The sequence below is a fragment of the Zea mays genome, chromosome 5 (assembly GCF_902167145.1).
Source record: "Zea mays cultivar B73 chromosome 5, Zm-B73-REFERENCE-NAM-5.0, whole genome shotgun sequence".
In the NCBI taxonomy this organism is placed as follows: Eukaryota; Viridiplantae; Streptophyta; class Magnoliopsida; order Poales; family Poaceae; genus Zea; species Zea mays.
Window position 1 is genome coordinate 212,086,277 of NC_050100.1, and position 70,819 is coordinate 212,157,095.

A 70,819-nucleotide genomic window follows, 5' to 3' on the forward strand; every position below is an offset into this window, starting at 1 on the left:
CCCTGTTCCTGCAGGGATATTACCTTCCAAGAGACATCAACGAGGCCAAGCGCCTCAAGCACCAAAGTCGGGACTTCGCACTCATTGAGGGCCAGCTTTACAAGAAGGGGGTTAGCCAACCAATGCTTAAATGTGTCACCGAGACCGAAGGCATCCAGATCCTGCGCGAAGTCCACAGCGGAACTTGCGGCTCTCACGCGGGGCCTAGGGCCCTCGCTGCCAAGGTGATCCGTCAAGGCTTCTACTGGCCCGCTATAATCTGCGCCGCGAATCGGGTCACGAGGTCGTGCGAAGCCTGCCAGAAGTTTTCCCCCGTTCGGGCAACCCTTCGCAATTCACAAAACTGATCGCCCACACGTGGCCCCTTCAGCGTTGGGGCCTGGACATTGTCGGGCCACTACCCACGGCCCAAGGGAACCTCAAGTTCACCTTTGTCGCCGTCGAGTATTTTACCAAGTGGATCGAGGCAAGGGCAGTATCCACAATAACATCGAAGACTGCCCAGAAATTCTTCTGACAAAACATTGTTTGCCGATTTGGAGTCCCGTCCGAGCTCACAGTTGACAACGGCAAACAGTTTGACAGCCAGGACTTCAGGGACTTCTGCTTCTCCATTGGCACCAAGCTTGCCTTTGCCTCAGTATATCACCCACAATCTAACGGCATTGTGGAGCGCGCCAACGGCAAAATTTCACGGCCATCAAGAAAATGCTTCTCGACGACAAGAAGGGTAAATGGGCCGACCTGCTACCTGAAGCAGTCTGGGCGCTGAACACGACCGAGTGCCGGGCGACTGGATTCACTCCTTTTCGCCTGCTATATGGATCGGAGGCCATCACCCCGCAGGAAATAAAACATGGGTCACCACGGACAAGCGCTTCAGCCGTCCCCGACGTAGACGAACCAACCTTTAAGGACCTCATCGACGGAGAACGTGTCTTCGCCTTGCGGGCCCTCAACAAATACCAAGCTCAAACAAAGGCATGACGCGACCACACAGTCATCCCAAGAGAATTCAACGAAGGGGACCTCGTACTCGTCCGGACAACTCGGACAGAGTCACTGGGCAAGCTAGAGCCAAAGTGGGAGGGTCCCTTCATCGTCAAGACGAAGGCGTCCCCCAGCGCGTCCAGGCTAACAACGCCATCCGGCGAGGACCTAGAGCATTCCTGGAATATTAATAATCTCCGTAAATTTTTTGTTTGAATCCTCAGGGCTAACACGCCCTTGTAATTCACCAAACAGTATCATTCCGGCCCGCACTCTTTTTCTCCCGGGGGTGAGGTTTTTAATGAGGCGGAGCCATGTAATATACACGCAAAAATCCCCCCGCAAAAACTAAGACAATATGTCGAAAAAGACCGCATCGACGGTCTTCGGCATTCGACCACACCGAAGTCACCATGAGGTGCAGCGCTGACCACCCTCGCGTGCGACACTCCGCGCAAAAGTCGCCTAAAGGGTGCAGCCGGAATGGCACAATAAGTGCGCAAAATCGAAGTCTTTTCCAAAAGACTCTCCGTGCAAAAGTCGCCTAAGGGTGCAGCCGGACTAGCACAATAAATGCGCAAAATCGAAGTCTTTTCCAAAAGACTCTCCGTGCAAAAGTCACCTAAGGGTGCAGCCGGACTCTTCGTGCCAAAGTCGCCTAAGGGTGCAGCCGGAATAATAGGTGTGCACAATCGAAGTCGCTCCCAAAAGACTCTCCGTGCAGAAGTGGCCTATGGGCGCAGCTGTATCAAGCGAAGGCGCGCAGCCTTATCATACAAATTATGGTTACATACACACAGCGAGGGCATCACATATTACATTGGCTCAACCTTCGGGGTGATGCCCATCTCCCTGTAGTTGAACAACATTATCCTTAATTCCTCACCCTCAAAAAGATTTTGCAGCTCCCCTTCACCCACACTAGCCCCAGCCGGCGAGGACAACAATTCCCGCTTACCAGTCCCGTCCACGCGAAGACGGCCACTCTCCATCTCACCACAATGACGCCTGTTACTTCGCGACAATTCACTCACTCTCCGTTTCGCCACCGCCCTTCGCCGCCTACACCCAGTACTCGCACCCGGAAGATCCTCAGCACCCACCACACGCGGCGAAGTCTCCGCCGCAGCCACGTCCAATGCCGCAAAATAATCTAAGTCATCATCTAAAGACTCCTCCGTCCACACAATCGAACTCCCAGAATCATTAGACTCAAAACACTTAGACACAGAGCCAAACGAATCGTCATCAGCAGCCACGGTCGAAGCCGCCACAAAAATAACATTGTCAGTAGAGGTTGCGTGCGCAGGCCCAAACCCAAGAACCTGTGCAGCAACCGAGGTTCAGTATCACACAGACAAAATTTACGAACTCCTCAACACTTATTCAGCCACCTGCGAAGGCCCGGCCGCGGCTGTGGGGTCCTCGGCTGCCAGCTCTGCAGCCGGCTCGGCCACCACCTTCAGGGCGCCTTCGCTCGTCGGCGCAGGAGCCGGTGCGGGGTCTACCGGCCGCAAAGAGCACAGGGGTCGTCGAGGGGCCTTCACCGGCATCCGAGGGCGGCACCGGATCGACCTCCGCGGCCTCAGACAACGCGCCGTCCAGACCAACAAGGTCCTCGACGTCTTCGGCATGCGCCATCTGCATCAACAGCACACTCATTCAGCAAAAACCACACGTACCCACACATATAACCACACAAAAAACAGCCTTTACCTGCTCTATTGCCCGGTCGAACCGCTCCCTGACCGCCTCTCGACCGTGCGGACTCCACATCCTATCAAAGAGTGCCCCCGCCGACTGCTTCACCACAGGGTCTTCGACCTTGAAGATTTCACGTTCAAAATTGTCGTCCGCCTGGTCGAAGACCTCGTAATGCCTGCACCCCTCGCGTGACAAAGCATTCATGGCCCCCTCGCAGGTGACGAGGGAGGCGAAGGACATGAAACCTGTCACAATGGTCGGGAGCACCAGCAGCTCCTCCTGCAACCATTCAAGGAAGCGAAGGCCCGCTTCTTGGACGGGCACTTCGAAGTCAGCAGTCCGCACACCTAGCTCGCGGTACGCGTCCACGAATTGCGCGTGCGTCCACTCAACCTCCGCGCGCGTCGAGGACTCGGCCTTGTCCACGCGGCTGCGTAGGGCGTTGAACCTCGCCTCCAGCTCCTCGGCGCGTTGGCGGGCGAGACTGCGCTCCACCCGCGCCACTTTGGCTTCGGCCTGCGCAGCCTGCACATCAGCGATGGCCTTATTCGCCTCCCTCCTCTCCTCCGCCAGCTGGCGCCAGAGATCCGTCTTCTCGGCCTCCATGGCGGCCACCTTCTCCGACAGCCTGCGGTTTTTGCTTTCCGCAGCCGACTTCTCCCACACAGAATCCGCATGCTGTGCCCGGAGACGCTCGACCTCGGCAGCAACGTCCGCAGTCAAGGCACCCGACGCGACGAGGTCGGCGAAGTCGGCCGCCTGACAAATACACCCATGAAACCCGAATCCTCATAAAAACAACAAACATCAAAGTCCAACACAACTTACTTGCTTCAGCTGATGTGACAGCTGCTACGACGCCTCCCTCAGTCGCTGAGACATGGAGCCCGCCACGTCCTTAGCGGCAGCGGCCGACAGAATCTCGCTGCTCGTGCAGAAAGTGGCCCACGGGTCCCACGAGGCACCCTTCGCCCTCACCATCGCCGTTGGCGAAGTGGTCACCACCAGAGGCGGGACAACAACCAGTTGCCCCTCACCCGAACCTGCAGCATGATACTGGTTAAAGACTTCGTCGAAAAAAATAATAAAAAAAGTTTTAACTTACCGACAAGATAATCCTCGACATTGATGTCTGCGCCGAAGTCGGCAATACGTCGCGCCGATGAAAGCGGCCTTTGTCCTTTCCTGAGCTCGCCCGGGGGTGGCTTGCTCCCGCCAGGGGCGGCAGCCTTCGGACTCGCCGCCGCCTTGCTGTGCCCGGGGGCGGCCGGTTTCGTAGCTAGCACCGGTTTGCTACCGCCAGAGGCAGCAGCCTTCGCGCTCCCCCGCACCTTTTTCACCTCGCGCATAGGATCCACGATCCTGACAACTGCCCGGCGTTTCTGCGCAGCGTCTTGATGGTCCTTCTCCATCACTGTCGACACAACAGCAACAATATTCCGCCCGTAAGGAAAAACCTTCAAGTCACGGGCCATGCGAGACGTAAAGAAGTCTTCGCCAGCCGCGCGGGGGATCAGAACATTCTTGGGCCATCGACCCCCGGTAACCTCCAACATTCGCGTCGAAGACTCCCGGAGCTCGGGCGAAGACATCCTTCCCCCGAGGGCTGCGCACGTCACCATCAAATCCACAGCAAAACTTTCAGAGACCCCCACCCCCACTGCAATACCTAATTTTCTCTTCTTAGTGGCCGGGGCAGCCTCCAGCGAAGGCCCTTCCTCGGTCACGTCCAACGATTTCTTCCCGCGGCGGTCGACAGCGTCATCCCCGGGATAACCACCGTATGGCAAGCAGTTCAATTCGAAGACCCGATTCAATCTAACATTGGACCCACAGATATCCCAGCTCCGCAGACCCTCTGTCCTCGGCACATAGTGCCCCACAATCCTCGCAGCACCGTCTTCTGCTTCACGCACGAATGCGGCAGGATCCCGGCCATGCAGATCCAACGTGAAGGCTGGACTTCGCACCCGCCGCCCGCCCAGGGAGGGCATCTCGCGAGGGCATACTTCGCCCAACGCCCAGCCATGTGCTAAGGGCCATACCCCATACCCGATAAATTCCTCAACCAAATCGCGCCCGCTACTCATACGGGAAACGCACCGAAGGGCTCCTTCATCTTCATCATCCTCTGCCACCTCAAATTGCGGGTACGCCACATAATAATGGGAGCACATCACGGCCACGGGGAGCCCTAGGTGGTCTTCGACTTCACGTTCGGAAACATAAAACCAGAAATCCCACCAGTTGCCCCACTTATTGCGGGCACAGGGAACTAACTCCACGACTTCCATCGAAGTCTTTCCGGTCCTCGGCGTAAACGTGCACGATCCAAACTGTGCAATCGTATGTCCAATTTTCCTTTTCTGCCAATGCAGACAGTAATGTTTGGCAAAGACCTCCACAGAAGGCTGACCACCATACGAGTCCGCCGCCCAGACATACTTCGCCAGGGCCACCACGGCATTCGGCGTCAGCTGGTGGACCTGGACCTCAAATCTCTACAGGACCTCCGCCACAAAGCGATGTGCAAGCATACGAAGGCTAGCAGTGAAAAACGCCTCAAACATGACCAACTCGCCCTCGGGCTCGGGAACCTCCTCCGCGCCTAGGACACGCCCCACTCCGCTGCCAAAATATCCAAGCTGCTTCATGTCCTAAACGTGGACCGAGGAAATCCGTGAAACGCCGAACTCCACCGTATCACCCGGATGTAGCTCCTTCGTCGCCATGTTGCTCAAGGTATCCTTGGACGATGCGTCGGCCGGCGGCGTATTTGCAGTAGACGAGGAAGAAGACGACATGGCTACGTACCGTCGGCAGCGGCGAGCGGTCTGCTTGATGCGGGCCAGATCTCCGACGAGCAGGAGCAAGGAGGGCAGGCGAGCGGGCAAACGGTTTCAAAAGGAGGCTAGGTTTTTGCAGTGCGCAGAAAGAGAACATGACCCGCACCGCCCCACCCCCTTTTTATACACAGGACGCGACCCTTTGGGAAACCCGCAGTCCAACAGTACCACGTCCGTCAACGGTCACATCAAAAAACCCCGTGGAACCACTTCGAGCGAGGGCAACGTCTCCACCATCTAGCGACGTCTTCGACACCAGATGACTTAGTCGAACTGGTCCCTCGGAGGGCAAATGTTGGGGCAAAGGCGAAGACGCTACCCTTCGCTCCAGCCTTCGTCAATCTCGCTGCACCAACGGAGGCAAAACGAACGGCGAGGTCCACCCTTCGTCTTCGACACTACAAGACGAAGGCCTACGACGACGTCGCCCCGTCCCACGTCCTCACCCGACCTGGAGGCCCACGTGGGATTCGGCCCATTGTAACAGGCCCCGCACGGAGAAGTGTGTTACGGGCCCGATTTGTAATGGCTTTTCTGTAATGACAGTTTGTAACCCTCCTTTATGGGAATATTCCGGGGATAGTCCAGGTGCCTGAGGGTACATGCTTCCTTACATCGAGACGTTGGGCACTCAGGCACCTATAAATACCCCTGTACAGTGCCCTTGAGAGGATGGATTAACAGAGCAATCGCCATCCCGAGTTAAAACCTTGTTTGCATTACTTTCACTCCCCCGTTGGATCATCTTGCCCAGGAGAGCAAGTTCCAACAAGTGCCACCAGGAACTAGCTGTTGGGCTACTGTTCCCTGGCACACTGGATAGTCCGGTGTGCCACCGGACAGTCCGATGCTCTCAGCCGGACGGTCTACCTGTGGCAACACTTTCTTCATGTCTTGGACTTTGCTTGATCTTCACTTATGGTCTTCTAAATGTCTTCTTTTGAGGTGTTACTTTCTCAATGCCCGAGTCCAAGTCACTTTAGCATCCTGTGAACTACAAACATTAGCAAATATATTAGTCCACAAGTTATGTTGACCATCAAACACCAAAATTATTTGGACAAATGGACCCTTCAAACCCCCTCTTATTCCTTGCTATTCAAAAGGTGGACAAGATTTGATCATGCTAGTGCTGCTACCCTAGGTTCTCAAGTCATGGCGGAATTTCATGGTATCCCTAAACATGTTCGAAATCTCCACACAATTCATAATATGTTGTGGGGTTACTGTTCAGATATTAAGCTCTTGTCGGAGTCTTTTGCTAGGTTGGTTGCTCATGCAAAGTGCTTACCTAGGGTTGCTTGCCTGAACATATCCTTGAGTTCTTTAAACTTCTAGTGCCTGAACCTAATGTTGGATTTGATCATGTGGATGCTGAGTCCAAGCATCTGTTGTCCTATGTTGTTCGATGCTCCACATCCTTCAGCTCCCAGTCGTTGATGGACAAGGGTTCCCCTTGGCCTCCGATAGGTGATGATCGGGATGATGAGTCGGCAGGGCAAAGTCACGACCCTTTTGCCTCGTGACCAGCTGGCGGGCATGGAGATATGGACTCTAATGAGCCTACCTTGGATGGAGGGGATGGCGCGACCAGTGAGGGTGAGGAGGCCCAATGTCCGGTGCATGAGCGCTTGGGTCGTCGAGCTTCTCCTTCCCATCACATGGAGGCTCTCGACGTATCATGCATGGGTGGCAGCACAGAGGAGGCCTCTGCCCCTATTTTCTCTAGCGAAGACGATCTCCAACTGACTTGTAAGCCGCCTTCTCCAGATAGGGCGGGTCCATGTTTGGGGGTGGCAGTCACGACCCCTATTGTCCTCTCGTATGATGTCCTGAAGTCGCCAGTCAAGATTGTTTACTCTAGAAGACCTGCGACACAGTGCACCTCCGCTGCACTCACCCTTGAGACGCAGGAGGGTGCAATTGATTTTGGGGTTGTTGATGCCCATGTCCTACCAGTAGCTTTGGTGGATGATGCGACGCAGCTGAGAGGTTTGTCCTCCTCCTCCCTAGGACCCACTTCCATGGAGTTGGTCGATCTCCCCGTTGCCATAGGTAAGGATAGGTTCATTCAATCTATTGCTTGCTGGTCCAACAAGTTGTTATCTATGCCGCTCCTATCCAAGCGCAAACAAAACCACAGGAAGTTGATCAAGTATCCTCCATGTCGAAACCGCTGGATTATGGGTGCTGGTGTTGAATTCAGTTCGGATGTGCTCTCTACAAGGTCTAAGAGGAAGGCTCTAAGATCCCTTGAGCTTATTGGGGAGAATGAGGGGTTACATGATCAAGCCCTACAGGAGTATGCAAGGCTTTTCGCTAAACCCCTGTCTGATTCTCATGTGACTGCCCTTGCGACCTTATTTGGTTGGCATCTTCCGACCGATGATTCTTGGATGGCTGAGGATGGAGGAGTGATGGCCCATTAAATCTGGTCATCTACTCTTGCCGTCTAGAGTCATTGTTATTGTTTTACAATGGATCCTATTAAAAATTCTAGTGTGGAATGTCAGATGGCTCAATTCCTCTGCTAGGTAGGATGTTGTTCGTAACTTGGTCGATTCTATACAGGTGGGTGTGGTCTGCCTTCAAGAAACTAAGATGGTGACTATCTCGAGGCGGGTGATCCTTACCATGCCTGGTGCCAATTTTGATGATTTTGTGGAGTTACCGGCTGTTGGTGCCAGTGGCTGTATCTTTGTTGCTTGGAGGAGAAGTGTGGAAGCCACGTGCCAGCTTAGAATTGATGCCAATAGTGTTTCCGTTCAGTTTTCCTCCCATTCGGGTGCATCTTGGTGGCTGACTTGTGTTTATGGGCCACAAAGCAATGAAGATAAAATCCAATTCTTGCAAGAATTAAGGGACATCAGATCTATTTGTCTTGGTCCTTGGATGATAGCCGAGGATTTCAACATCATTTATAAATATGAGGATAAGAATAATGTAAATCTCAATAGGGCTATGATGGGTCGCCTTAGAAGGTAGGTTAATGATCTTGCTCTCAAGGATATCCCCCTTTGTAGTCATAAGTTCACTTGGTCCAATAATCAAGTTTATCCCACTTTGGTGAGATTAGATAGGGTCCTTCGCACTGCCGATTAGGAACAATTTTTCCTCAATGTCTTACTTCAAAGTTTGGCGTCAGATGATTCATACCATCGTCTGTTGATGCTTGGTCTCGATGACTTGAAATCAGGTCGATGTTGATTTGACTTTGAGGCCTTTTGGCCCAAGCTTGATGGCTTCACTGAAACTGTTCAAGAGGTTTGGAACTCGACTCCAACTAAGGTGTGCCCATTCTTGAATCTTAAATTGAAGCTTATCGAAACTGCTAAGCGTCTTCAAGGGTGGAGTATTAAGAAACTGGGCCACATCTCATCTCAGTTGGCCTGGACCAGGGAGATTTTGCATCAGTTTGAAATTGCGCAAGACTCTAGACAATTGTAGCCAACTGAACCATGGCTCAAAAACATGCTTAAGAAACATTCCTTGATCCTTGCATTGCTTAAAAGGACAATTGCTCGCCTTAGATCTAGGATTGGCTAGCTAAAAGAGGGTGATGCTAATGCCAATTTTTTCATTTGCATGCTCGGTATCGGAAGAGAAAGAATTTTGTTGCCCATCTTGTGAATGATGGTCAAGTACTTACTACTCATGACACTAAGGCTGCTCTTGTTGATAATTTCTACAGTAATTTATTGGGGGTCAATCTAGAAAGAGAGCGCTATATTGATCTACAGACTTTAGGGATCCCTTCCTATGAGCTTGATGATCTAGATGCGCCTTTTTCCAAGAATGAAGTTTGGGACACCATCAAACGGCTGCCTGCTGACAAAGCCCCAGGGCTGGATGGCTTCACAGGGCATTTCTACCAGGCTTGTTGGGAAACTATCAAGGTGGATGTTATGCGGGCTATATCAACTATTTGGAATAGAAACTTTCTCAATTTTGGTAGACTCAACATTGCCTTCATTACCTTAATTCCGAAGATGGAAGTGGATGTCCTTGTGAAAGACTTTTGACCTATTAGCTTGGTGCATAGTTTCACTAAACTTGTCACTAAGTTATTGGCCAACAGGCTGGCTACTAAATTAGATAGTATGGTATCTCCATGTTAGAGTGTGTTTATTAAGGAGAGATTTATCCAAGACAATTTCATGCTTGTGCAACAGATGGCTCGTTTCTTCCATCAACAAAAGAAGGCTAGTTTGATGGTTAGATTGGACATTTCCAAAGCCTTTGACTCAGTTTCTTAGCTTTTTTTGCTGGAAGTGTTACAACAGCTAGGCTTTGGGCAAATTTGGAGAGACATCATTAGCGGGTTGCTTTCTACCTCTTCTACTTGTGTGCTGCTTAATGGCTCCCCGGGTGATCTTATTATCAATCAGAGAGGGCCTAGGCAAGGGGACCCACTATCTTCGATGCTCTTTATTTTAGTAATGGATATTCTTGGACATCTGGTTATCAAAGCTAAAGAAGAGGGGCTACTCCTACCTCTTTCTTCTAGACCGTTGAGGCATCGGATTTCCATCTTTGCAGATGATGTGGTCTTATTCATCTGCCCAGAGGCCAGTGACATCGAAGTCACTTTGGACATCCTTCAATTATTTGGAGATGCCTCTGGTCTTAGAAATAATATTCAGAAAAGCAACGTGTTTCCTATTCGGTGTGGAGAGAATGAAATGGCGGCTGTTCATGACCTCTTATTGTGTGGAATTTCATTTTTTTTCTGTGTAAATATTTGGGGATTCCTCTCTCTCTCGAGAAGCTTACAAGGGAACAGATTCAACCCATAATTGATTGGATAGCTGATCAACCACCGGGTTGGAAATCTGATATGATGAATAGGGATTGTCGTAGAATTCAAGTACAATATGTTCTCTCTAGTATGTTGGTCTACCTTGCCATGTCTCTTGATAAACCTATGTGGGCCTTAAAAGCCATCGATAAAATACGAAGGTGTTGAAGGGGTTTCTTGTGGAGAGGACACAAAGATGCCAAGGGAGGCCACTGTCTTATGGCTTGGGGAAAGGTTTGTCGGCCACTTGAGATGGGCGGCCTTAGTATAGCCAGCCTGCAGGAGATGACCTGGGCATTGCAAATGAGATGGTTGTGGCTTCAAAATATGGAACCTCAACGGCTCTGGTCGACATTTTCTATCCAGGTGTCTAACAAGGTTCAGGATTTCTTCTATTTTGGTAGTAGAAATAGTGGTTGGAAATGGGTCTGCAACTTTATTTTGGATAGACCGATGGATCCATGGAAAGAGGATTGTTAATCTTGCTCCGTGGCTTTTCGCTACCATACCATCCCTAAGCAAAGAGCTAATATGAGGACGGTGCAGGATGCCCTTACTAATACTTTTTGGGTGTTGGATATTCAGGGTGCCATCACTGTTTGGGTCCTCATGGTCTCATGGATTTTCATAGCCTATGGGATATTCTCAACTAGGTGGAGCTACAACCAGACAACCAGTAGTGGATGATTCCCATCTTTTTAAATTTGCTTTTAATGGGAAATTCTCAACTAAGACGACCTATGAGGGGTGTTCATCCAATGAGTCCTATTTGAACCCTTCGAGTTAGATAGTTGGTTACTTGGTTATGAGTCTTATGGTTAGGATATTTTTCAATTTTTCTGATGCAAGTGTCACTGATCGCTCTCCCAAAGGGCAAGAAATAACGCACACAAAAAGGTAAAAAAACCATTCCATTGCCGGGATTTGAACCCGGGTCGCCTAGGTGAAAGCCAGGTATCCTAACCGGACTAGACGACAATGGATGCAATTAATATAAAGAGACTAATACTGTTGACACTTGGCCTAAAGCACTCTTGACCTCTTAAGATGGCTTTCGCTCTCGCTGGCGTCACATGGCCAGCCGGTTGCGGGGCGGGCTGTATGCAAACTAAACAGACTATTTTTTACGGGTTTGTGTAAGTTGTAACCTATAAGTATCTCCAATAATATTTTAAACTGGTGCCTCTAATTGAAATATAAGTTCTACACAGGAAAAACTAGTACACCAATATTTTAATTTATAAAATTTGGTTAAAAATTATAGAGCATTATTTCAAATGTCTTAAATATACTATACCGTAGTGGACTACTTTATAATCTAGATTTGGGGCTTTACTGTATTGAATTAATGTGGATCCGGCCCATATTAATATTCAATAATAGTTAATGCTAGAGGCTAACATTAATGCTACGGTGTACTAGTAATTTAGTACCATACCGAAAGTTCAAGTGACAATTCACTCAACTTAAATAGGTGGACTATTGGTGCATCTATTGAGAAGCTAAGAAAAGGATGAAGGACTGTCACACGCGCGCGCGCCACCGGACGTCACTGATGGCAACCGTTACTGTCTGTTGGTCTCCCTCTGCGTGTGTGTATATATACGATGAGGGGAGGCTGCTTCTGGTCACGACAACAGTACGACAGACGTGTTGCGTACAGCCCATCCCCGTCCCACCTTTTGCGAGCACAGACTGGCAACCGTTACTGTCTGTTGGCCTCCCTCTGCGTGTGTGTATATATACGATGAGGGGAGGCTGCTTCTGGTCACGACAACAGTACGACAGACGTGTTGCGTATAGCCCATCCCCGTCCCATCTTTTGCGAGCACAGACAGTGTGGGAGAGCAGGCCTCCGAAATCGTCGTCCGCGGAGAGACACTTGCACGGGTGTGCGGACGATCAGTTTTTAGGGAGCGTACTCGCGACTGCTCGCTTCATCTGCTCGTCCAGCGCTGATCAAGTTCTTCGTCGCCGACGCCATTCGAGGGACTGCACTGCGTACATCTGTCTGCGTCGACTGCGTACGACTACATCGAACATACACACGAGATACCTCGTATGAATGGAGCCACTGATGCCTTGAGCATCGGTCCCTCCGCAGGGTACAATCTGTTCTTTGTATTTGTGCATATTTTATTATTATTTACTGTATGAGTAGTGATACACATATGCACATACATGTCGTCACATATATAACTGTGATTTTCTGTATTAAATTAAAACTAAAAATACCTAATCCTCTAACATACTGTTAGAGTAGAATCTTTTTGTTGATGCCCTAAATCTTATAAAATATATTTATTTTTAAATTATAGGATGTTTTTATAGGTCATACAGTTGAAGATGCTCTAGGTCTGTTCGGAAGTAAAAAATTCGAGGAGATTTTAGCCCCTCCAATTTCCTTCTCTCAAACAAGTCCTAAAGGTTTAATCTATTTATATAGGTCTGCAATTAACCTGCCTTGTATCGATACATCGTTTGAACGACTTTTTTTTAGAGAGAAATAGTGTAAAATGGGAGACCAATATCAATCGTCTTTATTTTGTGTGCCTCGGTAAGGCATCGGTGGAAACTAAAACTTATTTCGTTTTTAGCTAGAAATGTTTCTTTTACATTAATGAATAAGCGCCTGTAGATTGTAGAAACAGAAGGCAAGCCCTGCCATATTAGGCTTCGTTTACGCATCAACACGCATTGGCAGAGGCAGGCCGGGGCCAAGCACACCCCGCTCCGCAAATACGACACCTTTTTTTTTATGAAATGAGCACCATGATTAAGACATGTACTCCGTACATATGTAAAGAAGGTTTAAATTGCTTTTATAGTAGTGGATGGGATGACCTGGCGAAAATGGAGTATCTTTTGTCATGTGCCAACCGGAGGTCACTGACTAGGGTTGTGTGCGGAGAAAGGCCCGACCGCGATCTGCAGGCGTCAGCGTCACCTCTGGACGGGGTGGAGGTGGTGGTGGAAGGAAGGTGGATGATGCTAACGAGCAGGAGTGCAGGACACACTACTGAAGATGAGAATGGACACAAACTGAAGAAGGGAACGCGAGCGGTTTTTTGTGAGCGGACGGCACAAGAGGACTGAAATCCTGCTATCCTTCTCCTAATAATTAAGACATAGAATAATAGAAGGCACTTGGTGCAAAAGACATACTTTGAACATTCTATGTTTTTCTTATCTGCTCTCGCTTTGTTTATAGTACGTACCAGCCTACCAGGTACCATTCAAACATTTTTTTATTTACCATTCGAACATTATTAGCGCGCGCGGCTGACCTGACGTGCGTGGTGGTGACCGCTGGCGACGACGACTCTCAGACAAGGACATTAACCAGCAGCACCCCTGCTAACCTGGATTTAATAGGCAAGGGACAGCGATATATGATTTATTTTACACGTATGTATCTGCCCCCTACTCCAATACCAAACGAGCCACCCATGGTTTCGTATCAGGAAAAGCTTTCTTTATATATATTCGGGCATTGCGTTATCGTGTAGCTTTGCAGAACAGAGAAGGAGAAGGGGGAGCTGTAATCCTACCTAAGAAGCGGCGATGGGGCGGTCAGGAGGCGGCGACGGGGACGGCGACGGCGACCGGCTCCTCCTCGGCAAGCCCTTGGAGTCGTCGTCGTCGTGCAGCTCGTCCGACGAGAGCCTGGTCAAGAGAACCGGTGAGTAGTCGTCGATGGATCCATTCCACGCGCCAAGCAGATCATACATGCATACCATGTCTGTCCGATCCCTGCATGCATGTGATGATGTGGTTTCATAGCTAGCATAGCTTATTGCCGGTCTTTGTTGTGCACGCGTGTGCGCGGGGGCCCGCAGGCACGGTATGGACGGCGATGGCGCACATCATCACGGCGGTGATCGGGTCCGGCGTGCTGTCCCTGGCGTGGAGCGTGGCGCAGCTGGGGTGGGTGGGCGGGCCTGCGGCGATGGTGTTCTTCGCCGGCGTCACCGCGGTGCAGTCCACCCTCATCGCCGACTGCTACATCTGCCACCACCCGGAGCGAGGAGGCGTCGTCAGGAACCGCTCCTACGTCGACGCCGTGCGCATCTACCTGGGTGAGATGCGAATTGAGGAATTTTCTGTTCGTTCGGACGACTGACAGGCAGTCGTCGCTGGTTGCCACGTGTGCCAGGCGACAAGAGCCATTTGTTTTGCGGCTTCTTCCTCAACCTGAGCTTGTTTGGCACCGGTGTGGTGTACACGCTCACTTCCGCCACTAGCATGAGGTACGTACAGTACAATTCGCTATGCACGTCAACTTCAGCTCGCGCTGCTGCTTGCTTGCAACCTGCCTGCAGTGCAGCCAGCCACGAGTACGTCTATCAGTGTGACTAAGCTAATGGCGAAGAATAAGGTTTAATAGCATGGCTTGATTGGGAAAAAAAGAAGAACTAGTAACTAGTGTGGTGTGTGTGGGCACAAACTAAAGCGGTGAAGCTAGCTACTAGTACAAGACTGGGAAGAAAGACCAATAATGCAAAAAGTTCAATGAGGTCACTCTCCAGTCTCCACCCTTGCGTGTGCATATATACAAACAGCTTCGTGAGGAAATATTATTTGTTTTCTTTGCCTTGCTTCTCTTTTACGTTCTCCCTGGTAACGAAAATATATTTCTTTTCTGCTATGTATATCAACTGTGTCTTTTTCGATTCACGTCAGCAAATTTCATGTGGTAGCCGAGCTAGGGAGGAGGAGACGGTCAGATTAGGAGATATACGTAGTACTAGAGTATCTCCAGAGCTTGCTCCCACGCCCATCACCAACCGCTTGTGCTCAAAATTGTTGGCGCCGCCAGCTTTGCATTGGTGAAGGATACCGGTGTTTTCGGCAGATTTCAGACACCGCATTGTGCTGGCCTCGATAAAAGTCTCAGGTGATCATGTCTTGGTCTGTTCCGTTCCGTCCTTCTCTCTGCAGGGCGATCCGGAAGGCCAATTGCTACCACAGGGAAGGCCACGACGCGCCGTGCTCGGTGGGAGGAGACGGCTACTACATGCTGCTCTTCGGCCTCGCGCAGGTGCTGCTGTCGCAGATACCCAACTTCCACGAGATGGCGGGGCTCTCCATCTTCGCCGCCGTCATGTCCTGCTTCTACGCCTTCGTCGGCGTCGGCCTCGGCGTCGCCAAAGTCATCGGTACCACTCCACGGTCACCACTCATATGCATGACAATGCCATGCCTGCCTGCCTGCCAGACATTTCCCTTTTTGAGATTATTGACCGAGCCCTTGCGCGATTGCCTTCAGCAAACGGGGTGATCATGGGCGGCATCGGAGGCATCCCGCTGGTGTCCACGACGCAGAAGGTGTGGCGAGTCTCGCAGGCCCTCGGGGACATCTTGTTCGCCTACCCTTTCTCGTTGGTGCTGCTGGAAATAGAGGTACGTGCGTGCGTCAGATATGTGATCTTGTATACTCCTAATCAACTTATGAGATCAAATTATTTATTGCCTCTTGTGCTGTGCTGTGTTGTGTTTCCAAGGACACGCTGAGGTCGCCGCCGCCGGAGAGCGAGACGATGAAAAAGGCGACGAGAGCGAGCATCGCTATCACCACCCTCTTCTACCTCTGCTGCGGGTGCTTTGGCTACGCGTCGTTCGGCGACGGCACCCCGGGCAACCTCCTCACCGGCTTCGGCTTCTACGAGCCCTACTGGCTCATCGACCTCGCCAACCTCGCCATCGTTCTCCACCTCCTCGGCGGCTACCAGGCAAGAAGCACAGCTAGCAGGCTTCACTGTACCACGGCCGCACGGGCGCGCAACTGTCAGAAAACACCACCTTGCAGCTACTACTAGTTCTGCCTTCGACCGGACGCCGCCACGCCACGCACGCACATCACACCACATCACATCACATGCTGACATGCATGTCACCCTGCCTGCAGGTGTACACGCAGCCGGTGTTCGCGTTCGCGGACCGCAAGTTCGGCGGCGGGGCCACGGTCGTCGAGGCGCCGCTGCTGCCGGTGCCGGGCGCGCGCCGCGTGAACGCGAACGTGTTCAGGCTGTGCTTCCGCACGGCGTACGTGGCGGCGACCACGGCGCTGGCCGTCTGGTTCCCCTACTTCAACCAGATCATCGGGCTGCTCGGCTCCTTCACCTTCTGGCCGCTCGCCGTCTACTTCCCCGTCGAGATGTACCTCACGAGGAACAAGGTGGCGCCGTGGACCAACCAGTGGCTCGCCATCCATGCGTTCAGCCTCGTCTGCCTGCTCATCAGCGCGTTCGCCTCCGTCGGCTCTGCGGTTGGCGTGTTCGGGTCGGAGACGAGCTGATTCAAACTCTGCAAATGCAATTGCCGGCCACTTTTCGGACATGCATGTTCTGTGCATATACTGCGCTTGTACATTTAGCGTTATACCTAGTACTGGAACGGTCAGGCCGGGCCCCGAGCCTCGTGCTTAGGCTCAAACGGGTCTGGGCCCAGAAGGTCCAAATTTTTTTGGATCATACCGTGTCAGCCTAAAGAGTAGAAATAGTGGTTTAGCCAGGCTCTAAAACACTTTCTATCTTTGTTGGGCCATGCCGACCCATATATTTAAACCATATAAAATTCAAATATTACAACGACATAAACTACATAACCTACTAAACTAAAGATATTAAACAATGTGAGCACCATTTGACAACATAAAGTTCAAATATTACAACCATATAATGTATATAACTTACTAAATTAAAGAAATTAAGCAATATGGATTTAATTGGGCCATGTTAGCCCAAGCCTGTCCCATGCGTGCAGGCCGTGCTAGGGCTCGATGGATCGGAATTTTAGGCCCGACTCAAGCCCGTCTTCGGGCCGTGTCAGCCCGGCCTATATTATTTCGTGTTGGATCATGCTTTAGGCTTCTATTTTTAGATTGTGGTCGTGCTGATCCAAAAGGCTGACCCATATTCCTAGGACTAGTTATACATACAATCAGCGGTAGTAGACTTTAAATTCCATTCTCCAGCCTAGGCACCAAGATTTTGGTGTACAAGGATTTTTTTTTTGCATTGAGATACGTCAAGCTTAAGAGCAAGGCTAAATCTAAACATCTGCAGTTTCAACGTGTCTGAAACAAATCCTCCAGGAACTTAAAGAGGGGACAATATTTCGAAAGATGCAGCCATTGTGCTGTTTCCAAATGGTCCAAGCCACCACCGCAACAATTTACATGAAAAAACGCCCTCCAAAGATATTCTTCCTTCAAACATGTTGAAGAAGTCAAGAGGTAAAAAATAATAGTTATATAAGAATTATTGAGCTTCATGAGATCTATAACTTTATAGTTTTTTATATATTTGTTTATAGCCATATTAATGTTAAAATAAATAAATAATCAAAATTATGTTCAAATCTATATTAAGTAACAGAATATAGTACTTGTCAGTTTCCAATACTCCATACTTTCTAAGATTCTATCATTTGCTTGTTTTTAGATATTGTATACTGGTTACTACAATATCAATTAGTGTAGGAGTTAAATGCTTCACGTATAATCCGTAGCTTTTTAGATTTCATCATTTGCTTGTTTTTATAAGATTATGTAACACTCTGGTGTTACTAGAACTAAAACTTAACATGACATCATATGTATCATATGCATTGACATGGTTGTGTTGTAATCCACCTAGAATGCATTTACTACAGCGCCAACAACCCGATTAGCTACTACAGCGCCAACATGGTTAAGAACAAAGTGTCAGCAAAATGTCATTTGTCAGTAACCGGTGCAGCAGCTTCTCCAACGAAAAAACTGAACGGGCTAGACTCATCTAAGCAAAGCTCCAGGAGAACCAACAACCCGATTAGCTACTACAGCGCCAACATGGCATCAGCACAAAGAGTTCACTGGCTATAATTGCCATCTCTTACAAGACACAGGTCCTTTCAATGGGACAATGCAACAACAATCAAGAGACAGCGAGTGCTTACAAGGCATGATAACCAGTTACCGGGAGGGGGGTGAAAGGCGCGAGTACAACCGACAGTTACACCATGATATTCTACAGTGACATTTTTAACAAATTCAAACCATCCAGCAAAAATGTCCAAGACCATCAAGTGGACAGCTTGGAAACATCGATGCATCTTGAGTATAGATTTTTAGACAAAGATCAGGGGAGTTATCATTAGTCTAGAGGATCGGAACCCATTCTAGCTCCAACTCCAACTCACCTGATTCTACGTTCTGTAGCTTTAAGTGCACCTCCTGTTTTACCTTACCTGCCACAACATTCACCGTGCTATCTTTCATCAGGGCGTTGTCTTTGGTCATGAACCACCTCCCAATTTGCATGTCACCAAGACGTGAAGTATCTCCAAAGGCCATGGCGGCTGTGATCATTGGCTGGAGATCTATCTCTGCTTCACCCATGATATCATCAGCTGAGAACATATCATGGTCATACACTTCCTGGACATAGATATTATGTGTATTACTTTCATGTCGCTAATAGCCAGCAGCTTTTTTCTTAGCTACTTTCTCAACACTCTGCTCTTTTCTTGAAGCATAATGTGAAGTGTTTTATTTCTTCGACAAACTTTTTGAAAATTTGACTAAACATATACAAAAATATACTAATATTTATGATGCACAATAAGTATGATTAGATTAATTTCATAATATACATTAGGATATACAAATGTTGATAATATTTCTATAATTTTAGTCAAGCTTTAAAAAGTTTGACTTCCAGAAAAATGAGGTGTGCAGTTATTTTGGGACATAGGGAAGTATAATGTGACTGATTCAAGGAAACACCCTAAGGACTTTGCCATAATTCATGACACTTACCATATTGTACTCTTATTTGAACTAGAATCCTTTGGATATAAGGAAAATAATTAAAAGGTTCTAATGATAAAACTTACAAGTTTTAGAGGTCCATAATTTCGAGGAACAGATATCTTAAGCACTTCATTCCATACCGGATTCAGATCACTTTTTTTAACCGTTGATTGAACTTTCTGCAGTTAGAACCAATTGTTGATTTTTTGGAGCAAAACTAGCAGGATAAATAAAATGATTTGTGTATATAAACTTTATATAAATATACCTGCCCTCCGAGCGTTAAAACAACATATGGATCACTTGTTAGCATGTCTCTAACGGCCAAGTTGGTGCCTTTGACCAGTGTGATATTCAACTCTCCAACAAATTCTCTTGTATCTTCCTGTGATAAATTTGTAACGGTAAGGCAGATTGACAAAATCACTACAACCATACAAGTTTCAATGAACATGCTCCATCACAGACATGCAATTGCTATGCAAAAATCATATTAGCCAGGAAATAGGTGAGATAAATATAAAAAAATGTAAGACATATTTCTCAGCACAACTTACAAAGACATCCTTCCTTGAAGTGCTAGAGAAATTGCTATCTACACTCTTCACAGAAGTGGTAGATTTAAAAGATGATCTTGATGAAATGCGCAAACTTGGCTTCAAAAAATCTTGTGTCTCATACTTAGCTCTGTATATAAAAAAGGTAAGGGATTATTATACAGGCGAACATTGGTGACATTACAGAGCACCGATGGAACAGTTAGCAGACCTTATAAATTTTGTCCTATATTCCATCGTTGAATCTGGTTTGGGTTTTGGGTGATCTTTTGGAAGAAAAGCCTCATAAATTGAATTTGCATATGAGTTTCCACCAACCTCAACCATGGAGTCGATATCACTATCAGACCAATCATCCAAAGTTACAGATAAAACCTGATGGAGAATAGCGGAACCATGAAATGAGTAAGGAGTCTAAGCATGAACTATGACAGACTAAAGATCATAAGAGTACTGAAAATGCTGATGAGTTTGAAGGTGCATTGACATATATGTACAATACAATTAAAAGAAATGTAAAAGAAGTTTGTCATGTTCAAATAACCTTTGAGATGTCAGGTCCAAGTGCCCTATGAACATCTCCACATTTTAAGCAAAGAAACACTCCAATATTAGCAGATCTGAAATGCACAAAAAACAAATAGCTTTTACAACTTATGTATAATGAAATGAAATAAAAACAAAATAAAGTACTGTGCATATTGGGCATTCATTTTTGTTTGTTTTGTAATCAATGGCATGGGTATAGTAGCAAAGCTGTGTGTGTACACATGGGCGCTCCATTGCATTCTGTCTTCATATAAAAGAAATCAATGATCCAGTTTATCAACATAAAAAGGAAGGATCTTTTGTAGAGAAGCCATGTAAGTAGCTATCTTCTGAAATGATAAACATAATAATAGAATTTCAATGAGAAACAATGACGTCACTTACGCCCATTTGGGATCAGGTGCACCACAGTCAGCACATATCCTATTGTCACTTTTTATCATGAGATCCTTCAATTTTCTTGCTTTGCCTATCAAACAATTAACAAGAATTTAGCAAAAAAAAAAAGTGCATGTGACAGAAAATAAAAGGAACCGAAGATTCACTTGCTACTATTTGTGGAGTTGAATAACGTAATATTGACAAATCAAGGTATAGCACAAAAATACACTCTTATATCCTATTCAATAATATACAATATAATGAAGTTCATGCCAGAAATTTGTTTATTTATTGGATTATGACTGTTATTGTATTGTCATGTACTCATGTCATCGTTATTCTTTAGATGTAAGCATGTTACAGAATAGAAGCATGGCACATGGCATATAACATATACCATGTTATCAAAGAGTATCTTATATACCTACAACAGGCTTAGTTGACTTGATGTGTTGGTAGCGATTAGCAGTACTCATCTTTGCGGCGCAACTTTGGATAACTCACGAAACGAACTACTTGGACCTGCAGACAAGATATGAATTAGCCGGAGTTGAGGATCATTTTCTTATCATGATGAAACAAACAAACATGTCAAATGAGAGAACAAAAATTGAAGCTTTTTATTTCATAAGATGAGAACATAGCTCCATAATACACAGGAATCACTATACAGCTGCTGGTCCCTCACTGCAAATGAAGTTGCACTAGCCAACGAATATCAGGCCAAATATAACTTAAAGTCTGGTTGTTTAAAAATGAAGTGAATAGAAGAATTAGTGTTGGAGCTGGAACAAATTTGTGAATACTGGATATCAAGCTCACAGGGTTGGCCTGTGAAATTTCTTTCATATTTATCACCTAGACAACTGAAACGAAGTGGAAGAACCCATCATCCTGGTAATTATGTCTGGCTGGCTCCGCTCATGTTGATAAGCTCTGCAATCACAAGATGTACATGACTACAAGGCAGAACAAGAACCAATGGTCCTCCCTTGCCTCTGCCACCACAATACCCCAAAGGCGGTGATCACCCAACCCCAAAGGAATATGCAAGTGACATGTGTTCTGAAGCCTGGCAGAAAGAAATCGCCATAGATCAGGCAGGACTACAAACTAAAATATATAGCATGAACAACTATTGGTGCTTGGCGTGAGGAGGGGGGATCGTGAGTATCGAACATTGGTATCTGTTTATATCTCACCAGTATCTCAATTTCATCCAAAGCATGAACCACCCTATTATTCCATACAATAAGAGCTGGGATGTTTATGGATTATCCCAGCCTTCCGATGCGATCAACCTAGATTCCATTCCAACAGCGTGTGTTGATGGTTGCGTTCAGACGAGAAATCGCATGAAATGCCTACATAATTCAAACTCTGCAGTAGGGACATTGATGTGGCAAACAAACAGTCGCGACCCAGCGAAATCAAACGCATTCACGAAAATCGAATCGCATCCGCACTATCACGACGCAGCACATCCCCTTCCCAAACGGATCTTGTAGCTGACCGCATCAGCGCTTGAAAGCGACCGAATCAGAGGATCGGCACGGTATAAATGTCGGGAGAAAAAAAAACAACCCAACCTGAGGGTTCGTTGAGGCGGGACAGAGAGCGGGGTACCGCCGGCGGCTCCCGGGGCGAGGTCGCCGGCGGCGCTGGAGCGATCGCCCCCCGGCTTCGTCGCGCTGGGTGGGGTTGGGGGGCGGGCTGGTGGACGCGCAAAACGAGCACGGCGACGTGGGGAGGATCAATATGGGGGCGGATATACTATTCTTTTCCTGTTTGTGTAGCCAACCTTTGTCTGCTCACATGGTGGTGGTGGATTCGCTCGCGGTCTCGGGAAGTGGCGAACTGCGTTATGTTTAGGGTGCTAGGGAAAAAATAGAAAAATAAACAAGGTTTGAATTGTGATTAGCTAGTTTAAAATGCAACACTAAGGGGGTGTTTGGTTACACCCCGCTAAAATTTAGTCAATGTCCCATCGAATGTTTGAATCTCCGTTCCGGGTATTAAATGTAGTCGGATTATAAAACTAATTTGTCAGCCGAAGATTAAAAGACGAGACGAATCTAGTCCAGTTGGTTGGGTCTATATTTCATACTCCTATTTAAAAGTCAAACGTTTGATATGCCTCGGGCTAAACTTTAGCAGGAGCAACCAAACACCCCATAGGGCCATTTAATCTTTTGTCGTATGTACGGTTTGCTAGCTTTAGGGCGTGTTTGGTTTACGGTAGATTTTAAGAATCTGATTTTAAGAATATATTATGGATCCAAACAGAGTTTATTCTGTGCCTTAGATTCTGCGCTCATAGAAACAAAATCTGTAGAATCAAGCCATAGTTGGGTTTTCTTGGGTAACGTGAACATGCAGATTTTAAAAATCTGCGGAAACCAAACGCGGCCTTAGAGGCGACTCAAATATTTTACCACTTTTGTTGGCGTGGTATATGTAGGCGTGCCAGCATGACGCCCGCCGGTCCGGGGTGGCCCGCCCCTTGGCTCCCTTCTACTCCACATAGAATTGGAGTAAACGATTGTTGGGTAGCGGTTGCTGCTGCTTCCTTCACCTGGTTTGTTGGTTTTAGTGTTAGGGCATGTTTGTTTACCTCCCAGATTATATAATTTGGATTAAATAATCTTAAGAGTCAAACAAACAGTCCAGCTTATTTGCCCAGATTATATAATCTAACCCCTTGGATTATGATAATCCATAAGCAAGTGAGGAGGTGCTTATTTCAGATTATTTTTTTCCCACTTCCCCATTACCCTTTCAAGTTTTCTAGAAATTACCCACCATTGCCATTATAATCCACCGAATCGTTTTTGCGCCTAGTACTAGTCAATTTGGGGATGAAGAAGGTGACATGAATGCCTTCCGTGATAATATTGCTAATGCAATATTTGCCAATGTCAATTGAATTATTTTTTTTCATATATGAGTTTCAACCTAGTAAAAATATAGAAGGCATTCTTGTCTTCCTCATACAAAAGAATCCTATTAACAACTCAAATAATCTGGGTAAATAAACAAGACTACTCAGATTATATAATCCTCCTCCAAAAATAATCCAGATTATATAATCCATGGGGGTAAACAAACAGGCCCTTAATACATGTGCATTGGCTGGTATTAAGTCGGTCATAGCAAGTCAAAATTTATCTCAATCTAGTCCGATATACTATCCACATAGAATTGGGATAACCGAACAAGACCTAAGTGTGGTGGTGTTGTAGGGCGCATCAATAGCCAAGTGGGCAAAGTCATCGGTGTCAAGGAGGGAACCCGATAGGTGTATTGGTGACAGGGGCGAGGCACTCCCAAATGAGCATCGACCATTCCCAGGTCGCCAACCATTGTTGTTTGGTGAGGATACTGGTCTCCCTTTGTTGCTATGCCCCGAATGAGAGAGAGAGAGAGAGAGTGGTCGAGCTTCACTGCGTGAAGGGAAATGAGAACCCGGGCAGGGTATTCTTTAAATGCCCGGAACACAATTGGAGTATGTGCTTTTTTTATATGTTGGCTATAAATTAATGTGTGTGCTTGTTGTTGATTTGTTGCCTATTGCTTGCAGTTTTAATGGTACGCATATGCCTGGGAGGTGTACATTCTTCCATTAGCAAAAGCAGTACCTACAAGTTTTTGTAGAAGCTAAGGTCGCCATTGGCATTGAAAGGGAAGCTGAGTATATTGCCGCAGGTCACTGTTGCGCGCAATTGCTTTGGATGAGGCAAACCCTGCGGGACTACGGTTACAAATTAACCAAAGTCCCTTTGCTATGTGATAATGAGAGTGCAATCAAAATGGCCGACAATCCCGTCGAGCATAGCCGCACTAAGCACATAGCCATTCGGTATCATTTTCTTAGGGATCACCAACAAAAGGGGGATATCGAGATTTCTTACATTAATACTAAAGATCAATTAGCCGATATCTTTACCAAGCCACTTGATGAACAATCTTTTACCAGACTTAGGCATGAGCTCAATATTCTTGATTCTAGAAATTTCTTTTAAGCTTGCACACATAGCTCATTTGAATACCTTAGATCATATTTCCTTTATATGCTATGACTAATGTGTTTTCAAGTCTATTTCAAACCAAGTCATAGGTATATTGAAAGGGAATTGGAGTCTTCGGCGAAGACAAAGGCTTCCACTCCGTAACTCATGCTTCGCCATCACTCCGAGCAACTCTCTATTCCTTGGGGAGAAATGAGCATCAAAGAAAAGGACTTCATCCTTGAAGGAGAGAGTAAAAGCTCAAAAGCAAAAGGACCGGATTTCGTCTTTGGTATAATCTTAACTCATTTACTTATGACCAAAGGGGAGGAACTTACTCCGAGGGCTCTAATGATTCCGTTTTTGGCGATTCATGCCAAAAAGGGGGAGAAATGAGCCCAAAGCAAAAGGACCGCACCACCACCACCAAATTCAAAAACTTAGTGCTTTCCAAAAGTCTTTATCATTTGGTATCCTATTGTGTTCAAAAGGGGGAGAAAGTAGTATTTCAAAAATGGTATATCAAAACCCTCTTGAACACTAAGAGGTGGATCTCTTTTAGGGGGAGTTTTGTTTAGTCAAAGGAAAAGCATTTGAAACAGGGGGAGGCAATTTCAAATCTTGAAAATGCTTTGCAAACTCTTATTCATGTACCTTTGACTATTTGCAAAAGATCTTTGAAATGGATTTACAAAAAGAATTTGCAAAAACAAAACATGTGGTGCAAACGTGGTCCAAAATGTTATATAAGAAAGAAACATTCCTTGCATATCTTGTAAGTAGTTATATTGGCTCAATTCCAAGTAACCTTTGCACTTACATTATGTAAACTAGTTCAATTATGCACTTCTATATTTGCTTTGGTTTGTGTTGGCATCAATCACCAAAAAGGGGGAGATTGAAAGGGAATTAGGCTTACACCTAGTTCCTAAATAATTTTGGTGGTTGAATTGCCCAACACAAATATTGGACTGACTAGTTTGCTCTAGTGTATAAGTTATACAGGTGCAAAAGGTTCACATCTAGCCAATAAAAAGACCAAGTGTTGGATTCAACAAAGGAGCAATAAGGCAACCGAGGGCACCTCTGGCTGGAGGCACCGGACTGTCCGGTGTGCACCGGACAGTGTCCGGTGCGCCCGTAGACTTCGTTCTCTACCCTTCGCCAGAGGACTTCGACTTCAACCCTTCGCCCTCGGGAATTCGCGGAGGCCGGCGCGCTATAATTCACCGGACTGTCCGGTGTGCACCGGACATGTCCGGTGCGCCAACGAATCGCGGCCTCCGGAACTCGTCATCCTCGGGTTTTCACGACAGCCGCTCCGCTATAATTCACCGGACTGTCCGGTGTGCACCGGACTGTCCGGTGTGCCAGCGGAGCAACGGCTCTCTGCGGCGCCAACGGCTCTCTGCGCAGCATTAAATGCGCGCGCAGCGCGCGCAGACGTCAGGGCTGCCCATACCGGTGCACCGGACACCAAACAGTGCATGTCCGGTGTGCACCGGACACCTCGGCAGACCCACAAGTCAGAAGCTTCAACGGTCAGAATCCAACGGCAATGGTGACGTGGCAGTTGCACCGGACTGTCCGGTGTGCACCGGACTGTCCGGTGCGCCATCGAACAGAGGCTGCCAGCAACGGTCACTTTTGGTGGTTGGGGCTATAAATACCCCAACCACCCCACCATTCATTGCATCCAAGTTTTCCACTTCTCAACTACTACAAGAGCTCTAGCATTCAATTCTAGACACATTCAAAGAGATCAAATCCTCTCCAATTCCCCACAAAACCCTAGTGACTAGAGAGAGTGATTTGCCGTGTTCATTTGAGCTCTTGCGCTTGGATTGCTTCTTTTCTTTCTCACTTGTTCTTGAGATCACAACTCCATTGTAATCAAGGCAAGAGGCACCAATTGTGTGGTGGCCCTTGCGGGGAAGTTTTGTTCCCGGCTTTGATTAGAGAAGAGAAGCTCACTCGGTCCGTGGGACCGTTTGAGAGAGGGAAGGGTTGAAAGAGACCCGGCCTTTGTGGCCTCCTCAACGGGGAGTAGGTTTGCAAGAACCGAACCTCGGTAAAACAAATCTCCGTGTCTCATTTGCTTATTCGCTTGGGATTTGTTTTGCGCCCTCTCTTGCGGACTCATTTATTATTACTAACGCTAACTCCGGCTTGTAGTTGTGTTTATATTTGTAAATTTCAGTTTCGCCCTATTCACCCCCCCTCTAGGCGACTATCAATTGGTATCAGAGCCAGGTTCTTCATTAGAGCCTAACCGCTCGAAGTGATGTCGGGAGATCACGCCAAGAAGGAGATGGAGACCGGCGAAAAGCCCACTACAAGCTACGGGAGCACTTCATCGGAAGAGTCCCGCACCAAAAGGAGGGAGAAGAAGAAGAGCTCCTCCAACAAAGGGAAGGAGAAGAAATCTTCTTCTCACCACAAAGAGAAGAAGGAAAAATCTTCTTCCCACAAGCCACATCGGAAAGGCGACAAGCACAAGAGGATGAGGAAGGTGGTCTACTACGAGACCGACACTTCATCAACTTCTACCTCCGACTCCGATGCGCCCTCCGTCACTTCTAAGCGCCAAGAGCGCAAGAAGTATAGTAAGATCCCCCTACGCTACCCTCGCATTTCCAAACATACACCTTTACTTTCCGTCCCATTAGGCAAACCACCAACTTTTGATGGTGAAGATTACGCTAGGTGGAGCGATTTAATGCGATTTCATCTAATCTCGCTCCACAAAAGTATGTGGGATGTTGTTGAGTTTGGTGCACAGGTACCGTCCGTAGGGGATGAGAACTATGATGAGGATGAGGTGGCCCAAATCGAGCACTTCAACTCTCAAGCAACGACGATACTCCTCGCCTCTTTAAGCAAAGAGGAGTATAACAAAGTACAAGGGTTGAAGAGCGCCAAGGAGATTTGGGATGTACTCAAAACCGCGCACGAGGGAGACGAGCTCACTAAAATCACCAAGCGGGAAACGATCGAGGGGGAGCTCGGTCGGTTCCGGCTTCACAAAGGAGAGGAGCCGCAACACATGTACAACCGGCTCAAGACTTTGGTGAACCAAGTGCGCAACCTCGGGAGCAAGAAGTGGGACGATCACGAAGTGGTAAATGTTATTTTAAGATCTCTCATTTTTCTTAATCCCACTCAAGTTCAATTGATTCGTGGTAATCCTAGATATACTAAAATGACCCCCGAGGAAGTTATCGGGCAGTTTGTAAGTTTTGAGTGCATGATAGAAGGCTCGAGGAAAATCAACGAGCTTGGCGACTCATCCGAAGCCAAACCCGTTGCATTCAAGGCAACGGAGGAGAAGAAGGAGGAGGCTACACCAAGTCGACAACCAATCGACGCCTCCAAGCTCGACAATGAGGAAATGGCGCTCGTCATCAAGAGCTTCCGTCAAATCCTCAAACAAAGGAGGGGGAAAGACTACAAGTCCCGCTCCAAGAAGGTTTGCTACAAGTGTGGTAAGCCCGGTCATTATATTGCTAAATGTCCTATGTCTAGTGACAGTGACCGAGGCGACGACAAGAAGGGGAGAAGAAAGGAGAAGAAAAGGTACTACAAGAAGAAGGGCGGCGATGCCCATGTTTGTCGGGAATGGGACTCCGACGAGAGCTCAAGCGACTCCTCCGACGACGAGGACGCCGCCAACATCGCCGTCACCAAGGGACTCCTCTTCCCCAACGTCGGCCACAAGTGCCTCATGGCAAAGGACGGCAAAAAGAAGGTTAAATCTAAATCCTCCACTAAATATGAATCCTCTAGTGATGACAATGCTAGTGATGAGGAAGATAATTTGCGTTCCCTTTTTGCCAACCTTAACATAGCTCAAAAAGAAAAATTGAATGAATTGGTTAGTGCTATTCATGAAAAGGACGACCTTTTGGATTCCCAAGAGGATTGTCTAATTAAAGAAAACAAAAAACATGTTAAGGTTAAAAAGGCTTATGCTCTAGAAGTAGAAAAATGTGAAAAATTGTCTAGTGAGCTAAGCACTTGCCGTGAAATAATTGACAACCTTAGGAATGAAAATGCTATTTTAAATGCTAAGGTTGATTCTCATGCTTGTGATGTTTCAATTTCCACTCCTAGAGATAATAATGATGATTTGCTTGCTAGGATTGAAGAATTGAACATTTCTCTTACTAGTCTTAGAATTGAGAATGAAAAATTGCTTGCTAAGGCTAAGGATTTTGATGTTTGCAATACTACCATTTCCGACCTTAGAACTAAGAATGATATCTTGCATGCTAAGGTTGTAGAATTAAAATCTTGCAAACCCTCTACATCTACCATTGAGCATGTTTCCATTTGTACTAGATGTAAAGATGTTGATATTAATGCTATTCATGATCACATAGCTTTAATTAAAAAACAAAATGATCATATAGCAATATTAGATGCTAAAATTGCCGAACATAACTTAGAGAATGAAAAATTTAAATTTGCTAGAAGCATGCTTTATAATGGGAGACGCCCTGGCATCAAGGATGGCATTGGCTTCCAAAAGGGAGACAATGTCAAACTTAATGCCCCTCCTAAGAACTTGTCTAACTTCGTTAAGGGCAAAGCTCCCATGCCTCAGGATAACGAGGGTTACATTTTATACCCTGTCGGCTATCCTGAGAGCAAAATTAGGAAGATTCATTCTAGGAAGTCTCACTCTGGCCCTAATCATGCTTTTATGTATAAGGGTGAGACATCTAGTTCTAGGCAACCAACCCATGCCAAGTTGCCTAAGAAGAAAATTCCTAATGCATCAAATGATCATGCCATTTCATTTAAAACTTTTGATGCATCTTATGTGCTTACTAGCAAATCCGGCAAGGTAGTTGCCAAATTTGTTGGGGGCAAACACAAGGGCTCCAAGACTTGTGTTTGGGTACCCAAAGTTCTTGTTTCTAATGCCAAAGGACCCAAGACCGTTTGGGTACCTAAAGTCAAGAACTAAAATTGTTTTGTAGGTTTATGCATCCGGGGGCTCAAGTTGGATACTCGACAGCGGGTGCACAAACCACATGACCGGGGAGAAAAGGATGTTCTCCTCATATGAGAAAAACAAAGATCCCCAACGAGCTATCACATTCGGGGATGGAAATCAAGGGTTGGTCAAAGGTTTGGGTAAAATTGCTATTTCACCTGACCATTCCATTTCCAATGTTTTTCTTGTTGATTCATTAGATTACAACTTGCTTTCTGTTTCCCAATTATGTCAAATGGGCTACAACTGTCTATTTACTGATATAGGTGTCACTGTCTTTAGAAGAAGTGATGATTCAATAGCATTTAAGGGTGTGTTAGAGGGTCAGCTATACTTAGTGGATTTTAATAGAGCTGAACTCGACACATGCTTAATTGCTAAGACTAACATGGGTTGGCTCTGGCATCGCCGACTAGCCCATGTTGGGATGAAGAATCTTCACAAGCTTCTAAAGGGAGAGCACATTTTAGGATTAACAAATGTTCATTTTGAGAAAGACAGGATCTGTAGCGCATGCCAGGCAGGGAAGCAAGTTGGAGTCCATCATCCACACAAGAACATCATGACGACCGACAGGCCGCTTGAGCTACTCCACATGGATCTATTCGGCCCGATTGCTTACATAAGCATCGGCGGGAGTAAGTATTGTCTTGTTATTGTGGATGATTATTCTCGCTTCACTTGGGTATTCTTTTTGCAGGAAAAATCTCAAACCCAAGAGACCTTAAAGGGATTCTTGAGACGGGCTCAAAATGAGTTCGGCTTGAGGATCAAGAAAATTAGAAGCGACAACGGGACGGAGTTCAAGAACTCTCAAATTGAAGGCTTCCTTGAGGAGGAGGGCATCAAGCATGAGTTCTCTTCTCCCTACACTCCACAACAAAATGGTGTAGTGGAGAGGAAGAATCGAACTCTATTGGACATGGCAAGAACCATGCTTGATGAGTACAAGACACCGGACCGGTTTTGGGCCGAAGCGGTCAACACCGCCTGCTACGCCATCAACCGGTTATATCTTCACCGAATCCTCAAGAAGACATCATATGAACTCCTAACCGGTAAAAAGCCCAACATTTCATATTTTAGAGTTTTTGGTAGCAAATGCTTCATTCTTATTAAAAGAGGTAGAAAATCTAAATTTGCTCCTAAAACTGTAGAAGGCTTTTTACTTGGTTATGACTCAAACACAAGGGCATATAGGGTCTTTAACAAGTCCACTGGACTAGTTGAAGTCTCTTGTGACGTTGTGTTTGATGAAACTAACGGCTCTCAAGTAGAGCAAGTTGATCTTGATGAGATAGGTGAAGAACAGGCTCCATGCATCGCGCTAAGGAACATGTCCATCGGGGATGTGTGTCCTAAGGAATCCGAAGAGCCTCCAAGTACACAAGATCAACCATCCTCCTCCATGCAAGCATCTCCACCAACTCAAAATGAGGATGAGGCTCAAAATGATGAAGAGCAAAATCAAGAAGACGAGCCACCTCAAGATGATAGCAATGATCAAGGGGGAGATACAAATGATCAAGAAAAGGAGGATGAGGAAGAACCAAGACCGCCACACCCAAGAGTCCACCAAGCAATCCAACGAGATCACCCCGTCGACACCATCCTCGGCGACATTCATAAGGGGGTAACTACTCGATCTCGGGTTGCACATTTTTGTGAACATTACTCGTTTGTTTCCTCTATTGAGCCACACAGGGTAGAGGAAGCTCTCCAAGATTCGGATTGGGTGGTGGCGATGCAAGAGGAGCTCAACAATTTCACGAGGAATGAGGTCTGGCATTTAGTTCCACGTCCTAACCAAAATGTTGTAGGAACCAAATGGGTCTTCCGCAACAAGCAAGATGAGCATGGTGTGGTGACAAGGAACAAAGCTCGACTCGTAGCCAAAGGGTATTCACAAGTCGAAGGTTTGGATTTCGGTGAAACCTATGCACCCGTAGCTAGGCTTGAGTCAATTCGCATATTATTAGCCTATGCTACTTACCATGGCTTCAAGCTTTATCAAATGGACGTGAAGAGTGCCTTCCTCAATGGACCAATCAAGGAAGAGGTCTATGTTGAGCAACCTCCCGGCTTTGAAGACAGTGAGTATCCTAACCATGTTTATAGGCTCTCTAAGGCGCTTTATGGGCTCAAGCAAGCCCCAAGAGCATGGTATGAATGCCTTAGAGATTTCCTTATTGCAAATGGCTTCAAAGTCGGCAAGGCCGATCCTACACTCTTTACTAAAACTCTTGAAAATGACTTGTTTGTATGCCAAATTTATGTTGATGATATTATATTTGGGTCTACTAACGAGTCTACATGTGAAGAGTTTAGTAGGATCATGACACAGAAATTCGAGATGTCGATGATGGGGGAGTTGAAGTATTTTCTAGGATTCCAAGTCAAGCAACTCCAAGAGGGCACCTTCATTAGCCAAACGAAGTACACTCAAGACATTCTTGCTAAGTTTGGGATGAAGGATGCCAAACCCATCAAGACACCCATGGGAACTAATGGGCATCTCGACCTCGACACGGGAGGTAAGTCCGTGGATCAAAAGGTATACCGGTCGATGATTGGTTCATTGCTTTATTTATGTGCATCTCGACCGGACATTATGCTTTCCGTTTGCATGTGTGCAAGATTCCAATCCGACCCTAAGGAATCACACCTTACGGCCGTAAAACGAATCTTGAGATATTTGGCTTACACACCTAAGTTTGGGCTTTGGTACCCTCGGGGATCCATTTTTGATTTGATTGGTTATTCTGATGCCGATTGGGCGGGGTGTAAGATCAATAGGAAGAGCACATCGGGGACTTGCCAGTTCTTGGGAAGATCCTTGGTGTCATGGGCTTCAAAGAAGCAAAATTCGGTCGCTCTTTCCACCGCCGAAGCTGAGTATATTGCCGCAGGTCACTGTTGCGCGCAATTGCTTTGGATGAGGCAAACCCTGCGGGACTACGGTTACAAATTAACCAAAGTCCCTTTGCTATGTGATAATGAGAGTGCAATCAAAATGGCCGACAATCCCGTCGAGCATAGCCGCACTAAGCACATAGCCATTCGGTATCATTTTCTTAGGGATCACCAACAAAAGGGGGATATCGAGATTTCTTACATTAATACTAAAGATCAATTAGCCGATATCTTTACCAAGCCACTTGATGAACAATCTTTTACCAGACTTAGGCATGAGCTCAATATTCTTGATTCTAGAAATTTCTTTTAAGCTTGCACACATAGCTCATTTGAATACCTTAGATCATATTTCCTTTATATGCTATGACTAATGTGTTTTCAAGTCTATTTCAAACCAAGTCATAGGTATATTGAAAGGGAATTGGAGTCTTCGGCGAAGACAAAGGCTTCCACTCCGTAACTCATGCTTCGCCATCACTCCGAGCAACTCTCTATTCCTTGGGGAGAAATGAGCATCAAAGAAAAGGACTTCATCCTTGAAGGAGAGAGTAAAAGCTCAAAAGCAAAAGGACCGGATTTCGTCTTTGGTATAATCTTAACTCATTTACTTATGACCAAAGGGGAGGAACTTACTCCGAGGGCTCTAATGATTCCGTTTTTGGCGATTCATGCCAAAAAGGGGGAGAAATGAGCCCAAAGCAAAAGGACCGCACCACCACCACCAAATTCAAAAACTTAGTGCTTTCCAAAAGTCTTTATCATTTGGTATCCTATTGTGTTCAAAAGGGGGAGAAAGTAGTATTTCAAAAATGGTATATCAAAACCCTCTTGAACACTAAGAGGTGGATCTCTTTTAGGGGGAGTTTTGTTTAGTCAAAGGAAAAGCATTTGAAACAGGGGGAGGCAATTTCAAATCTTGAAAATGCTTTGCAAACTCTTATTCATGTACCTTTGACTATTTGCAAAAGATCTTTGAAATGGATTTACAAAAAGAATTTGCAAAAACAAAACATGTGGTGCAAACGTGGTCCAAAATGTTATATAAGAAAGAAACATTCCTTGCATATCTTGTAAGTAGTTATATTGGCTCAATTCCAAGTAACCTTTGCACTTACATTATGTAAACTAGTTCAATTATGCACTTCTATATTTGCTTTGGTTTGTGTTGGCATCAATCACCAAAAAGGGGGAGATTGAAAGGGAATTGGGCTTACACCTAGTTCCTAAATAATTTTGGTGGTTGAATTGCCCAACACAAATATTGGACTGACTAGTTTGCTCTAGTGTATAAGTTATACAGGTGCAAAAGGTTCACATCTAGCCAATAAAAAGACCAAGTGTTGGATTCAACAAAGGAGCAATAAGGCAACCGAGGGCACCTCTGGCTGGAGGCACCGGACTGTCCGGTGTGCACCGGACAGTGTCCGGTGCGCCCGTAGACTTCGTTCTCTACCCTTCGCCAGAGGACTTCGACTTCAACCCTTCGCCCTCGGGAATTCGCGGAGGCCGGCGCGCTATAATTCACCGGACTGTCCGGTGTGCACCGGACATGTCCGGTGCGCCAACGAACCGCGGCCTCCGGAACTCGTCATCCTCGGGTTTTCACGACAGCCGCTCCGCTATAATTCACCGGACTGTCCGGTGTGCACCGGACTGTCCGGTGTGCCAGCGGAGCAACGGCTCTCTGCGGCGCCAACGGCTCTCTGCGCAGCATTAAATGCGCGCGCAGCGCGCGCAGACGTCAGGGCTGCCCATACCGGTGCACCGGACACCAAACAGTGCATGTCCGGTGTGCACCGGACACCTCGGCAGACCCACAAGTCAGAAGCTTCAACGGTCAGAATCCAACGGCAATGGTGACGTGGCAGTTGCACCGGACTGTCCGGTGTGCACCGGACTGTCCGGTGCGCCATCGAACAGAGGCTGCCAGCAACGGTCACTTTTGGTGGTTGGGGCTATAAATACCCCAACCACCCCACCATTCATTGCATCCAAGTTTTCCACTTCTCAACTACTACAAGAGCTCTAGCATTCAATTCTAGACACATTCAAAGAGATCAAATCCTCTCCAATTCCCCACAAAACCCTAGTGACTAGAGAGAGTGATTTGCCGTGTTCATTTGAGCTCTTGCGCTTGGATTGCTTCTTTTCTTTCTCACTTGTTCTTGAGATCACAACTCCATTGTAATCAAGGCAAGAGGCACCAATTGTGTGGTGGCCCTTGCGGGGAAGTTTTGTTCCCGGCTTTGATTAGAGAAGAGAAGCTCACTCGGTCCGTGGGACCGTTTGAGAGAGGGAAGGGTTGAAAGAGACCCGGCCTTTGTGGCCTCCTCAACGGGGAGTAGGTTTGCAAGAACCGAACCTCGGTAAAACAAATCTCCGTGTCTCATTTGCTTATTCGCTTGGGATTTGTTTTGCGCCCTCTCTTGCGGACTCATTTATTATTACTAACGCTAACTCCGGCTTGTAGTTGTGTTTATATTTGTAAATTTCAGTTTCGCCCTATTCACCCCCCCTCTAGGCGACTATCAGGCATTCAGTGGGAGGATGAAGACAACATTGGCATCAATTTCGAAGAGAATGAAGTGGGATCAGCTAGAGGTTATGGAAGCCATGAGGTAAACAAAAATGGTTTGGTAGGAAAGATAGATGGTCTGCTCAAGGCAGTGAAGATGTTGATTATGTTAATTGTGGGTGTACTTGTTTGTGTTGGTGTTGTATGCAATGAAGTAGTTGTACTTAGAAATGTGTGTGGTTGCAAGAAAACCCCCTATATGCAATGCAATAACATGTTCTTGTTTATGTCCTCAAATGTGTGTGTTTGTAGAAAAAACATGCCAATAATTGAAGAAGTCATAGGCCCAATTTGTTTTAGCTTCTGGCTAGATTATAGTCGTTAGAAACGGATTCTGTCAGCCAAACTCTTCGCTTTTCAACTCGCTTATGTGAAACACGCTTATGCAAAAATCGTCCAAATCCACATGAATGCAAAATTCGTCGAGTTGCCGCAAAGGTTGAAATCTGACGCTTTCTAAACCCTAAAACATGTAGACCCCTTCATCTTCCTCCGCACACAAACCCGTGATATCTAGATTATCGTGACAATTAGATTACCCAGAAATCCAGATTCTCAGAAAAACTCTTCAGAAGAAAAAATATCCCAAATTGGCACATAGAAACATATGCCCATAATTGAGAAAAACTTGCCCATAAATGAAAAAGACATACAAACATGGTCATTATTGAGAAGAACATGCCCATAATTCATAAATTTGTATCCATAACTCATAAAAACATACCCATCCATTATCGATCAAGGGCATACAATATCCATCAATGTATACAAAATAAAGGGTGATTCCTTCCAATAGTGGACACTCATACAAATTTTTAGTGTTATCGAGCCATTACATAGTGTTTTCCACACATACAAAAGTTCTGTGTTTTCATAGATTAATCAACTACAACCACATAATCTCAAAAGAATTGTATCACTAGCAGAAATAATACACTTCATGGCTTCTTTGGTTTCTTCTTAATCTTGGTGCACGACTATGTCTTCCTTAGTGTCATCTTCTTGGGGACTGGAGGTACTACTTCTATGGGTGCAGTTGCATTTGCCTTAAGGAGAGGAGGTGGTGGTGGTAGAGTTAGAAATTCATCCATGTCTAACCTTATACAAAAGTAATTCGACCAACAGTTAATACATAGCTTCATATAAGAATCATAGTGGTGATGGAGGATATGACTTACCTCATAATTGCACTACCTAGCCGTTGCCCACTTTCTGTCAACCGTGGATGGACCACGCTCCTGGTCCGGACGATCCGCCCCTACACATCAACGATTGAAATCGCAACGGTCAGCAGTAACGGCTATATTAACATCTATAAGTGCATTAATTGTATCATCGGATGTCAGATAAAGCAGTCACAAACAGTCTGGTCGTACACCCTAGACGGTCCGCGAGGACGCTATAATTCATTTTTTACCGAACTTGGCACCTTCGGGTTTCTCTGGTTTCCAATGGGCAGACAATGCGCATCTGAGGCCGGACAGTCCAAGCTTGGTCCCGGACGGTGTTCTTATCTCCTTCGGACAGCCCGTAGTAGAAATGTGAGTTTTGCATAGTTCGTGTCCGAGGCTCACCGAGGTGTCGCGAACGGTCCGCCGGAAGGCTCCGGACAGTACGCGCATAGATGAATTCTCCAAAAGGCTTCTTCTGTCCAGAATAATCTACGGTATTCCGAATAGTCGACTTAGAATTGAGATGGTTGGACTTATGCACCTGATAATTAATCAACTAGGCAAACTAGTTAGTCCATTAGATTGTGATGGTCATCGCTCATCGAAATCAATTTAGAGAAAATGGTAAAGGTCATTTCCCTTTCATTCCGTAATTACCCTATTGTACAGTATATTCGAGAAATGTAGCAGGAAACTAAGGACATAAACGTACTTTAGTTCCTAGGATCTTGGTTACCCGTATGTGGATATAAGACATTTGAATTCCGAGCCATACGTTTTGGTGTACCTCCACGTCTCATCTGCTCTCGAGTGATAGGTCCACGTGTCAAGTCCCAACACCAGTATAGAGTAAACTCATTATATTTAAAATCATAACAAATCATATTGCACAATCATATGCCTAATCATATCGTGCTCGTGCCATCTCACCTTGCTAGGATGGCAACCTAGGTATGACACTGACCTCGTGTCGTACTAGCTATAGCACTAACACTATTTATATAGTTAACGTGTCGTGCCAAAGTATTAAGAATCGTGTCGTACCTAACGCCGATCCATTTAGTAGACAACCCACTTACCTATCTACGGTAGTGGGTGAGGGAAGAATCGGATCACGGGAGGTGACGGGATGGAGAACCAGAACTAGATAAAACGTACTCCACTTACCTATCTACGGTATGCTCAATTCACTTGTTTTGATTACAAGTGAATTGAGCATAAGAATTAGAGGAAGAAGAAAGGCAATCCAAGCGCAAGAGCTCAAATGAACACAAATGTCTCTCTCTCTAGTCACTAATTTGGTTGGAGTGATTCCGGACTTGGGAGAGGATTTGATCTCTTTGTTTGTGTCTTGTATTGAATGCTATAGCTCTTGTATGAGGTTTGAAGGCTGAAAACTTGGATGCTATGAATGGTGGGTGGTTGGGGGTATTTATAGCCCCAACCACCAAAGTGACCGTTGGTGAGGGCTTCTGTCGCATGGCGCACCGGACAGTCCGGTGCGCCACCGAACACTGTCCGGTGCGCCACCGAACACTGTCCAGTGCGCCAGCCACGTCACCCGGCCGTTGGGTTCTGACTGTTGGAGCTTCTGACAGCTGGGCCACCGGACAGTCACTGTTCACTGACCGGTGCGCCTTCTGGCGCCTGCTCTGACTTCTGCGCGCGCAGACGCGCACTGTAGCGCTTTACTATATCGTTGCAGACGACCGTTGGCGTTGTGTAGCTGTTACTCCGCTGGGGCACCGGACAGTCCGGTGCTACATCAGACAGTCCGATGAATTATAGCGGAGCGGCTCCCAGAATTCCTGAAGGTGGCAAGTTTGGAGCTGGGTTCCCTGGTGCACCGGACACTGTCCGGTGGCACACTGGACAGTCCGGTGCGCCAGAACAGGGCACACTTCGGTTGTCTTTTGCTCTTTTTATTCGAACCCTTTCTTGGTCTTTTTATTGGTTTGTTGTGAACCTTTGGCACCTGTAGAACTCAGAATCTAGAGCAAACTAGTTAGTCCAATTATTTGTGTTGGGCAATTCAACCACCAAAATCAATTAGGAAAAGGTGTAAGCCTATTTCCCTTTCAGGTGCGTCGCCTGCTGGATGACCTTGACGCCGCCTGCCAGCGGATGGGACGGGACGCATTAAATGCTGAGAGGGCACGTCGCCCGTCAGCGCAGTGGCAGGCGGCGCGTCCTCTCCTCAATAAATGCAGGGGCTGCATGGCTTTACGTCAGGCTCGGCCCGATGGCTTATGTCATGGGCCACAAGCAGTGGGTCTCCGCCTGAGCGGGAAGTGAAGGGCAAGGCCTGGACACGTGTCAGCACCGGACCCCTACTCATGCCAGGGTCCTCCTCGTTCCGGGACCTTGCTGAGGTTCGGACCTTACTCGGAGGCTCCGGACTTATATGTATAGGGGTCCGGTGTCCTTCTGTGGAGGTCCGGACCCCACGATACATACTGGGATGTGTTGTCTTTTCTTGCCATGTGGCGCCCTTTGACCTGCCCATGCGGTGGGGTCAGGCGCCATCCTCCACGTGGGCTGGAGACGTCGTATGAGTGCGGCGTCTTCATGCTGTAGAAGAGGGTACCCTGATTTAGGGTACCGACAAAGGGTGATTCCATCCAACAGTGGACACCCATACAAAAGCTTAGTGTTATCATGCCATTACATAGTATTTTCCACACATACAAGAGTTATGTGTTTTCGTAGGTTAATCAACTACAACCACATAGTCTCAAAAGAATTGTATCACTATCAGAAATAATACACTTTATGGCTTCTTTGGTTTCTGCTTAATCTTGGTGCGCGACTATGTCTTCATTAGTGTCATCTTCTTGGAGGCTGGAGGTACTACTTCTATGGGTGCAGTTGCATTTGTCTTAAGGAGAGGAGGTGGTGGTAGAGCTAGAAATTCATCCATGTCTAACCTTCTACAAAAGTAATTCGACCAATAGTTAATACATAGCTTCATATAAGAATCATAGTGGTGATGGAGAACATGACTTACCTCATAATTGCACTACCTAGTCGTTGCCCTCTTTCTGCCAACCGCAGACAGTCCGCGCTCCTGGTCCGGACGGTCCGCCCCTGCACATCAACGATTGAAATCGCAACGGTCAGCAGTAACGACTATATTAACATCTATAAGTGCATTAACGGTGTCGTCAGATGTTAGATAAAGCAGTCGCGAATAGTCTGGTTGTGCACCCTAGACGGTCTGCGAGGACGCTATAATTCCTTTTTACCGAACTTGGCACCTTTGGGTTTCTCTGGTTTCCAACGGGCAGACAATGCGCATCTGAGTCCGGACAGTCCAAGCTTGGTCCCGTACGGTGTTCTTCTCTCCTTCGGACAACCCGTAGTAGAAATGTGAGTTTTGCATAGTTCGTGTCCGAGGCTCACCGAGGTGTCGCGGACGGTCCGCCGGAAGGCCCCTGACAGTCTGCGCATAGATGAATTCTCCAAAAGGCTTCTTCTGTCCAGAATAATCTACGGTATTCCAAATAGTCGACTTAGAATTGAGATGGTTGGACTTATGCACCTGATAATTAATCAACTAGGCAAACTAGTTAGTCCATTAGATTGTGATGGTCATCGCTCATCGAAATCAATTTAGAGAAAATGGTAAAGGTCATTTCCCTTTCATTCCGTAATTACCCTATTGTACAGTATATTCGAGAAATGTAGCAGGAAACTAAGGACATAAACGTACTTTAGTTCCTAGGATCTTGGTTACCCGTATGTGGATATAAGACATTTGAATTCCGAGCCATACGTTTTGGTGTACCTCCACGTCTCATCTGCTCTCGAGTGATAGGTCCACGTGTCAAGTCCCAACACCAGTATAGAGTAAACTCATTATATTTAAAATCATAACAAATCATATTGCACAATCATATGCCTAATCATATCGTGCTCGTGCCATCTCACCTTGCTAGGATGGCAACCTAGGTATGACACTGACCTCGTGTCGTACTAGCTATAGCACTAACACTATTTATATAGTTAACGTGTCGTGCCAAAGTATTAAAAATCGTGTCGTACCTAACGCCGATCCATTTAGTAGACAACCCACTTACCTATCTACGGTAGTGGGTGAGGGAAGAATAGGATCACGGGAGGTGACGGGATGGAGAACCAGAACTAGATAAAACGTACTCCGCTCTCGTTTTTTCAGGGCCAGGTCCATATGTGGTTTCAGCAGCGTGTGAGCCTATACACCGTGGGACTATCCCTGACCACCGTCCAGGCAAACAAACATGCCTTAAGTATTCGTCGAGCTGAACATGCCACAAGTTTAAGCGGAAGGCCAATGCAACGTTGATTATAAACATTCAGAGCTAGTTTGGAAGTCCAAAAACCAACCCCCCCCCCCCCCCCCCCCCCCCAACCCAATTTCATTAGCTCATCGTCATCACTTCACAGTTCGCTCGCACCCGGAAAACGAAGAAGGTTTGCTTACACACAGACAGACAGCAGACACCCAACATTATTTGACCTTGCTGTCTTTGCACAGCAATTTTCCCTTGGATCGCACTCCACCGATGTCATCACTTCACCGCCGCATCAGCGATCTGCGCAGGCTTCTTGAAAGAAAGAAAGAAAAAAGGTGGAACAAACCGACAGCCGCAGTAGGCATGGCCAGTACAGGTAGGCAAGTGACAGCTTACGTGGGCGTGGGGCCCCGATGTCTGAAACCTTAGAATAAAATAATAGTACCAGACAGAATTTGGAACGCATTGGATCCCTGCAACAACCGCCAAATTGACAGCTACCTGAACGCGCTTGCACCAACAATGATGTCCGCCCAAGGAAGAGAGACGACGGCCCATGGTTTGGTTGCCAGGTGGGCAAATAAATCACTCTCACTGCCGTTGCCATCACAAGACCGTGGATGAATCCTCCCTCCCTCCGTCTCCGTCCCTCCCCCGCCCCGCTTTTCTCGCGGCGCAATCAGCAACACCCGGCGGCCGGCGCCTTTCGCTTTTGCCTCGGGGGCCTTCCGCTTTCGCCGCGACAGGCTGGCTGATCGGGACGCGCCGCTGGGTCACCGCCATTCATGCACCCCCGCCCGCCTGCCTCTGTGTCCTCTCTGCCTTGAGACAACCAACCCGCCGGGGCCTAATAAGAGAACCTAAGAAAAATAATGGACCCAGCGCCGCGAGATATCACGTACAAAATATTTCTAAGAGAACCTAAGAAAATGCTGCATCAATACATGGAATATCATTCTAGTTGATTATACTCTTAAACGCCATTGACTAACAAAAATTATGGATATTCAATAGCTACGCTTGAATATCTTCTGGGTTTGTCTCCCTACTCGAATAAGCAGGACAACTCCGTCGTATTTATTTCTTGGTTACATATATCCAACATTAATAAGCACATCTTCATAAAACAAATTATATATAGTTAAGTTTGTAACTATAGATGTTAATGAAGACCCGATACTCTTAAATTTTTGTTGTATAGATGGGGTGTAATACTCGTAGAAAATCAAACTAATGGTCTAGTCAAGGTCTATTTGGTTGAGTTGTGACTTTTGAAAGAGTTGCTGGGAGTTGCAGGATGTGGAAAAGCAGTTGTGAATTATGGATTGTGTGGAGTTAATAGTCATTTAGCAACAGTGACTTTTGAGAAAAAAACTACTATGAGTGATAGGTGGATCCCATCTGTCGGCATCATCATCATCCTTCGGATCGACCCTTGTCGACCCACTCTCACCCGCATAGTGGTTGAGGTCGTGCTCGCCCCAGCGATGGGTCCGTGTCCACTGACGTGGTGGACAAGGTCTCGCACGGTAGCCATGGCCAGGGCTATAGGTATGATTTCATCTAAAAAAGGTGAGAATAGGGATCTTTAGAACCGTGTGTCAGAGAGTAAGAAACACCACCACCAATTAGGGCGAAAACGGTCGGAAACGATCGGTAAACACTAAAATTATTTTTTATTTCATTTTTTTTCTCGGGAACGAGATTTAAAACTGTAACTCCAGAAACGAAACAACATCGGTAATTCGGAAACATTGGAAACGAAAGTTCGATACGAAAATTACACCGATTACGATCGGAATCTAAAATTCGATCGGTAAAAACTGTAACATGTACCCTCAATTGACTTCAAAAATTCACGCAAGTCATATATTCATATAAAATTAGTGATAATATATAAGGTAGAAGGTCACAATAAATATATAAAGTAAGAAGTCATACAATAATAAAATCATTATTATGTATTTAAATAAAGTAGAATCAAGATATGTATAATAATATAGTACTTACATTCTATTTGTACTCCTGCTACTTGGCATAGTTAATATAATTAGTGTCATCTTGGTTCTTTTTAAGTTCTCGTATAAATTATGAATATATGCATGAAGAGTAATAATAGGTAAGAAAACATAAATAAGATTTATAAAAGTTTCAAATGATTCTAAACTATATACCATTAGATAGATCTTGATTTTAGAAAAATAATAAAATTAGTTCTTATTTTTATAAGCTAGGATGAATTTACTATGAATTTATAAAGATTAGTTCAAATTTAATATTTTCTTAAAAAAACCGAATTTATTATCGACGGTAAAATACCGAATAAAAACGGTAATTTTCGGAAACAGACGGTAGAGGCCCAAACCGTTTCTGATTTCGATTCCGGATTTTTCTACCGATTTCGTTTCCGCATTTTCTATAATCGATTTCGTTTAGACCTAAATTTCGGTAAAACTTCGAAAACGATTCCGAGTATCCGAAAATTACTGTTTCTGTTTTCACCCCTACCACCAGTCACGGACAGCATACCAGAAAAGGATCATGGTTTTATGATATAGAAAGATAGAAAAAAAAAGAAATCAATGTTGTTAGGTGGATAAATCTTCAAGATAAAAACAGGAGATGGACTTCTTTCAGTCTTATATAGCATAACAAAAACAGTTTGCCTAGGGTCAGTTTGTTTTGTTTTTTTTTCGACGAACTTTTTATGAGAATCTAAACTATCTAGTCATGGGAAGAATCTGGTTGTGGAGAAAATCTGAGTATTGTAGGGTTTACTTACGAAGAAAGATAGAGTCCGTATGGTTTAGGATCTAGAAAGTGAATGATTAATATTATTGTGGTGACTGGACCGATTATGTGTTCACGTTAATTTTGAACGGTTTTTACTAAAATGTTTTTTGCAAAAGTGAGTTAAAAAGCTAGACAATTGGCGGTCTGAGAAAGAAAAAACTGAAACAAACAAGGACTAAAGCAGTTGTAGTTTTTTTTAGCCTTTTAATAGTTTTTTAAAAAACATGTTAAAAAATCCAAGTAAATAAACTATCGCATGCAGCATGCTCCTGCGTTTTTCGACATGTACCGTACATTGCTAATCGGACGGCACGCAGGCCGCGCCCCGTCTGAATCTGATGATCTGTCAGATTTCCCACCCTCCTCGCCGTCCTCGGCTCCTTGCGAGTCTCCCGGCAAATTTACCAACCACCAGCGGGAGACCGGGCGCCCCCGCAACCTCCATCCACGCTCGCCTCCACTCCCGGCACTATTCAGTTCACTTGTTACCGCGGGCGGCGCGCTTACCACTACTCTCTACTCGCTCCCCGCGGGCGGCCACGCGCACCCATATGGCCATATAAGCCCTCGCTCCACCCCCTCCAATTCTCCTCTCCCTCCCTCCCCCCCCCCCCCCCCCCCCCCCCCCCCCCCCTTCCCCGCCGCCGTCTACCAGTACAGCTCGAGCGAACGACGTCTCGACAGTCCCGGGCCGCTGAGATCTTGCCGCGGGAGGGAGAGCAGCAGCGGCAGCATCAGACATGTCGTCGGGGCGGTACATGGCCTACTCGCCCTCGCCGTCGACCACCCCCCACTCCCCCCGCATCGCCGGCCTCCGCGCCCCGTCTGCCGCCGTGGCCGAACAGGAGAAGTAAGCCATCGCACTTTCCTTCGTCCGCGTCTCTTGCTCCCCTACTTCGTGTCGGCTCCGATCGCGCCCTGGCCGGAGGAGCGGATTGGGGCCTAGATCGTGCGTTCTGTGGAGCATCGAAGTTTTCACGCTTTGAATCTAGTGTAGCACGCCGAGGTTTATGCCCTTTTGGCATCGGATCTGTATCGCCTCAGCAAGATCTCCGGTTTTTCGTCGAAGTTGCTTCTCGTTGAACTTCCGCTGGATTCAACAAGCGAGTCGCTAAGCTGTGTGTTTCATTGGTTCTGTTCATGATCACGTTATGATCCTTTCATGTGTATGCCCTATGCTTTTGGGGAATTTTCTGAATTTTCATGCTACCTTATTTTTACTTAAAAATGTTATCTTTGCATAGCTAGCTGTTCACTCGTGATGAATTATTACCATGTTCTGATCCCTTTTTAGGTACCTTGCCGAACTGCTCGCGGAGAGGCAGAAGCTTGGCCCGTTCGTCCCAGTGATCCCGCATAGTGTACGCTTGCTGAATCAAGGTTAGATCTCGTGCCGTCATGCCATTTAAACGTGATGCATTTCAGCAAATGAATGACCCATAGCTGGATGCACTGATACTGCTGCCACACATTCAGAATATTCTGTTACGATGTAGGAGTAGCTGACTATTGGTGTTCGTACTTATTCTGCACCTCCTGTTCAGCTTTGGACGAGCTAAATTTACCGCAAAATCAATTCTTGTTGTAGGTTGGCCCAAAGGCAAATGTCTTAAGTAGCACTAACCCTGCCATTTTGCTGTTCTTTCAATGTATTGGTTTCATAAGATATATTTGAAGATGCTTCTTGATTTCTGCCTAGTCCTGTGATATTTAGTGGTAATTTAGAGACTTGAATTTCTCTGCTGTTGCCCTAAATTCCTCAAGAGGGACAAGAGGGTTCTGGCAAGTGCACCCATGAGTTATTGGGTGAGTGCCAGTTCTCTCTCTGGAGGCTTGTGTCCATCTGATCACAATGAAATTGTACCATAGTGTTGTGGTTTCCTTTGAGACACGTGAGTGTGCATGAATCACAGTTCGGGGTGGTTGGGTGAATTTAAGAGATCCAGATGGTTAAATTTTGATTGATCATTGTGTTGTGCTTACAGTGACTAATAGTATGCACGTTTCTGGTTGTTTAAAATCCACATAAAGTTAGAGCTTGGTGAGAGAGATAAGATGCACACCTCTATATTTCTGTTCACTTGATATAATAAATGACCAGGCGATCTGCAGAGAGTGAGCCAGAGAAACCGATTCTCCTCTCTTGGGGTACACATATGTGTCAAACTGCTATAACCGTGTAAAAAAGCACTTTTTTGCATTGTTTCATTTCGGTGTTATATTGCAAATCTGCTTGTTTTATTTTTAATGATTTTTTATCATACTTTAGGTTTTTCTTTTGCAGATTTTCATTTGGTGTTGATAGACTGCCATGGTAGTTACTTGATGTATTTGCATATATTCTCAACATAAATATTTTAGATAAGAGAACTTCTCTGTTCTGACTGCACAAGTTGTCTACTTTTAAGATGGAAAATTTCTTCCAAATCAATATCTTGACACTAACAACGTAAGGTTATCTATGTATTTATTACTCACTAATTCTGACTGCCTTTACTAATCACTAATGCTAACTGCATTTACCAATCACTAATTCTAACTGCTAACTTTTTCTACATCTTGTGCTTGTAATTGCAATGTTGGAGCAGAAATTTTACGTGTTTCCACACTATTGGAGAACGCATCCCTTTTAAATCAAAGTGGCCTTGAACATGGTAGTCCACTAACAACAGGAGGATTATATTCAAATGGAGCAGCTACTGACATGAATGTGTGGACATCAGCATTTCAACCAGAAGTATGGATACTGACTATTTAACATGACTTACTCTTCATGCCTAATTTACCATCTTGCAAGCTTAGATAAGGTTTTCTCTAACTGATTTTTACTCAACTGTAGTTGCATTCTTCGTAATTCTTGGCTCCTATGCTAACTTGCTAACTATAATATAATCCCTTCAGACAGTGGGTTTCAACTTCCAAGATGCCATTAAAACCTTTTCTGTTTCCCATGTGTCGAAGTTTGGATGACATGCTAACGCTAATTGTCACTAATCTGGCTCCATATGTTGAAAGTCTGGGAATTCTAATCAGTTGCCATCCTACATCAGAATATGGCAATCGGCTAATTGGTCTAACCAGATTGCTACCTATTTTATGTTTCAGCAACAGTAGCTCTTATTGAAATCATATTTGATATAGAACGACTTGCGCAAACTATGCCTGGCCATAAACATTTTGCTCTTAATTTTTGTACGTTAACTTAACAGCAGAAGTAAAATAGAACCCATGCACAGGGATAGCTGGATGTATCATCGTCAGTCTTTTCAGCATAATCCTACACTTACTCAGATCCATGAAACTGCACACATTGCACAATGTTTTTTTTACTTTGCCTTGAATTATGTTGGTATTTCACTTGCTACCTTAGCTAATCACTTTGCTCCATTTCCAACACTAACAGTCAGAAAAGGGGTTCTAAGCTTATAATATGATCAACTTGTGACCATGCAGAGTTCACCAGCTTATAGCTGGCTTGGAGGATCCCAGGGCAGCTCCTCTGGACTTATTGTCAAGAAAACAATGAAGGTCGATATCCCAGTAGACAAATATCCAACAGTAAGTGTGCTATTTCATTTCACAAAATGATATACGCTTGAATTGCTGCATCCTCATCTTGTGTTTGTGTCTTTTCTCCTAGTTCAATTTCGTTGGCCGCATCCTTGGTCCAAGAGGAAATTCCTTGAAGCGGGTGGAGGCAAATACGGACTGCCGTGTGCTAATAAGAGGTCGTGGCAGCATCAAAGATCCAGCACGGGTAAACATTCAGAATAGTGCCTCTTAATCTTATGGAATTGGTAGTTAGATGTACTCAGAAATTTGGAGAACTGGAGTTTATGTATGAAATATGAACTACTTATATGGACTTGATTTGTCATCTATAACGAGTCATTCAAAGCCAGATCAACCCTGATAGCATCTGGCTAGGTAAATATGTAGGGATGACAGTTGGACCCGTGGGTATGGATACCCGCGGGTTTCGTACCCACCGGATATGGATACGGCCACCGGATATGGATACGGGTACAAAAACTCACTCATGGGTCCTATCGGCTCGGATACCCGAAATACATCGGGTCGGGTATGGGTAAAATACTTTACCCACGGGTATCCAGTGGACACCCGAAATATCAATATACCTCTTTAAATGTGCTACATCCATTAAAAATGTGCTACATTCACTAGAAAAACTCACTTGCATGTGTTGTTGGTTAATGAATATTAATTTGTGTTGTGTTAACATGCAACTATAATGTAATCGAGACCAATGAGACATTGCCAATGTTATAACTGTCATGAACTCATTAAGCTTTTATTCTCTGTACTCAAATTTAAATTTATTGGATGTGATAATTATGAGTTGAGATATTGTATCGACGTGTAGCCAAATATAGTCATTCTCGTGTTGCATTGGTGCTTAGATGTAAACTAAAATATTTTATGCATTTATTATAACATTGACCAAATGTTATTTAGTCTACAATAACATATCCACTGGATACCCGATACCCGGTGGATACCCGATGGGCATGGGTACGGGTACAGTTTCTCGTCCGATTGGCTTGGTGGGTATGTATATTTGTAGAAGTCTCGGGTACAATTTCGGGTCGGGTATTATTATACCCGAACAAAACCCGACCCGCTGCCATCCCTATAAATATGGTTGTTTTATAGTTTGTTCCTGCTTGATTTTTCAAATCGTTTTCTTTTATGTACCTTCCCATTCTGTGCCTTGGTATGAAAGACAACACTGGCTATCTGATGATTAAAAAAACACTTTCTTTCTGGAACTTCACAGCATGGGACCATCCATCCTTAGATGGCCTGACTACCTTTATGCATGTGTCCATCTAGTGGATTTTCTGTTTACTTAGTGCTATGGGATTGGGGATCGCTTATGCTGTTATTTTTCAGGAGGAAATGATGCGAGGGAAGCCAGGATATGAACACCTGAATGAACCCCTCCATATATTGGTTGAGGCAGAGCTACCTGTTGAAATCATTGATGCGCGCCTGATGCAAGCCCGCGAGATCCTTGAAGATCTGCTAAAGCCTGTGGTATGTCATTAACACCTTTATCCTTTTTAAAACTCTTGACTTGCTTGCTTGCTTTGAGTCCATCTTGAAGAACCGGTGCCTGAGTACTTCTTGTTTTCTACTCTGCAGGATGAATCCCAGGACTACTTCAAGAAGCAGCAGCTACGGGAGCTCGCAATGCTTAATGGCACCCTTCGTGAGGAAGGGATGCAGAGATCCGGTTCAGCGTCCCCTTTCCACAACAGCCTTGGGATGAAGAGAGCCAAGACAAGGGGGTAATGAACAAAGCTGCAAGCATCATGAAGGCAGAACCAAATGAATCTATTCTGAGACCGATCCTGTGTGCACATGGGATTGCCTTGCTTGGCTATTGTACTGGCCCAGTACGGCCTCGAGCCACCAGCATCGGGGCGGCCGTACCCTGATAAAACATATATATCTGGAGTTGTGTTTGCTGCTACCGGGGGAGTTCGGTTATGCGCCATAGGTTGTTCGCTATATATTGGGTTGTGCGGGATTTTGTAGCAATGTGGTTTGTGTGATGCTCATTTGGAGCGTTTGAGAGCTCTCGGCTCGTATTTCTCATCAAGATAGTATTTAAGGGCGCTGTTTGGGATTTTGAAGCAATGCTCTAACTGTCTCTGTACACGACAAACATGGAGGCTTGCTATATTTCATGAATCTCTCGTTTGCTGCTATCAATCACTGATGCATACTAGTAAAGTGATGGCGTCTTCAGTTGCATCTGCAGTTTGGATTCTGCTTTGCTGATGCAGGATAATTTAAGTTGATAACTCGAATGTTGTGCTGATACCGGCTAGTTCAGCTACCAACTACTTGTTCTAACGATACCCTGTCCTAAATTAAAATTTATTTTAGGATGTTAATGGATTTTGGAATACTTATGTAGATTCGTCATCATTTAAATATGAGTATAAAATTAAGAGCTAAAAAAATACTAATTTAGGATGGGGAGTAATTAGTAATAAAAAGTTGCAACAAGGCCTAGAAGAACGTTGAGCTACCGCAATTGAGATGTCCGCCCAAAAATTCGAGAAAAAATACAATATACCGATCCGCATTTTAGCAGCTTGACCCAGTGGGCACTTGGCAACTCCTGAATAATCCTGATCGAAAGCCGAGTTGTTGCCTCAAATCCCTCAAAAGCACGCTAATTCCACATCGTCACATGACTCCATCGGCACAAGAACATGTCAAATCCATCGTCGTCGAGTAGCCAAACAGATTACTTCCAATTTTGCAGTTGCGACCCGACAATGTCTACATTGGACTTCAAAATTTTGTGGAACAACCACCACCAAGCAGCTGCTATTGGTTCCAAACTGTCCGTGCTACAAAGTCCAACTGATATATTCGACCCATTTCCATTAAGGTATGACGGAAATACAAGACCCGGTGATCATGTCAAATGAAGAATTCGATGATGCCCAATTACTACAATAGTCCGAATTCACGAGCGACAGAAGCCAAATTTACACCAAGGAGTAACCTCCGCCCTCTTGCAAGTATTCTCGGCCACAATGTCTCCTGGGTTGTGGGTTGTGGCCATTCAAAATTTCTCTATACAAGATAGAATAGGCCATACTTCCCACAGTTGCGTAGCTACAATCACTTGTAGCTAAGCAGAACTGAGTTAATTACATGCATGATCACACGGATGCTGGTGCCATCTGCTGCGGTCATGGTAGGGAGTGTCCGCTGGTGGGCCAGTTGGTTGTAGACTTGCTCAAAGATAGGCCGCACATGAACCGCGATCATCTGGTCTGCTGGGTTGATTGCCATGGCAACATCTGTCATCCATTGAACCTTTCGTGATGTCTCATTGTGAATGTCAATTGCTAGCTGCTGCAATAAGGCCAGGAGGACCCCCTGGTTAAGAGGTACTGGGACCATTGCACATAATGCCCGCAAATCAACCTGTACAAGGGGGGTATAAGCATCACAAGGCCAAAACAAGGTTGTTCTAATATGGAGAACTAGGGTGCATCTTAGATGATCAATTTGGTGCAAGGAAGATACCTGGGAGCATAGCCACGATACTATGGAAACATCACTCCTTTGAAGAGCCATTGTAAATGCTTCGTCAAACTTGCGTTCAGATATCAGTCTGCCCAGCTCTTTCATAGGATCTAACGGAGCCTCAACCTATCAAAAAAGGAAGGTAGATTAATGTTTAGGTGCATGCTTGTTATTTCATTCTTTGTATTCTAACTCGACATAAAATAATAAAGCTTATCATTAACACAACCAATATATATGTAAAACGTAACAGATATGGAGTAAATCATGAAAAGGAGCAGACATTTCACAAGAATGAAATGAAATAAACAAATTATGATCAGCAGTGTTATTGAAGACAAAAGGTTGTCTGCAACCACCTCCTGGGATCCACCCATAGGACCATTAATGGGCTGCAAAGCACTGGTATTATGTGCCATGGCATTCCCAGAAGTAACAAGTGCCAGTAGCTTGCGATTGCCATCAAGTAACTCCGATGAAAAACTCTGGGTGATGGATGATGCAGAATTGATGATTTCCTGGGAGTAAGAGATAAAAAAATACAGAAGTCATTTCTTAGCAGATGGCTGGAAACAAATGAGTATCCATCAACTGATGTTCTTGTTATTTGACGTACAAGTATATCAAAAGTAGGGCCTGAACTTACTTTTAGAGTTAGCGCTAACGGACTATGTGAAGACTCGACTTGATGCTGAATAGCGGTGGAGTGCTCAGACATTCCCTTTTGAAATGCACCATCTATTTGCTCAAACATTGTCTTGCATGCTTGCTCAAACGCTGGAACAAGCAATGATTCAAAGCTAGTACGTAAAGCATCCTGCATGCATCCATTCAAAACTGATCAGTAGACAGCATAGCTACAACAAAGACACCAAAATATCATAGCTCCTGAACATCTGAAGCAATCTGCAAATATACTATTGTGTAGCAAACAGATAAAGCATGCATGTTAAATGGGGTATACTGATTCATACCTGAAGAGCCTGTTTTCCAGATGTATGGAACTGGATTTGGATTTGCCTGGCAAGTGTAGCTTCAAGTTTTCCAGTAATAGACTTTTCCAGCTGATTGAACAACTTGTCACCCAACCCTTTCTAAAAAAACAAATAATCAATGAGGAAGCATGATCAAATTAAGCATAATAAATACAAAAGGAATTAACTAACCTGAACTGAATCAGAAACAGCAGAGGTTAGACACTTCTCAATAATAGGCGTAATTGCACGAGCAACAACAGGCCCAAGTGAAGAAATTTCTTTCTTAAGTGACTTCTCCAGATTAGAAGGTAAGTCCTTATTTATTGAGCTTGTAATGAGAGTAACAAATTGCTGCATTCGATCTCTATCAGCCTTTTCACGCTTAGTGTTTTCCTCCTGGAGACGAGCCCAAAATGCATCAATATTAGCTTTGATCGATTTCTCTACAGTGCGCCCTAATGATGTCTCAAGTCTTTTGCCCTCCTTTGCGATGGATGCAGGAACCACAGTACTCAGCTGCTTTTCCATGTCCTCCTGCCTCCCCATGAGCTGGAATAGATACAAGCACAATAAATAATGATAAAAGACATCAATACTCATATAGTGCTATCGCATTGTAACATTAAATGAAACAGAAACCATATAGGTAATCGAGTATTCTCCAGTCCTGTCCTCCGGCAACACTAACCAAGTGTAGCATGTCAAATTTACTGGGCAGAAATAAGTAAATTCATCCTTCTTCCCAAAAAAGAGAATAGTCACTTTGCTAGTATTGCAAGCTGACAAAAAAAAGAATCAAATTGAAATGTTGAACATAATGACCCAAGTCCAGCTGAGGGTTTCAAGATTGGCTTATGGATAGTGTGCCCAAAACTAGTACATAGAATACAATAGAACTGAATTAAAGTAAAACGGAAATTCTTCTGTTTTTCAGTGAATTCAGTTTTGCAATGATCTAATTAATCTGAAATCAACTTTTTTCTCGATGCAGGGCACCAGGACCCAGATGAAAATGCCAGGTGCAAATAGACATAGACCTCGTTTCTGACAGTGACAGTCAGTAACAACTTGGCCAGGATAAAAAAAACAGGGAAAAAACTAAAATGCGGTGGGGACTGAGAAACTAGATTTATCTACTTTGCATTCATTTCGAGCTTATTTGGGCTTGCACAGATATATATTCTGATATATATTCTGCCAGCTCAAAGATGAAATTACAGTAATATAAATGGGCCCTGATCGCTGCAGCAGCCGCTGCAGTTTGTAAACTAAACAAATATGAACAAGATAACTGCTGCAACCTGCAGCCGGCAGGCCCAATGTTGCACTAAAACGTTTAACAATATCTGTAAAATAGAACGGAACGTTTAACAATATCTGTAAAATAGAACGGATAAAACTGTAACAAATGGAATAATCCAATGAAGTGTGTGGCTTTGTGCTTCACTTAGAGCAATGCAAAGTTCATACCTGTTGCAGCATCCCTTGTGTGGCACCAACTTCTGGGTAGGAGCTGACTGTGATTGGTAGGTATGTGGAGCTCAAAGGCTCATGTGACTCAGTTGAATTGAAAGCACTCACAGGAGGTGACGGTTGACCAGATGTTTGAGGATGCAAAACTTTCTCCTCTTTCGTAAATGAAGATGATTGCTCCCTAGAAGCAGAGGAATAATCAATTTTCTCAGGCATTTCCACAAACTTCTTCAGAACATTTTCACTGATACCAGTCTGGTCTGATGTCGGTCGATCAGATGATGACTGTGATTCTTCCACGCTGTACTTATCAGTTGTAACTGAGCGCTCACTGATCATTTCAACAGTTTGGTCCAAGGAACTCCGAGTTTTCTCCATATTCTCACAGACAATCTGAGTTTCTTTGACAGCTTCGAGTCCCAAATTTTGATCTTGTTTACTCTCATCAATATGCTTTGGTTCCACTTCTGGAACCTGAGAGCTTCTGCTGGAAACATCTTGACTTTTTCCTCCATCAGATTTGGAAGCATCATTGTTTTCAGAAGACGAGAGAGTGCCCGATATAATTTCAGATGGAGTAACCAAATGCGTAGCATTCCCTCCAACCTGAAACATCAAACGGGGATTGGGAAGCATTGGAACATCACTGTGACCATCTCTTGGCTCATCTTTACCTAAGATATCCTTTCTAATGGGCATGGGTGTATCTTGTCTTTTCAAAACATCACGCTCCACATTTCTGTTTGTTGTATAGTCAAAAGCTGATTGATCTATACCACGACCTCCAGGTGCTGGTCCTGATCCAGGAGCCTCCATCTTCGGTGCAGGAGGTGCAGATGGAAGAGGCACGGAACCATCACCTTCTGAGTATGCAAGCGGTGGAGCTGATGGTTTCAGATCAAGCTCTGCAGATAAATCACGAGGAATAACTATTTCTGAATTAACTGAAAGAATTAAATAAGAAAATGCAACTGCATTACCTGCAGACTGGTCAACAGTTGATGGTTTACTCAAAGAACTGACAGAGTAAGAATCTGTGAAACTAGTTCCTGTAGATGACTCTGTTCCTGCCATTTCCAGAGGTGCCTCGTAAACACGAGAAATAGCAGGATCTCTTCCAAACCCAGTACTATCAGCTGTAGGAGGCAAACAGAGTGGTAGCTCTAGACCATATTGCTGAATGGCCATAGTTTGAACACAATAGACTTGAACAACTTGTTCACTATCAGGTTGGCTATCATGTGTTCCTGTAAGGCTTAATATAGGCATTGCAACTGTGAAATCTGCTATGTAGTCTAAGCGAGTAGAAGCAGGATCTGGGCCATACTCAACATGCACGGCATAAATAGCGTTCTTTTTAGCATTTGCAAGCAAAATCAGGCTCGCTTGGGGCAGCACCGCAACCTGGTTGAAAAATGCCTCTTCGACTCTAGGTTCCAGAGAACTAACAAGTTCCAACGTCTGAGTACACTTCCAAGTCTCAGAATCACTTGGCAACAACCAGCCATCCTCATTAGTAGAAGCCCAAATTTTAACTTCTCGATTCAGAAGACCCTGCATCATCAAAAAAAAGGTGAAACAATGGTGAAGATATCTAATTAAAGCACATAAAAGGCTTTTTTTCATGGAATATTGGAAAGTATAACCCAACATTGTTATGCCTTTCCTAAAAGGAACACCACTGATGAGCATTCTCAAATGTATCAAACATTTCATACATTACCCAATGCTGGACCATGTTAGGTTCATAGTAATTGTAGCCAGCTAAGACCCCATTCAGGGTTTATTTTTATTTCAAAATGTAATATGACACTGCTATGAGACCTTTTAACTGGAACAAGAACAAGGACTTGATCTTTGGTTGAGGGATGCAGCATGAACCGGACTAATAATGCAGTACAGGGGAACTCATATATTATTTGGCAGTAGGAGATTCAAGCTGCTGAACCCAAAATTTGGCTGAACATAACTTGCCAGAATAAAATTTTAAATCAGATGCAAAAGAAAATCGCAAGATTAAAAGAACATGTGAACATAATAAAAGAGTTCCCTTCAAAAAAACATAATAAAAGAGTTCCCTTAAAAAACATAATAAGAGTATTCACAAAGTTCAAACAAAGGTATAAGACTACTGACTACATACCGCTGTAATTAGATTTATATGATTTGGTCGTTCAGGTGCTGTAAGAAAAGCAACTGAATAAACAGCTTGACCATCATGGGGCTTAAAAATGGATAATGGCACTTGTTTACGATCATCCCAGATCTTAACCTGCAAAGATAAACAATATACATCATAAAAGGGCCAGTAGAGAAGCATGACACTTCTCCAGATAAGAGTGTTCCTAGCATGGAAATTTTTGGCCAGTTAAGGCATAGAGTTGTCAATAGCTTGGCTAATGGTTTTTTAAGACAGTAGCTGGTACAGTTTTCCAGTGAATTGCTACCAGAAGCCTCAATGCATGGGAGATTTTCTGGTGTAACAACAGCTACGCGCCTACAGACAGGTGTCACACAAAATGTCATACTATGATTTCTTCCCAATAGAACAGTTTTGCAATATAAACATTGCAGATATATGCATTCTGCCTTTTCAAGTGGATGTGAAGTTCCAACATGTTTACAAATTGTATATCGAACCTAGTAGCCATGGAACCGACTGACCAAACCGATTAATCGAGCCTAATCGTTCATATATTTTCAATATATACATAATATATATATACCTTTTCCGGGGATATACCTATTTATACAATATAGTGGCTAGTTGGTTTCTGCACTGTTCCACATCTGCACATATACACAACAGTAATACAGCACCTTAGGATGGAGTACCAGCAAGCACGCAGAGTAGCAGAGGGGCAGCACAGCAAGCAATCAGACTAGCAGAGCAGCAGTGGCACAGCAAGCAAGGGGGTGGTGCTAGCACTGCATAGTGAGGGGCAAGCGATGAGGGAAAGGGCACACTCACTATCGGCGGAGTCACCACGAAGAGGGGTGGCAGCTTGACCACAGGAACGGTGTGTGATATCCTGGCCCAAGGCTTAATAGAATTAATAGAGTACTCATACCAACAAAGTACATCTTTTTCGGAAGCCTGTCTCGAAAGAACCTCTGGGTTAAGCGTGCTTGGTCCAAAGCAATCTTGGGATGGGTGAACTGGGAAGTCTTCTCGGGTGCGCACGAGTGAGGACAAACTGCGCACAAAAGACTTGTGTCGGTCTGTGGCTGTGGGGATGGTCTATGATCCTAGACGGCTGCCAGGAGTAAGTACCGCTGGTTCAGGAGTGGACGGGGTGTTACAAATGGTATTAGAGCCGACCCTCGAAGTTTCACGGGCGTGTGTGGGCTAGGGGTTCGGGCATATGGTGCGTGGCGCAAGTGGGCCTGGAGTGGTCGCATGGCATGGCATATGACGTCACTGGAAACACAGACGTGGCTAAGAGGGGAGGTTCCTGGCTTGGGGTTGACCGACGAGGACGTCGGTCATCTAGGGGGGTGGATTGTGATATCCTGACCAAAGGCTTAATAGAATTGATAGAATAATCATACCAACAAGGTGCATCTTATTTTTCGGAAGCCTGTCTGGATTAAGCGTGGTTGACCCAGAGCAATCTTGGGATGAGTGACCGACCGGGAAGTCTTCTCGAGTGCGCATGAGTGAGGACAAAGTGCGCACAAAAGACTCATGTTGGTCTGTAGGGATGATATATTATCCTATAGAGCTGCCAGAAATACCACCGATCTGGGAGTGGATGAGGTGTTACACAACGTTGGACAAAGAAGAATGGCAAGCAGGGGAAGAAGAAAAGAGCGCAAAAAATGAAGAACAACGCTAGGGGCGTGGGAAAGGAAATTGGTGCCGCCTCCGTTCCGTGTTTTTGGTGCAGCCTGGGCACACTTAAGCTAACCTAACAAGCCAAATTGGCAGTCCAATAGCCCACCTCTAATCCCAATTGAGAAGGCCCATGAATAAGACAGGAATCAAAGATCCAGCCAGTCATCTCCCCTTCCATGTGACCCTGGTCAACCTCCAAGGGTTGACTAGGCCGATTAATCGTGATTAATCAGACGCCTTGTAAACGCGTCCAATCCAACATACAAAAATGAACATATAAGAATAGAACAGCAATTCTATTATACTAATGATGTCTTCAAGGATACCTTAACATATATGGTAGGACATATTGTTTAAGTGGCTATTCTCTAGAAGATTCCCAAATCATATGATAGAGGGGGTTGGAGTAATAAAATTGAACCACAGAGATACATATTAACCAGTGTTACCAAAGTGTCGCTTACTCGCTTTGGCGTCGCTCAAGTGCCAAAGCACTGCACACGCAACGCCTCAACAGATGCCTCGCCTTATGTTTGTATGGCATTCGTCTTAGGACCAAGGCATCCAAAAAACATCGCTTTGGTGTCCGATTCGCGCATGGCAGGCGCCATAAAAGGTAGCCTCTGTTCTGGGCGGCGAGAAAACACGAGAGAATTGGTGGGGGAAAACGAAAGAGGGCCAAGCACAAGGGAGAAAAAGGCATGTGGACGAAACCGAGCACTAAGAGAGCAGGCGTGTCGGAGACCAACCAGTGAGCGGGAGAGGGATAGGAAGCCACAGCTCACTCGCCCGCACCGCTGCCATGGAAGCTGCCGCCTACCCACCCCCCCCCCCCCCCCCCCCCGCCCACCACCACAGCAAAGCCATGTGGCTGTGTCCTCTTCCCCCCTCATGAACAGCTTCCGCCTATAGTCAAGTTTCGTGAGGAGCAAACGCCTACGAGCCGCAGCCACCTGTAAGCCGTGGCAAGAAACGTCCGCCTGCGAGCCACAACCGCCTCCCAATCGATGCTGGCCAACGGGAGAGAGTTGTGGCGACGCTGAGAGCATTGGGATTTGGGAGTTCGAGAGAAATGAAGACACGCTTGGAGCATGAGGGGCACATGGGCTGCCCAGTGGGCTGGGCAAGACCACTTCTTACTCCTTTCTTTCGTTCTTCTTTTTTCACCATCTACTGTTCTGAGCTGTTGTTTTAAATTTCCATTAAGTTGTTAAGGTGTTGACTATGTCTTGCACTTAATCGTAATCGTAAGGTGGTAGTAAATTGCCATGACTCGCCGCTTTGATAAACATGATTTTTTGAGTTTATAGAACAGATACAGTGATTAACGAATTGACTATTCGTGTAATAAAATCTGACTAAGCTTAAGGTATTATTAAAATCAATAGAGTGCAGTTTGCAAAACATTCAATGACAAAAATAGTAAGTTTAGTACGAACCGAGCCATCCTTGGATCCAGAGGCCAGGCGGGTGCTCATCCATTGAGATATGGACAAATCAGTCACATCACCATCGTGCTTACCAACTAAGCGAACACCATCAACAAGCTTTTCAAGATGACATTTAACAGGGTCTTCAACAGTGAAGTCTTTTCCTCTACCCACTTTAGTTGTATCTATTCTTAAGACACAGTTCCCAATTCCAACAAATAGAATCTCCTGCAAATACAGGTTTAAGTCACTTTGTAGGTTGATGCGCAAAAACAATAGAGGGGTGTGATGTAAGGCTTTACTTGCTTATGCGAGTGCCAACATATCCTTGGATGGTAAGCTTCAGCCTCGCCTACAATCTGGATGGCGATTTCAATCTTCCCAGTAATTTGTGGTTTATTTTCCTCATCAGGTCCTTCATCGATTCTCCACACATATATCCGTCCATCTATGCTCGCACTGCAGAAGATCGAAGCAAATTAGAACTTGGAGACTCGAACCTACCAAAACTAAGTAACTAACGTGTATAAACTAGAAGCAACAAGATAAATTCTAAAATGCAATGCTAGATAACCAGATAATAGCCAGCAAACAGATCACTGATTAGTGTGGTGGTAACTGAACATCCTATCATTTTGTATTAGTACCTTGCCAAACGATGGACATCCTCAGCAAAGAAAGCCATGTCTGTCACCCTCTGCGGCAAAAACAGAATGACAACAGGATAGATCAAACAAATGCAGTCATGTGCTCAGTAAAATTAATGAAACAACAAGGAAAAAATAGGAGCACATAACCATGTAACAAAGCTAAGAAAAATTGGTATACAAAATCACTGACTCTTTATTTTATATCACACATCATATCATCTGTATTACTAAACAAATATTTATGTTGATGAGTTGTCTGCACAAATAATTCACTAAGAAAAGAATTACTGCATATACAATTATTTTCTTCAAACTCAGCTTGCTAGACTAAAAACTAGTGCCTCCATTGAACAGACAAAGTGTTCTCGCATACAACACTATTTCAGCCCTATTCTAACGCACAAGCAGCCAGGAGAAACATATGCAGCCTCCCTGTCAGTCTGTCCAATATGGTTAGCTTATCAATCTCATGATGGAATCAAACAAAGCAAGGAGTCAAAACAAAACTAACAATCTATATTATGAAGCTCTATACAACACACGCAGCTGAGCATGGCACAAGGAAAAAAATGTGCATCAACATGCTTAACAAATTATGTGACCATCTCATGTCAATAGGTTTCTCTTCAAATTTTCACAACAAGGCAGCTCAATTGGATCGTGTACATCAGATTAAACTGTTGGCCGGTCATTAGTCTGAAGATTTATACACAATATACTAACCAATGGCTACATCTCTCAACCTGCATGTCCATACCTGTGTGTGACCACGGAGGAGCGCGCGGAGTGCGGTGTTGATGTTCAGCACACGGATGTTACCGAGCTTGAGCCCATACACGATGTACGTCCGGTTCACAGCGATCTGTCTGCCCAGCACGAGCCCCGGATCCGATGTGTACTTGGTAATCGGTGTTACCTCCAGCTGCGGTGGCTGCGCTTCCCCAGGCAGCCTGGAGTCAACGTCGTGCACCGCACGTTCCCCGGTGCCAAGTAACCGTCCCCTGGGCACCTTGCTGCTGGTGCTGCTCAGCATCCTGGCCGGCGGCGCGGATGGCATCGCTGGTAGCTGCTGCAGTTGCGCGAACTCCGACGTGGGCGGGGGCATGGAGACGGCGGTTTCGAGCTGGGTCGGCCCGGAGTTCCCGAGCAGCTGCATGAGGCGCGCGCCAGGGTTGGGGCCCGGGGAGGCGGCGTTGGGGTTAGCGTTCGGGTTGGGATTGGGGTTGAGGTTTGGGTTTGGCATGGGGAAGGAGACAACGGGACGGGCCATGGCGTGGGGATCCTGCTGGTAGTGGATGTAGGGTCCGCGGTGGAAGGGCGGGGTCACCGGAGGGTAGGAGTAGGGACCGGACGGCGGCGGCGAGCCCGTCGGGCCTCCGGCGACGCCGGGGAAGATGGGGTTGGGGGTCGCGGTGGTCATAGGATTCGGTGGCCTGAAGAGCTTTCCGATCTCGAATGGTGTATTGGGATTAGGGTTAGGGTTTCCGCTTGGAGACGCCATGAGAGGCAGGCTCGGGAGAGGAGAGGGAAAGGGAGAGGAGGTGGCAGTGGAGTAGATCTGGACTGGGGAACAGGGGAAGGGGGAGGAGTGGAGGACGAAGTGGAGGTGCGTGGAAGGGCAGAGTCTAGGTGGAGTGGAGGTGCTGGTCTTTTCGCGTTGCACCCTGCCGTTTGACTTGATTATTAGCAACAAAGGACCGGGTTCAGAATTTACCAATTTACATGCGCAATCAGGCGTTATAGTCCACTCTTATTTTATCCTAACACGATCTTTTCTAACTTTGATAAAAATATATACAATAACTTATTGGCCTAGTAATTTAGGGAACGTATCTCGTACTCACGCGATGTCCGTGCTCATGTGAGCACTTTAAATCGTGAGTGTTCCTTCTTAATCCAACGATTAGTGCTTTTTATTCACTTAAGCCCTCCCACTTCAACGATGAGTGTTCCTGACTAGCAGCCTGATCGTTAGATTAAGAAGGAACACTCACGATTTAAAGTGCTTACATGAGCACGGACGTCGTGTGAGCACCAGATACGTTCCCAGTAATTTATATCCTACCCCCTCGGACTTAAATTATAGTGCATGGTAGCAGTTTTTTCTGTCTCATTGACTCAGGCTCCATCTCGACGTCCTCCGTCCAAATAGAAGATTGCTAGAGGTGCCGTCTGCTAGTCGCCTGTTCATTATTGTTTTCGGATCTCCAGGTAGAAAAAATAAACTATGTTTCTCCTGTCCTGCCTAGGTTTTCGATCGAGGTCAAGGAAACGCTGGTACGAGGCCGCATCGGCGCTGGATGCAACAGATCAGATGTACGCAACCCGGCAGCCGGAGAGCAGAGGTGCCGTGGCCCTACGGTTCGCTCGGGCAGAGATGGTGGCGCGCGGCGAGGTGGAATGGTACGGTAACACGTGCGCGGCATGCAGCGTGCCTCACGGAGCCGTTAGGCTATCCGCAACGGTTATTCCTAATTTTTTTTCCTATATATCATTTTTTCTCCTATTTTTCATCTCCCACAGCGGTTCTCACTAAATACTTCTTCTATACCCCACTACCACTGTAAAATATCATTTTCTATACCAAATATCAATTTTTTATTTACTAACAATTACTCGTAGACCCACAGTACAGTTTTTAGGGTGATGAACAGTGACACGCTAGATCTGGGGGGAGAGAGAAGAGGACCGACACGTAGGGAGCGCTGTAGGGGCACCCCTGCGGCCATAAGGTGCCCCTTACATCCGACATGTAAGGGGAGGGGGGCGGTAGCGTCGAGCGCTGCAGATAGCCTTACACGATGGGCAGTCTATTGCTTAACTTTAATGACTTCTATTGCTTCTATACTATTTTTTATATATAAATCCGAACAGTTAACAGTTAGTTTTAATTTAAGCGAACAGCCGACTCGGCACTCTCCTTTCGAGCGGAGCAGACGAGTTTATTGCTATTATAACACTCGTTTCAGTAGCATTCACTGTTATAATATTCTTAAATCCATCTTCTCTCTAAGGTCCCGTTTGTTTCCTTTCATTTCGAGAAATTGGAATCTGACTAATGGAATAGGCTATTTTTTAGAATATGATATTCCACCACTTTCCAAAGTTATCATATAAGTTTACCTCAAATTCATGGGGTGAGAGATGAAAATTGATTTTATAGATTTACATGTTATTTTCCGATGTACAACTTATAGCACATTCTTCTACTTGTGTCTCTATAACATAAATGTAGTATATAACTATGTCTCTCATATGATTTAGGATATTATACAAATATATTACATATATAAATATATAAACTTAATTAGTTTTGTCTAAATTATAATTATTAAAATGGAATTCAATTCCAACGAAACAAACGGGTCCTAATAGTATTTAAAAGTGTTTCCATCCTTTTATATAGTATTCTGCTCGTTTTTTAATTAATTTACTTTTTCTTCTGTTGCTTTATCTCTTGACATGACAATATTGTCTCTGGCGTCTCCATCCGTTTGATCGCGAGAGAAATCTGATCGACTTCATTTCCCTACAACTCATGTCATCTTCACGTCACCGCCGCCGTGGATTACCTCCCTCCTCGTCGCAGTAGGATCACCTCCATCCCCACCGCCACAACAGGTTCGAGTCATCCAACGGTTCCACCACAGCAAATTATTGTCTCCCTCCGTGATGAAGCCGATCAGACTCGTGGCATTGGCATTTGTAGTTCAGTACACTGAATACTGATTACGGAGGAAGTACTTTAGCATATTAATATTTTATTCATTGAATGCGAGACATGACTTATTGACTTTGAACTTCATGATTGAGCGGCATGCAGTCTACTGAACACTCGAGTAAACTTCATTTTCTTTTTCATGGCGTTCTATGAATGAAATTTAGAAGGGCTTTTTATGACCTGAATACTCATCCATGATTATATGTGCATTATACAGTTTATTTAGGAGTAACAATAAGCTCTAAATCTTACACTATAAAATTTAAAGAGCCAACCGAGTTAAGATTAGACTATGTTTCTATTTATTTTTGAACTAAAATTAATTTAGGATACTAACAAATTGTAAAGAAACATTTGGATCGTGATCCATTACGAGAATTATGTCGGATATGGGAAAGCTTGATAGATGCATTATTTTGCCTTATTTATGATTATGTCATACTTATTATTAAAGTTGAATGGATGAAGGAAGTGTCCATTAATTTTTTCACTTAGCTGGTTGCGAAGACAAACAATCAGTACATGTCGTTTTACTGTTTCAGCAGTCCAGTAATATGTGTAGTTTCTTAACTTACTTTTAAATGTTGCAGCACTTAACTCGTTGCTTGTTTGGTTATAAAAACAAACAGACGGACTCTGCAAAAACAAACAGCCATGCCTGATTGGTTGCTCTTATTTGAAGCAACGATGTTGCATATTGCTTTCTAGCTATTGTTGTTGTTGTCCTATGTTTGCAGCAGCGGGTGCATGCAAAGCAGCCAAATAGCTATAGCTGCATATTGTTGTTGTCTTAGTTCAGGCATCAACTTCCAGGTCACCTTCAGCCTTTACACGAAATCAGTTCACACAAATAGGGGCTGATTAGATTTCTCCTGCCATCTTATATTACGGATGAAAGCGCCAGGGGTAATATTGTCATGTCAAGAGATAGAACAACGGAAGAAAAATTAAAATAATTAGAAAACGAGCAGAATACTATTTAAAGGGATAGAAACACTTTTAAATACTATTATGAACAAGATAGAATTGAGAATACCATAATAAAGAAGCCTACTAAAACGAGTGTTATAATAGCAATAAACTCGGAGCAGACACCAGCCACAGCCAGGTTCAGATTCAGACGCGGCTATGCGAGCAGCGAGCGTCAGCCTGATCCGATATGTTGGGATGTGATAATTGGATGCAGCTTCCAAGTAACGATTTTCAAACAGAAAGGATGCAATTTGTGACGCAACTACTGTTAGATTTATAGGCATTTTTCGTATCATTTTAATTCCATAAATTAAAATTATGATGATGACATATAAAAGATAATTAATCATGACATCAAATATATCCATAACAATATGGATCATGAGAACATAAAGCATATGAATTATATAAATAATATAAATACGATAAACATGTAGACTGAATGAACAATTGAAAATAAATAGATAGAAACATAAACAGCATGACTGTAAAATTAAAACAGACGGATCTATCATATTATAATAAAACAGAACAGATAAGATAAAATCATTCCTACATATAAAACAGCATAGATGAATATATGAAACATATGTAATCTCCAGAACGCAAAACAGTAAGTAAATAAACTGATCATACCCTCTGATGCGCTCTGATGATCCAGATCCTTGGCCAGCTTCTTTTGTCATGTTGGAGATGTTTTGGGCAGTCGCGTAGACGCTCCCCAAAAACCTAATTGCCGATCCCCCGTGAAAGGTCTCGAACGACACCGGTTTCGGAGGCACCTGCCCTCTCGCTTCTCTGTGCGCGCAGAGTCACGAGATGGAAATACCTTCACTCGGCGGTTGGACTGTGATTCTGAAAGTGTGTTCTCACGTGTACCGAGTGACAGGGGTGCTCCTCTATTTAACCTCTCGCAGAGGGAAGCTGAAGGAGAAAGGTCGCCGAGTCACGCCAAGGGTCGGTCAGCTCTCGCCGAGTCATGCCATGAGTCGGCCAGCACTCGCCGAGTCACGCCATGAGTCGGCCAGCTGAAGGAGAAGGGTCACTCGGTTGGCTGACGAAGAGACAGAGTCACTCGGCTGATGAAGAGACAGGCAACTGAAAGGTTAACGCGGTTAGTGAGTGCTAAAAATTAACACAACCACACCACGCCCGCTCGTCTGCCTGCCTCGCCTCGCCTCGCCTCGCCTCGCTTCGCAACGCCACGCCCGGCCGGCGGCGGCGCGCGCGCGCATGTGGCACGCCCTTGTCCATTTCTTGACTTCTCAAGTTAAGTGGAATAAATCTCACCATATAAGTCAAGCCAAAGGACCCTTGGACTTCCAATGTGGTACTATTGGTATTCTCCACCATTACACACCTTAGAGTTTATTCAATAAATGGGCCAAGCCCATAAAAGATCCAACAATCCCCACCAAACTCTAGGGTGTGTAATGATGAAGTATCAGAATTACAATCCTTTGATATACCAGTGTTTCGATGGAGACTGTTAAGTTGAACATCCATCTAGAATAAGAGTTTCACTCATTCACAACTGAATAATGGACTATGCCTTGAATTGACAGTTTTGTGCGAAATAAGATTCACTCAAATCCTTTGCTGATACTAGGTTGCAAAAGGGTATTCCCGCTGTTTAGAAGCATATAAGTCACACTTCAGTGCCTTTCATGAGTATTTAGGGATTACCCAAGTCCCATAGACTGTGACCAGCAGTCTGACTCATATAGGTGTATTCCTTAAAAGATGTTCTGTAGGACAACATCTCACCTTTTGAAAGACTCTTGGAATACATTAAGGTAAAAACCATCCTGCCTTACAGATAGGAAAGATGTGCATTAGAAATGAGTTAAGGAAGGGATCTTTCCTCACAACCTTCTCCTAGCTTGTTTCTCCACTCTACTTCACGGGATCTCCGATCACATAGAGCAGGTTACCACTAGAGTAGATCTCACATGGGTCTCATACCCATTTTCCTCGATGCACTTTCTATCACATTGCGTGATAGACCCTTAGTGAATTGATCTGCCAGATTATTCGATGTGTGGACATAATCCACAGTTATAACTCCGGAGTTTTTCAACTTTCTGATAGATTTCAATCTCCTCTTAACATGCCTTGTAGACTTCATGTTATTCCTAGAACTGTTAACCTTTGTAATCACCGTTTGGTTGTCACAGTTCATGGAAATAGCCGGTATCGGTTTTTCAACTACCGGTAGGTCCAATAGGAAATCACGAAGCCACTCGGCCTCAGCCCCAGCAGTGTCTAATGCTGCGAGTTCTGCTTCCATTGTAGACTTCGTTAAGATAGTCTGCTTGCAAGATTTCCAGGAAACAGCGCCACCTCCAAACAGAAACACATATCCGCTTGTGGCATAAAGCTCATCAGCATCAGAAATCCAGTTGGCATCACAATAGCCTTCCAGCACTTTTGGGTTTCCGGTATAATGAATATCGTATGTCATAGTACCTTTCAAATACCGCAACACTCTCTCAAGAGCTCGCCAGTGATCATCTCCTGGTTTCGACACAAACCGACTTAGCTTACTCACAGCATAAGAGATGTCTGGCCTTGTTGCACTTGCAAGGTACATGAGCGAGCCAATGATCTGGGAGTATGTCAATTGATCCCTTGCTATTCTCCGATTCTTTCTTAATAGCATGCTGGGGTCATAAGGTGTTGGAGCAGGATCACAGTCACTAAAACCAAAGCGACTCAATACCTTTTCCACATAATGGGATTGTAACAAAGTTACCCCACCATCAGCTTCTCTAACAAGCTTGATGTTTAGAATGACATCAGCTTCTCCCAAATCTTTCATCTCGAAATTGCTCGATAGAAGACTTTTAACTTCCTCAATCACATTGAGATTTGATCCAAAGATTAAGATGTCATCAACATAATGGCACAGCATAACAGACTCACCCCCACCATACCGATAATACACACACGTGTCAGATTCATTTACAACAAAACCAACAGCTGTAAGAGTATTATCAAACTTTTCATGCCATTGCTTGGGTGCTTGTTTTAGGCCATACAATGATTTTATCAACCTGCACACCTTGTTCTCTTGACCATCCGCGATGAACCCTTCTGGCTGATCCATATAGATCTCCTCATCCAACTCTCCATTTAGGAAAGTTGTCTTAACATCCATCTAATGAATGATAAGACCATAAGAGGCTGCCACGGCTATTAATGTGCGAATTGTAGTCAATCGAGCCACTGGTGAGTAGGTATCAAAGAAATCTTCACCCTCCTTTTGGGTATATCCTTTGGCCACAAGCCTTGCCTTGTACCTCTCGATTGTACCATCAGGCCTAAGCTTTTTCTTGAAGATCCATTTGCAACCTATAGGTTGACAACCATAAGGACGGTCAACGACCTCCCAAGTTCCATTAGACATAATAGATTCCATCTCACTCCTTACAGCTTCCTTCCATAAGTCAGCATCAGGAGAGGAATATGCCTCACTAATGGTAGATGGTGTGTCTTCCACAAGGTACACTATAAAGTCATTACCAAAGGATTTTGCAACCCTCTGTCTCTTGCTCTTTCGAGTGACTATAGTGTCATCCTCCTCAGGGATGTGCACGTGAGAATCCTCAGCGTGATGTATAGGAATCGACAGTTCGTGCTCATGGGGAATTATAGTCTCATTACCTGTATCACTAGGTGTATTCTTCATGGGAAACTCATTCTCAAAAAATGTTGCGTCTCTTGATTCCATGATAGTATCAACATACATATCAGGCACATCAGATTTTATAATTAAGAACCTATACCCAGTGCTGTGAAAAGAGTACCCAAGGAATACACAATCAACAGTTTTAGGCCCAAGTTTACGCTTTTTGTTGATTGGCACATTAACTTTAGCCAAGCAACCCCAAGTGCGTAAATATGAGAGATTTAATCTTCTCTTTTCCCATTCCTCAAATGGTGTGATTTCTTTGTTCTTTGTTGGAACTCTATTCAGGACATGACATGCTGTCAAAATTGCCTCACCCCACCATGCCTTGGATAATCCCGCTGTACTCAACATGGCATTCACCAAATCTGTTAGAGTGCGATTTTTCCTTTCAGCAATCCCATTGGATTGTGGTGAGAATGGCGGTGTCCTCTCATGAATAATACCATGTTCCACGCAGAACTCATCGAACACATTAGAGAAATATTCTCCACCTCGATCAGACCTTAACCGTTTTATTTTCCTCTCAAGTTGGTTCTCAACTTCAGCTTTATAGGCTTTAAAATAATTGAACGCTTCATCTTTTGTTTTTAAGAGATACACATAACAAAATCTAGTGGAGTCATCTATAAAAGTGAGAAAGTATCTTTTTACCACCTTTGGTCAAAATTCCATTCATCTCGCACAGATCAGAATGAACAAGTTCTAGAGGTGCCAAACTCCTCGCCTCAGCAGCCTTGTGAGGCTTGCGGGGTTGTTTTGATTCAACACACACATGGCACTTAGACTTTTTGACCAAGTTAAATTTAGGAATTAAATTTATATTTGCTAACCGCATAAGACAACCAAAGCTTGCATGACAAAAATGTGAATGCCATAAATCTGACTCATCAGAAAAATGAACAGAATTCACTAGTTTATTACACACATCATGCAGTGATAAACAGAACAAGTCTCCGCAGTCATATCCTTTACCAACAAACGTACCATGTTTCGACACAACACATTTATTAGACTCAAGAACAACTTTGTATCCACCTCGACATAGCGTAGAAGCGCTAACGAGATTCTTCTTGATAGAGGGCACATGCTGCACGCTCTTCAATGGCACCGTCTTTCCCGAAGTAAACTTCAGAATGACCGTACCAACACCAAGAACATGAGCACGTGACCCATTTCCCATTAACAAGGCGCCAGACCTCCCGACCTGATAGGAGGAGAACATATAGGCATCAGCACACACATGAATATTTGCACCACTGTCCATCCACCACTCAGGTGAATTACAGACTGAAAGAACAAATGTTAAAGAATTACCATACCCAGATGTTCCATCTCCAGTTTCAGTGGTTACAACATTAGCTGATTTCTTGTCCTGTGTGAACTTGCGATCAGGGCACTCTCTAGCCCAGTGTTGATCACTGCCACAGACAAAGTATCCTCCCTTTCCCTTGTTATTGTTGTTCTTCTTTTTAAACTGTGATGTTTGAACAGGTTTATTCGCGTTATCTGGTTTGTTCTGGTTTTTCTTCTTGTTAAACTTGCGGAAGTTTCTCTTCTGCGCCACATTAGCAGTAGAGGTCTCAACACCTTTTCCATTGTCCTTTGTTCTAGCTCTTTCCTCAACATCAAGAGTACCAATGAGCTCTTCCACATTGAACTCTTGTCTCTTATGTTTGAGAGAGGTAGCAAAGTCCTTCCAACAAGGTGATAACTTGGCGATTATACTGCCAGCCACAAACATGTCAGGCAAAGGACAAGGAAAAAGTTCGAGTTCCTTAGCTAGTGCCTGAAACTCATGAGCCTGTTCCACTACAGATCGGTTCTCAACCATCTTGTAGTCATACAACTGCTCCATGAGGTACAGCTCGCTACCAGCGTTAGTTACTCCAAACTTTCCGACAAGTGCATCCCACAGCTCTTTCCCTGTGGGAAGGATGATATAGCTTTTCTGGAATTTTGTATCCAGTGCGCTAATTACTGCTCCCCTCATCCTCAGGAGGTAAGTTGGCAGGCTTGCCCTCAGCGACATGAAAACAAGACATTGCAGTTAGCCACAATTCCATCTTAGCTTTCCATATCAAGAAGTTTTTACCATCAAAAGGATCAGGCTTTAGCACAGCAGCAAAACGTCTGATAGAAAAATGCCTAACATTAGGTTTTTGGATTGTTAGATGTATATGCATTTTTCGTATCATTTTAATTCTATAAATTAATATTATGATAATGACATATAAAAGATAATTAATCATGACATTAAATATATCCATAACAATATGGATCATGAGAACATAAAACATATGAATTATATAAATCATATAAATACGATAAACATGTAGACTGAATGAACAATTGAAAATAAACAGATAGAAACATAAACAGCATGACTGTAAAATTAAAATAGACGGATCTATCATATTATAATAAGACAGAACAGACAAGATAAAATCATTCCTACATATGAAACAACATAGATGAATATATGAAACATATGTAATCTCCAGAACGCAAAACAGTAAGTAAATAAACTGATCATACCCTCTGATGCGCTCTGATGATCCAGATCCTTGGCCAGCTTCTTTTGTCATGTTGGAGATGTTTTGGGCAGTCGCGTAGACGCTCCCCAAAAACCTAATTGCTGATCCCCCGTGCAAGGTCTCGAACGACATCGGCTTCGGAGGCACCTGCCCTCTCGCTTCTCTGTGCGCGCAGAGTCACGAGATGGAAATACCTTCACTCGGCGGCTGGACTGTGATTCTGAAAGTGTGTTCTCACGTGTACCGAGTGACAGGGGTGCTCCTCTATTTAACCTCTCGCAGAGGGAAGCTGAAGGAGAAAGGTCGCTGAGTCACGCCAAGGGTCGGTCAGCTCTCGCCGAGTCATGCCATGAGTCGGCCAGCACTCGCGCCATGAGTCGGCCAGCTGAAGGAGAAAGGGTCACTCGACTGGCTGACGAAGAGACAGGCAACTGAAAGGTTAACGCGGTTAGTGAGTGCTAAAAATTAACACAACCACGCCCGCCCGCCCGTCCGTCCGCCCGGGCGGCGGCGCGCGCGCGCGTGTGGCACGCCTTTGTCCATTTCTTGACTTCTCAAGTTAATTGGAATAAATCCCACCATATAAGTCAAGCCAAAGAACCCTTGGACTTCCAATGCGGTACTATTGGTATTCTACACCATTACACACCTTAGAGTTTATTCAATAAATGGGCCAAGCCCATAAAAGATCCAACAACTACGCAAGGGAGTTGAATCTACGATAGATTCCCATAGTGCGCATCAGAATATTAGACGAAGATGATTTGGAGCTGATTTGGCCTCAGAAGACAAGATATTCACACTGCTAAGTGTCTGACCTTCTTTCAGGTCTGTGATGTCACTGACATATCTCAGCCGTGGCTTGGAGATTTCGCAATCACTCGCTAGTAGTTCCAGATATTTCATTTGTAGTGTGCCCTTCTGACAGTTAAGCCTCTCGGTAATATTCAGCGATTCTTGATCCTCAAGTCCAGTAGCAAATACCTGGCTCTTCTCGTAGTTGATTTTCATACCCGACATTGTTGCTTTGATACGATGCAAGTTTTGGCAACAGCAACCCACAAGTGCAGTTTTCCCTCCTTCTCCCATGAT

At 44.9% G+C, this 70,819-nt stretch overlaps 4 protein-coding genes and 1 non-coding gene across 8 annotated transcripts; 2 read left to right on the forward strand and 3 right to left on the reverse strand.

Moving 5' to 3' along the window:
* Positions 1-11,247: 11,247 nt before the first annotated feature.
* Positions 11,248-11,321, reverse strand: TRNAE-UUC (transfer RNA glutamic acid (anticodon UUC)). The gene has a single exon. It is a non-coding gene; the product is annotated as a tRNA-Glu (tRNA).
* Positions 11,322-13,730: 2,409 nt separating this feature from the next.
* LOC103627663 (probable amino acid permease 7) lies at positions 13,731-16,922 on the forward strand. Its single transcript, XM_008647957.4, has 7 exons — positions 13,731-14,020; positions 14,178-14,417; positions 14,495-14,588; positions 15,280-15,497; positions 15,608-15,741; positions 15,843-16,070; positions 16,247-16,922. The coding sequence occupies exons 1-7, from the start codon at positions 13,903-13,905 to the stop codon at positions 16,634-16,636; spliced, it is 1,422 nt and encodes a 473-aa protein (XP_008646179.1). The 5' UTR covers positions 13,731-13,902; the 3' UTR covers positions 16,637-16,922.
* A 1,212-nt stretch (positions 16,923-18,134) lies between these two features.
* Positions 18,135-22,542, reverse strand: LOC100273517 (putative calcium-dependent lipid-binding (CaLB domain) family protein). Of its 4 annotated transcripts, XM_035967807.1 has the most exons (10): positions 21,825-22,115; positions 21,481-21,694; positions 21,047-21,144; positions 20,626-20,710; positions 20,237-20,312; positions 19,904-20,067; positions 19,693-19,822; positions 19,404-19,520; positions 19,219-19,314; positions 18,135-18,760 (listed from the first exon to the last, which is right to left on the reverse strand). In XM_035967807.1, exons 3-10 carry the CDS (start codon positions 21,096-21,098, stop codon positions 18,482-18,484), a joined length of 999 nt encoding a protein of 332 aa, XP_035823700.1. In that variant the 5' UTR covers positions 21,099-21,144; positions 21,481-21,694; positions 21,825-22,115; the 3' UTR covers positions 18,135-18,481. The 4 variants fall into 4 exon arrangements, with proteins under 4 accessions (XP_035823700.1, XP_008681448.1, XP_008681450.1 ...); XM_008683226.3 differs by lacking the exons at positions 21,481-21,694; positions 21,825-22,115 and adding an exon at positions 22,212-22,542; NM_001147935.1 differs by lacking the exons at positions 21,481-21,694; positions 21,825-22,115 and adding an exon at positions 22,212-22,474 and having other exon boundaries at positions 18,274-18,756.
* Positions 22,543-43,998: 21,456 nt separating this feature from the next.
* LOC100273249 (uncharacterized) lies at positions 43,999-49,095 on the forward strand. The gene is made up of 7 exons (NM_001147691.1): positions 43,999-44,211; positions 44,656-44,741; positions 45,950-46,098; positions 46,815-46,919; positions 47,002-47,118; positions 48,276-48,419; positions 48,528-49,095. The coding sequence occupies exons 1-7, from the start codon at positions 44,102-44,104 to the stop codon at positions 48,675-48,677; spliced, it is 861 nt and encodes a 286-aa protein (NP_001141163.1). The 5' UTR covers positions 43,999-44,101; the 3' UTR covers positions 48,678-49,095.
* Positions 49,096-49,730: 635 nt separating this feature from the next.
* On the reverse strand, positions 49,731-60,488 carry LOC103627664 (enhancer of mRNA-decapping protein 4). Its single transcript, XM_008647958.2, has 13 exons — positions 59,564-60,488; positions 58,804-58,853; positions 58,459-58,615; positions 58,166-58,384; positions 55,032-55,160; positions 53,869-54,442; positions 52,886-53,793; positions 51,605-51,964; positions 51,413-51,532; positions 51,085-51,255; positions 50,798-50,956; positions 50,439-50,564; positions 49,731-50,336 (listed from the first exon to the last, which is right to left on the reverse strand). Exons 1-13 carry the CDS (start codon positions 60,305-60,307, stop codon positions 50,028-50,030), a joined length of 4,026 nt encoding a protein of 1,341 aa, XP_008646180.1. The 5' UTR covers positions 60,308-60,488; the 3' UTR covers positions 49,731-50,027.
* Between the last annotated feature and the right edge of the window lie 10,331 nt (positions 60,489-70,819).

Excerpts from the sequence above, each read along its gene's own strand:
- LOC103627663 (XM_008647957.4), top strand. The coding sequence starts at position 13,903 with ATGGGGCGGTCAGGAGGCGGCGACGGGGACGGCGACGGCGACCGGCTC. Across the intron at positions 14,418-14,494 it reads CGCCGTGCGCATCTACCTGG|GCGACAAGAGCCATTTGTTT; the intron begins GTGAGATGCGAA and ends CACGTGTGCCAG. Across the intron at positions 15,498-15,607 it reads CGGCGTCGCCAAAGTCATCG|CAAACGGGGTGATCATGGGC; the intron begins GTACCACTCCAC and ends GATTGCCTTCAG.
- LOC100273517 (XM_008683226.3), bottom strand. The coding sequence starts at position 21,098 with ATGAGTACTGCTAATCGCTACCAACACATCAAGTCAACTAAGCCTGTT. Across the intron at positions 20,711-21,046 it reads GTCAACTAAGCCTGTTGTAG|GCAAAGCAAGAAAATTGAAG; the intron begins GTATATAAGATA and ends ATTGTTTGATAG. Across the intron at positions 19,315-19,403 it reads TTTTAACGCTCGGAGGGCAG|AAAGTTCAATCAACGGTTAA; the intron begins GTATATTTATAT and ends TTCTAACTGCAG.
- LOC100273249 (NM_001147691.1), top strand. The coding sequence starts at position 44,102 with ATGTCGTCGGGGCGGTACATGGCCTACTCGCCCTCGCCGTCGACCACC. Across the intron at positions 44,212-44,655 it reads GCCGTGGCCGAACAGGAGAA|GTACCTTGCCGAACTGCTCG; the intron begins GTAAGCCATCGC and ends ATCCCTTTTTAG. Across the intron at positions 46,920-47,001 it reads CAGTAGACAAATATCCAACA|TTCAATTTCGTTGGCCGCAT; the intron begins GTAAGTGTGCTA and ends CTTTTCTCCTAG.
- LOC103627664 (XM_008647958.2), bottom strand. The coding sequence starts at position 60,307 with ATGGCGTCTCCAAGCGGAAACCCTAACCCTAATCCCAATACACCATTC. Across the intron at positions 53,794-53,868 it reads AACTGTTGACCAGTCTGCAG|AGCTTGATCTGAAACCATCA; the intron begins GTAATGCAGTTG and ends ATTTATCTGCAG. Across the intron at positions 51,965-52,885 it reads CACAAGGGATGCTGCAACAG|CTCATGGGGAGGCAGGAGGA; the intron begins GTATGAACTTTG and ends TATCTATTCCAG.